The following is a 72089-nucleotide window of genomic DNA, read 5'->3' as shown; positions in this document are numbered from 1 at the left end:
GCCATGATTCATAAGATGTAAACTATACACCCTACAACCAGAACCACATTACACTAGTAACTTCATCAATGCCAACATCAGTTAGAGGCAACATTGTTATGTGTTATGAAGCTATGTGCTTAGATTTTTATATTACTAAATAATATAAATGATGACAATCCTAGGTTGAGACTTGATACGTCTCCAATGTATCTATAATTTTTGATTGTTCCATGCTATTATATTACCCGTTTTGGATGTTTATGGGCTTTACTATACACTTTTATATCATTTTTGGGACTAACCTACTAACCGGAGGCCCAGCCCGAATTGATGTTTTCTTGCCTATTTCAGTGTTTCCAAACGGAATGAAACCTTTGGGAGAGATCTTTTCGGAACAAACGCAATCCAGGAGACTTGGAGTGGATGTCAAGAAGAAGCCGAGGTGGCCACGAGGGTGCAGGGCGCGCCCTAGGGGGGTGGTCGCGCCCCCACCCTCGTGGGCCCCTCGTGGCTCCCCTGACCAACTTCCTTCGCCTATATATACTTACGTACCCTGAAAACATCCAGGAGCACTACGAAACCCTATTTCCACCGCCGCAACCTTCTGTACCCGTGAGATCCCATCTTGGGGCCTTTTCCGGCGCTCTGCCGGAGGGGAAATCGATCACGGAGGGCTTCTACATCAACACCATAGCCTCTCCGATGAGTTGTGAGTAAGTTTACCAGAGACCTTCGGGTCCATAGTTATTAGCTAGATGGCTTCTTCTCTCTCTTTGAATCTCAATACAAAGTTCTCCTTGATCTTCTTGGAGATCTATTTGATGTAACTCTTTTTGCGGTGTGTTTGTCGAGATCCGATGAACTGTGGGTTTATGATCAAGTTTATCTATGAGAAATATTTGAATCTCCTCTGAATTATTTTATGTATGATTGGTTATCTTTGCAAGTCTCTTTGAATTATCAGTTTGGTTTGTCCTACTAGATTGATCTTTCTTGCAATGGGAGAAGTGCTTAGCTTTGGGTTCAATATTGCGGTGTCCTTTCCTAGTGACACCAGGGGTAGCAAGGCACGTATTGTATTGTTGCCATCGAGGATAAAAAGATGGGGTTTATATCATATTGCTTGAGTTTATCCCTCTACATCATGTCTTCTTGCCTAATGCGTCACTCTGTTCTTATGAACTTAATACTCTAGATGCATGCTGGATAGCGGTCGATGTGTGAAGTAATAGTAGTAGATGCAGGCAGGATTCGGTCTACTTGTTGAGGACGTGATGCCTATATACATGATCATGCCTAGATATTCTCATAACTATGCACTTTTCTATCAATTGCTCGACATTAATTTGTTCACCCACTGTAATACTTATGCTGTCTTGAGAGAAGCCACTAGTGAAACCTATGGCCCCTGGGTCTATTTTCCATCATGTAAGTTTCCAATCTACTTTATTTTGCAATCTTTACTTTCCAATATATATCATAAAAATACCAAAAATATTTTTCTTATCTTATTATCTCTACCAGATCTCACTTTTGCAAGTGGTCGTGAAGGGATTGACAACCCCTTTATCGCGTTGGTTGCGAGGTTCTTGTTTGTTTGTGTAGGTACAAGGGACTTGCGTGGAGCCTCCTACTTGATTGATACCTTGGTTCTCAAAAACTGAGGGAAATACTTACGCTACTTTGCTGCATCATCCTTTCCTCTTCAAGGGAAAACCAACGCAGTGCTCAAGAGGTAGCAAGAAGGATTTCTGGCACTGTTACCAGGGAGGTCTTCGCACAAGTCAAGACATATCAAGTACCCATCACAAACTCTTCTCCCTCGCATTACATTATTTGCCATTTGCCTCTCGTTTTCCTCTCCCCCACTTCTAAAATGATTTTCGAAAACCTTTGCCTTTTCTTCGCCCTTCTTCCGTTCGATCTTATGTTTGCTTGTGTCTCCATGTGCCTTCAATGTGCTTGCATCTTTGCTTGCTAAAAATCTATTGCTATGGATCCACTTAAAGTGTTCTACTTAGATCATCTTCGATCTATATGTGCTCGTGCTGAAACCCCAACTAGTTTAGTTGAGGGAAAACCTTTAGATGAGCATGCTCATTTTGTGCATCACCGTTTGTCTGAAAAAGGGAGACTCTTATGGGATCAAATAAACCGGTTGTTGTGCTATGCTTGGAATCTTTGTGAAATTTATGATTTTACTTGTTGCTCTAAGAACCCTAAAAAACACCTTCCCTACCTATGTGAGTTTAATGATAATGAAATCTTATCTTCTTATGCAAAGGGTGTTTATAGTTATTATGATATCAAACAAATTGAAGAATTTGTTGCTTTTAAGGGTGCTTATGAAGTTGCTTCTTTGATTGAAAAGTATGGTATTACTCTCTACGAATCTGAATAATTTGACATACTTAATTGTTGCTATGAAAACTATGCTCATAATTCCCATGTCAAAGAATTTATTGAAAGAATGACCGCTGCTTTGGAAGAAAATAATGATATGCATGAATCTATAGATAATTATGATTCTGATGATTTGATTGAAATATCCCTTGATGAACATGATGCTTGCTATTCTTGTGGCCATGATGCCAATATTTATGGAGATGAATTTGCTATAGTTCCTTATGTTAAACATGAGATTATTACTATTGCACCCATACTAGATAGTTCCTTGAATCGAAAGCATGATTGCAATGATGTTACTATAAATTCTCTTGATGTCAATTGTGCTAATAATATGCAAAACCCTAAGCTTGGGGATGCTAGTTTTGCTATGTCTACTACTTGTTGCAATGATCATGATTGGGGTGATTCTTCTGATGATCTGGAAAATTTAATTAAGCCCCATGATGAATATGAAATTGATAATAATGTTTGCAATAATATTGAAAGTGGGTTTGGAAGAGTGTCAACTTTAGATCCCACATATTTGGAGAATGTTCAATCTTATCGTATTTTTGATAAAAGTGGGTTTGGAGAGGTCATGACTTTAGTTAATGACAATCCCACTATTTTGGAAGAGTATCAATTTCGTATGCATGTGGATCATGTTGAGAATATGTTATGTGATAGCTATTTTGTTGAATTTGCCTATGATCCTACATGTAATTATTATGAGAGAGGAAAATATGGCTGTAGAAATTTTTATGTTACTAAATTACCTCTCGTCATGTTGAGATTGTTATCGTCTCTTTCTTCTTCCTTGCATATGCTAATTTTTGCTTGCTATGATAATTTGTTTGCTTATAAAATACCTATGCATAGGAAGTATGTTAGACTTAAGTGTGTGTTGTCACATGTTTTATGATGCTCTCTTTGTGCTTCAATTCTTGTCTTTCATGTGAGCATCATTGCAATCTCAGTGCCTAGCTAAAAAGGCTTTCAAGAAAAGCGCTTGTTGGGAGACAACCAATATTTTTCCTTGCTGTTTAGTAATAAATAATTCATCTAGCTTCTGTTTAGATGTGGTTTTATGTTTTAGTTAGTGCTTGTGCCAAGTAGAACCTATAGGATCATCTTGGGTGATAGTTAATTTGATCTTCCTGAAAAACAGAAACTTTTGCATGCACGAGAATAATTTTAATATCACAGAAACGTGCTTTTCAGTTGATTATTTTCTGCAATAGATTAATAGACAAATTTCCTAGGACTTCCTATTTTAGTAGGATTTTTAGAGTTCCAGAAGTATTCGAAAGTTACAGATTGCTACAGACTGTTCTGTTTTTCATAGATTCTATTTTTCGTGTGTTGTTTGCTTATTTTGATGAATTTATGGCTAGTATCGGGGGGTATGAACCATAGAGAAATTGGAATATAGTAGGTTTAAAACCAATATAAATAAAGAATGATTTTATTACAGTACCTTAAGTGGTGGTTTTTGTTTCTTGCACTAACGGAGCTCATGAGATTTCCTGTTGAGTTTTGTGTTGTGAAGTTTTCAAGTTTTGGGTAAAGATTTGATGGACTATGGAATAAGGAGTGGCAAGATCCTAAGCTTGGGGATGCCCATGGCACCCCAAGATAATTCAAGGACAACCAAAATCCTAAGCTTTGGGATGCCCCAGAAGGCATCCCCTCTTTCGTCTTCGTTTGTCGGTAACTCTACTTGGAGCTATATTTTTATTCACCACATGTTATGTATTTTGCTTGGAACATTTTATATGATATGAGTCTTTGCTTTTTAGTTTGACACAATCATCCTTGCTGTACACACCTTTTGGGAGACACACACATGATTAGGAATTTATTAGAATACTCTATGTGCTTCACTTATATCTTCTGAGCTAGACAATTTTGCTCTAGTGCTTCACTTATATTTTTTTAGAGCACGGCGGTGGTTTTATTTTGTAGAAATTATTGATCTCTCATGCTTCACTTATATTATTTTGAGAGTCTTTTAGAACAACATGGTATTTTCTATGGTTATAAAATAGGTCCTAATATGATGGGCATCCAAGTTGGGTATAATAAAAACTATCATAGAAAGTGCATTGAATACTATGATCAACTTGATGTTTGATAATTGTTTTGAGATATAAAGGTGGTAATGTTAGAGTCATGCTAGTTGGGTAACTATGAAATTGGGAAATACTTGTGTTAAAGTTGGCAAGTCCCGTAGCATGCACGTATGGTAAAAGTTGTGTAACAAATTTGTAGCATGGGGTGCTCTTTTGATTGCCTTCCTTATGAGTGGAGGTAGGGATCGCGTGATGGTTAACTCCTACCAACCCTTCCCCTAGGAGCATGCGTAGTAGTACTTTGCTTCGAGGGCTAATAAACTTTTGCAATAAGTATATGATTTCTTTATGACTAATGTAAATCCATGGATTATATGCACTCTTACCCTTCCATCATTGCTAGCCTCTACGGTACCGTGCATTGCCCTTTCTCACCCTGAGAGTTGGTGCAAACTTCGCCGGTGCATCCAAACCCCGTGATGCAATACACTCTATCACACATAAACCTCCTTATATCTTCCTCAAAACAGCCACCATACCTACCTATTATGTCATTTCCATAGCCATTCCGAGATATATTGCCATGCAACTTTCCACCGTTCCGTTTATTATGACACGCTCCATCATTGTCATATTGCTTTTGCATGATCATGTAGTTGACATCGTATTTGTGGCAAAGCCACCATGCATAATTTTTCATACATGTCACTCTTGATTCATTGCATATCCCGGTACACCGCCGGAGGCACTCATATAGAGTCTTATTTTGTTCTAGTATCAAGTTGTAATCCACGAGTTGTAAGTAAATAGAAGTGTGATGATCATCATTATTAGAGCATTGTCCCTTGAAAATAAAGGCCAAAAAAAGAGAAAAGCAAAAAAAAGAGAAAGGCCAAATAGAAAAAGGGGACAATGTTACTATCTTTTTCCACACTTGTGCTTCAAAGTAGCACTATGATCTTTATGATAGAGAGTCTCTTATTTTGTCACTTTCATATACTAGTGGAAAATTTTCATTATAGAACTTGGCTTGTATATTCCAATGAAGGGCTTCCTCAAAGTGCCCTAGGTCTTCGTGAGCAAGCAAGTTGGATGCACACCCACTTAGTTTCTTTTGTTGAGCTTTCATACATTTATAGCTCTAGTGCATCTGTTGCATGGCAATCCCTACTCCTCATGTTGACATCAATTGATGGGCATCTCCATAGCCCGTTGATTAGCCTCGTCAATGTGATACTTTCTCCTTTTTTGTCTTATCCACACAACCTCCATCATCATATTCTATTCCACCCATAGTGTTATATCCATGGCTTACGCTCATGTATTGTGTGAGAGTAAAAAAAGCTGAAGCGCGTTAAAAAGTATGAACCAATTGCTTGGCTGAAACCGGGGTTGTGCATGATGGGAGTATTTTGTGTGACGAAAATGAAACATAGCCTAACTATATGATTTTGTAGGGATAGGCTTTCTCTGGCTATGTTATTTTGATAAGACATGATTAATTGTTAGTATGCTTGAAGTATTACTATTCTTATGTCAATATGAACTTTTATCTTGAATCATTTGGATCTGAACATTCATGCCACAATAAAGAAAATTACATTGAGAAAAATGCTAGGTAGCAGTCCACATCAAAAATTTTGTTTTTATCATTTACCTACTCGAGGACGAGCAGGCATTAAGCTTGGGCATGCTTGATACGTCCCCAACGTATCTATAATTTTTGATTGTTCCATGCTATTATATTACCCGTTTTGGATGTTTATGGGCTTTACTATACACTTTTATATCATTTTTGGGACTAACCTACTAACCGGAGGCCCAGCCCGAATTGCTGTTTTTTTGCCTATTTCAGTATTTCAAAGAAAAGGAATATCAAGGAGTCCAAACGGAATGAAACCTTTGGGAGAGATCTTTTTGGAACAAACGCAATCCAGGAGACTTGGAGTGGATGTCAAGAAGCAGCCTAGGTGGCCACGAGGGTGCAGGGCGCACCCTAGGGGGGTGGGGGCGCCCCCCACCCTCGTGGGCCCCTCGTGGCTCCCCTGACTGACTTCCTTCGCCTATATATACTTACGTACCCCGAAAACATCCAGGAGCACCACGAAACCCTATTTCCACCGCCGCAACCTTCTGTACCCGTGAGATCCCATCTTGGGGCCTTTTCCGGCGCTCTACCGGAGGGGGGATCGATCACGGAGGGCTTCTACATCAACACCATAGCCTCTCCGATGAGTTGTGAGTAGTTTACCATAGACCTTCGGGTCCATAGTTATTAGCAGATGGCTTCTTCTTTCTCTTTTAGTCTCAATACAAAGTTCTCCTTGATCTTCTTGGAGATCTATTTGATGTAACTCTTTTTGCAGCGTGTTTGTCGAGATCCGATGAATTTTGGGTTTATGATCAAGTTTATCTATGAGAAATACTTGAATCTCCTCCGAATTCTTTTATGTATGATTGATTATCTTTGCAAGTCTCTTTGAATTATCAGTTTGGTTTGGCCTACTAGATTGATCTTTCTTGCAATGGGAGAAGTGCTTAGCTTTGGGTTCAATCTTGCGGTGTCCTTTCCCAGTGACAACAGGGGCAGCAAGACACGTATTGTATTGTTGCCATCGAGGATAAAAAGATGGGGTTTATATCATATTGCTTGAGTTTATCCCTCTACATCATGTCATGTTGCCTAATGTGTTACTCTGTTCTTATGAACTTAATACTCTAGATGCATGCTGGATAGCGGTCGATGTGTGGAGTAATAGTAGTAGATGCAGGCAGGAGTCGGTCTACTTGTTGCAGATGTGATGCCTATATACATGATCATGCCTATATATTCTCATAACTATGCAATTTTCTATCAATTGCTCGACAGTAATTTGTTTACCCACCGTAATACTTATGCTGTCTTGAGAGAAGCCACTAGTGAAACCTATGGTCCCTGGGTCTATTTTCCATCATGTAAGTTTCCAATCTACTTTATTTTGCAATCCTTACTTTCCAATCTATATCATAAAAATACCAAAAATATTTTTCTTATCTTATTATCTCTATCAGATCTCACTTTTGCAAGTGGCCGTGAAGGGATTGACAACCCCTTTGTTGCGTTGGTTGCGAGGTTCTTGTATGTTTGTGTAGGTACGAGGGACTTGCGTGGAGCCTCCTACTGGATTGATACCTTGGTTCTAAAAAACTAAGGGAAATACTTAGGCTACTTTGCTGCATCATCCTTTCCTCTTCAAGGGAAAACCAACGCAGTGCTCAAGAGGTAGCAAGACTTGTTTTAGAGGTCGTGTCAATATACATAAACATACCAAAACCTAACAATATAAAATGCAAGCAATGTATTTCAGACCATACCAATGGCAAATGCGTATGTGGCAGTTCTTTCATGAAAAACATGGATGTAACGATGTTGATGAAAGATTTTTTTGCATTTAGGCCATTGAAACATGAAGAAATACTAATGTTTTTTAAGATCCTGGTGTGCCGGCTACATTGATTTAGGAGAAAGCATGTGGTAAACATGGTGATCAAGTGATCGGTGAGGTGATCCACAGAAAAGAAACAAAAATAGAAGGCAAAAATAAAAAAATCCACTCTGGGGCAGCTATCTCATGACTGGATCCCCGAAAGGGGCCTCAAGGCAAACGGCTCCTGCCAGCCTCCATTGTTCCTTGTCGCTGTGAATGTGATGTATAACATCATAACTCGAAGGTAACTTGGCTCAGAAGACACATTTGTTTCTTTCCTTCCAGATCTCCCAGGATATCAACATCAACATTGATCTGAGTCCTCGCTTGTGAGCTTCAGGTGTCAAATTGACCATCTTCTGATAGTGAGCAACAGAGCTTCGATTTGGTGCCATCGGGAGGCTGAGCGCGGCGCAGCCATGCCAGGCGGCGACTCTTTGCCAGATTACGGCAGAGAAGGGGCATTTCCCACATCAGGTGTTTGGATGTCTCCAGGCTTCTCATGCACAAGGAGCAGAAGTAACCATTCGGCCAGCCTCTGCGTCGCAGTCGATCGTTGCCCATAGTCTGTTGTGGTGCAACAACCAAGCAAAAAGTTTAATGTTGCTAGGGCCCAAGCTTTCCAGATGATTGATTTGAACCCAGTCGCAAGCGGGACCTGACTAAATTGATGGCGGTAGGACGAGCGGGTAGTATAGGAGCTGCCGCCTCCGACCATCCATCTGATCTAATCCGGGGTTTGAGAAGCAATCACAATCTCCGAACTCTGAATTTTTCACTAGCGCTACAGAAATTCGTTGGCGATCTTGATGGTGTTCCCGTTCTACAAGTCTCTGATCCATTGATCATGGACTAGGGCTGATGCCACCGTTCTGTTCTTTCTGCTGGTGTGGTTGAAGAGGGCTGGAAAAACTAAGCAGAAAGGGGCCAGACCAAGCCAGGAACATTTCCAAAAGCTCGTTGATTGGCCGTTGCCGATGGTGATCTGGGTGGCCCTTGCAAACAGTTCTTGATCTCTAGGGTTAGTGGCAAGAGGGAATGCCATCCACGACCATTGCGGCTGCTGCCAGGACAGCCAGAGCCAGTGGAGGCGAAGGGCAATGCCAAAGCATTACAAGTCTGGGATGCCTAGTCCTCCCCTTTCAATCGGTGAGCAGACTGTATTCCATGCCAACTTGCATTTGCCGCCAGTCAGCGAGTCCTCCTGTGCCCAAAGAAAGCGTCGCTGCATCTTGTCAACCTCTTTTAGGATCTTCTTTGGCACCCTTAGCACCGTGAGGGCAAAGGTCGGTAGCGCTTAGAGAACTACACGCACCAGGACTCTGCGGCCAGCCAGGTTCATCAATTTGCCCTTCCATCCAGCGAGGCGAGCTCGAATATGATTGATGATGAATTGGAATTGCACAAGTCGCAGTTTTCTTGGGAAGACGGGTAGGCCCAGATAAGTTGTCGGAAAAGTGACCGTCTGCCCCTTGAACTCCTATAGCACTTCCGGCAAATGGCACGTTTTCACAATTTATCGGGATGACCGTTGATTTTTCCTGGTTCAATTTCAGTCCCGTAGCTTGCCCGAACGAAATGAGTAGATTGAGCAAATTATCCACTTCCTCCTTGTCTGGATTTGCAAATATGACATCATCATCAACATATAGACTGATCCTTAAGCTCATTTCACGGCATGGGAGGGGGCCCAGCACACCATGATCGCTGGCAGCCTCCAACAAACAATGAAGAGGGCCAATTGCTATGGTGAATAGCAAGGGGAGAGGGAATCGCCTTGCTTCAACCCCTTGCCATGTTTGAAGGAGGGCCCGGGGATTCCGTTCAGCAGATATGACGAAGAAGCAGAGCAACATAGTAGAGACATCCAGTCCCTCCATTTCGCGGGAAAACCCATTCGTTGCATGAGGTCAAGCGTATATTCCCAGGAAACGGAGTCAGAAGCTTTGTCAATGTCGAGCTTGAAGAACATAGCACTTTTCTTGTGACGATGCAACATTTTGACACAACTTTGCACATATTGATTGCTATCGTGAATACATTTTCCCTTCTGAAATGCAGTCTGAGCCGGAGAGATGATGTCTTTCAGAACAACCGCCAGCCTAGTCGAGGGGACCTTGGAGATGAGCGTTGCCACTAAGTGAATAAGGCCGATCGATCTGTAATGTCCCAGCTGACTCGCACCGCCTTTCTTTGGCAGAAGGATGATGAGTGCGTTGTTGATCTCAGAGAAATTTTGCCCAGCTAGTTGGTGGAATTTATGAAACACAGCCATGATCTCGTCTTGGATGATTGGCCAGCAGGATTTGAAGAATTGTCCTGTGAAACCATCCGGGCCCGGCGCTTTTTCTGAGGGGGAGGCAACGATCGCTGCCCAAACTTCAGCGATAGAGAAATGTGATAAAAGGCCCCGATCATCAATCTGAGGGATACTGAAGCATCCCAGTTGCGCGATTTTTCTCTTCGATCTCGCTGACCAATCCCAGCAGCAAAGTGCTCATACACAGCCTTTTCTTTTTCTGCATGATCAAAGACTTCTGTGTTGCCCACTATCAAGGAGTGGATAAAGTTTTTTCGCCTCCGGGCTCTCATCTTTGCATGGAATAGTTTGCATCACCAGCCCGCAGCCAGCCGATCCATGAAGCCTGCTTCTTCCCGGCTCTCTTGATCGCAACAATGCCCAACACCTTGAGCTTCAACCGTTTTCTAAGATGGAATTATGCACTGGAGAGTTTCCTAGATTCTTGCGCTGAGTCGAGCCTAAGGATCACTTCATTGGCGATGTGGAACTGCAGTTTCATCTTGCCAAACGTGGATCTGCTCCATATCTTTAGGTCATCCGCCACTCGAGCCAACCTCCTCTTGATTGTGATGTCAAGAGATTCTGGATGAGCTTCATTTTACCTTTTTTTCAGAATCGAAGATTCATTTCATTTTTTTCAAGAGTACGTCTAGGTGTATCATATTTTTATAAAAAACAGGAATTAAGTACAAGAAACTATAACTTGCTGCGAGTAAAAGTGTAACTGAAACTTCACATCCATCATGATAATTACAAGGGAAACATTTGCTGCCGGACTGCCGGCCGAACGATTGCGCCGGTCTCACGCCAACCATTTGATCGTGATTATAGATCTCATGGCTGCACACGCATTTTTTCTGGCCCACCCACCACTTCACCCCCTCAAACGTTATCCTCTTCTCCACATCGTCTTCTCCGTGCGTCCTCTCGCTATCTCTCCCTCATCGCCGTTCATCACGCCCAGGGCGTTCTCTCCCTCGTCTTCGCCATGGTTGCACTCTCCCGAACTCTCCCCCGTCATGGTCGGCGAGCCGCCTCCCCATCTTTCTTTCCCACTTCAACTGCGGCGGCACGACGAGACGCCGTCAGTTCGTCCTGGTCACCCCCGGGAGGCACACGACGAGAGTGCTGCTAGGAGAGGCGCTGGATGGGGCCATGGCCACGCGAACTGCGACGGTGTTTTCTCCCGGGATGCTACAACCGTGCACCCGAAGACGGTGCTAGAACCAGCATCAGCGGGAGCTGGAGACGGCGACCACAGGTGTTGCAACCGACAACTGCCAATGCTGGAGCGAGGTGCTGTCGGCACAACGACTAGCCAAGGTTGCTGCAACCGGCACTTGAAAAAGCTACAGCCGGCGAGAAAAAAGCTTCAACCGAAGGGACGAGGGAAGCTGGGGCCGGCACCACAGAAGCTGCAACCGGCGTCTGAGAAAGCTACCACCGATGAAAAAAAGCTTCAACTGAAGACAAAAAAGGCTTCAACCAGAGGCGACATAAAGCTACGAATGAACGTGAAAAGCTATAACCGGCTATGGCGAAGCTGCAACCGACGTCTGACAAAGCTTCGACCGTCGTGAGCTGACCATGGTGCCTGAAGTGACGCCGGTGAGAGGTACACGATGAATAGTGGTGCTGCAACAAGTCAACGAAGAAGCTACGACTAGCCGGCGAGTAGCTGCAACCCCAATCAATTGCCGACCAGCAAGCACGAGCGGGCGCCGACGAGAAGCTGCAACCCCAATCGATTGCCGACCAGCAAGCACGAGCGGGCGCCGACGAGAAGCTGCAACCTCAATCGATTGCCGACCAGCAAGCACGAGCGGCCGACGGCGAGCGCGGCGGCACGAGAGGCCGGAGAACGCGGGGCGTGGGTGGCCGGCAAGCGTGGGAAGCCAAGGACGAGCGCAGGCGGCCAGCGAGTGTGGAGCCCGGCTTGTGCGGACGTGGTGTCCCCTCTGTTCTATCCTTCTCGTGTTTGACTTTTTCAAGGCGAGAACGATTTGAGTTGACGGTTACACAGGTTGTATCGGACGGTGCACGAAGTTTTGATCCAACGGATGCGCGGCGACCGGCCGAAATTGGGCCGGTCAACCGGCGCCTAGCGTTGGCCTAATTACAAACACGACACAAAGGGATCTACTTCATTTTACTTAGAGCATCTCCAACAGCCGCGCTATACTCGCGCTGCGCTGCAAATTAGTCGGTTTTAGCGCGCACGCAACGCGGCGGGTCGCTCCAGCGGGAGCGCAAAAACCGCGCGCGCGCTAAAACGGGTTGGGCGCGCTGTCGGAAACACTGCCCCGCGCGGTGTATTTCGGGCGCCCGCTGCAGCGCGCGGCACACTCGAGCGCTCGCTCTCGCACTTCCTCTCCCGCTTCCACCCTCATCCGGCCGCGCCACCACCGCCGCCCACGCCCCCCCGGCGACCGTTCAGGCGCTTCCCCGGCCTATCCCCGCGCCGCCGCGCTTCCGCCCCATCCCCTCCTAGTCCCGCCGGCGATCGCGCGCCTCCGTCGTCCGAGGAACAGCGCCCGAGCGCTCGCTGCCGCGCCGCGCCCACAAGGTGTTCGACAAAACGCCTACAAGGTATGCATTGCTCAAACTTCAAGAATTTGGGGCATGTTTTGAATTGTAGTTTTTATAGTATAGTACTGAACATTCTAGATGAGTTCGTCATTTGATTCTTCCGAAGAAGAATTTGATATGGAAGAGGAGGAGGATCTTGCAATGATCCTAGCTATGCATATCAATAAAAAACCGAAGCACGGTGGTTCGGTTATGGGTCGAGAGAAAATTTGGAGAGATAGGATTGATGCCCATAACAGATTGATGAAGAACTATTTCGTGGAGAATCCCACATACCCGGAGTCGTATTTTCGTCGCCGGTTTAGGATGAGCACTGACTTGTTCAGGTGCATTGCAGAGAAACTAGCGAGCCATGACCGGTTTTTCCAGCAAAGGAGGAATGCCGCCGGAGAGCTCGGGCATATCACCTTTCTGAAGGTGACAGCCGCTTTGCGTATGTTGGCATACGGTATCCCGGCTGATCTAGTTGATGATCACTTAGATATGGGTGAGAGCCAAGCCATCATGTGTGTCAAGCGCTTTGCAGTGGGAATTCTGCAAGTGTTTGGCGAGGAGTATTTGAGATCTCCCACTGCTGAAGACGCCGTAAGGCTATTGGCGATGAACAAAATGCGCGGCTTTCCTGGCATGCTTGGCTCAATAGATTGCATGCACTGGAGTTGAAAGAATTGTTCAAAGGCATGGCATGGGCAATTCCATGGCCAAAAAAAGGTTCCACTATAATCCTTGAAGCGATGGCCGATCAGGAGACTTGGATTTGGCATGCATTTTTTGGAATGCCTGGATCTTTGAATGACATAAATGTTGTCAACCGGTCACCAATGATGAATAAGATTGCAAACGGTGAATTGTCACCCGTGCAGTTTGTAGCAAATGGCCGTATGTACAATTATAGCTATTATCTAGCGGATGGCATCTCCAAAGTGGCAACCCTTCGTGAAGCCGTTGAAAAAGCCGGAAGGTAAGAAATATCTTGATTTCCACAATGCTCAGGCGGCGGCTAGAAAAGATGTGGAGAGAGCATTTGGGATTTTGCAAGCACAATTTGCTATTGTGAGAGGACAAGCTAGATTTTGGGATCAACAAATGCTTTGGTACATCATGCACGCTTGTGTGATCATGCACAACATGATCATCGAGAATGAGCGTGGCAAAGATTTAGACTACTCACAGTATGAACTCTCGGGACATCCCGTGCGAGTGCGACGGAGGGCTGAAAGGGTAGCCCATTTTATTGCCTCCTATCATGCCGTTCGGCGTCCCGCAACGCACAATGAACTTCAGAATGATCTGATTGAAGAGTGGTGGACATGGTATGGACGACAAAGAGCATCATGATTTCTGCATTATTTGTTGTGTTTATTGCATTATTTGTTGTACTGAACGATAAACTATTTGTTTGAGTTGTAATGATAACAAAATTGAACTATTTGTTGTTGATTTATTTTGTTTGTTTGAGCATTTTTGCTCTTCTTTTTAAATGTATATGTGGTTTGTGCGGCGCGCGCGCTGTATTTTTGCGCTCTGCTGGAGCGACGCGAGCGCTGCATTATAGCGCGGCTGCTGGAGCCAGCGCTGGCGGCCGCGCTAAACCAGCCGAAGCGCGCGGTCCTCTTAGATGGGTCTCTTTTCCCCTGATCGTTCCCAGCCCGCACCGTTCGCGACGGCCACACAGGCACGACCTCCCCGACAGAGTCGCCCTGCTGATGACGCACCGCACTCACCTCCCGCCGCTCCGCGCGTTCCAGTTCCCGCTCGCCACTCACCTCCGTCACACTTGCTCTCCTTCCCCTCCACCACCTCGCCTCTCGCCAGCTCCCGTACCCCGATGGCCGACGCCGCTTCGCGCCCGCGCGTTCGGTAACCCGCACACCATACCACACCTCACCCGGTGTGTCACATGCCCCGCCTCAGTTCGAGCTAAAAGTTTTCCTCGTTCTCGCAGGCGAATCCATCCGCGGAGGCGCCGAGCCCCCTGGCTCCACCCTCGACGCGCTCCTCTCGGGCGCGGAGCTGCTCTGCCTCGCGCCGCCCGCCATCTGCTCTGCGGTTTGCGCCGTCCGCCTTATCGTCGCGCGGGGCGGCTCAGTCAAGCCATTCGCTGCTGTAGCGAGTGGGAGGATGTTCGTCTTGCAGTACGTTCTCTTGGTGGGGGCGGTGGCGGTCGGGGTGCTGGTCCGGCGGAAGCAATGGGAGCGACTTTGCCGGGTGGGCGCGGGCGGCAGCGCATCGGCCACAGGTGGTGTGGATTTGGTGGGGAGGGTCGAGAAGGTGGAGGAGAGCGTGCGGGTTGTGTTGGCGGCCGTTGTAGTGCTGTCGAGAACAGTGGAGAAGCTCGGCGTCAGGTTTAGGGTGCTGCGGAGGACGGTGACGGATCCTATCAGTGAGGTACGGAAATTATCCATGAAAATTTTGCTTCGATTTTAGTATGAGTGTAAATATAGTGCTGCCAAAGATGATCATTACAGATTAGTTAGTGAACACTACCAAGCTCGGTCGTGATAGCATTTCCCTGTGAATTGTTCAGTCTATATATGCAAATTGTGCATTAAAATCTTTGTATGACTATTCATAGTTAGTATAGTCAGTTAATGTGCCTGGTGCTTTCTTTTTATCAAGATTGTACACTCGTACACTGCATCCTGGAAATTTGAGCAATTATCATCACTGGACACTAAGTCCTCTTGACCGGTTCTTTCAATAATTGCATCTAGCAACAGTTGAGCATAGCATTGGCGACGTTGTTACTTCTTCAGCTTGTTAATTGTCAAAATGTGGTGTTCAGAATTTTGTTACCACATAATAATGCTCTTACTGAGATAGTGTTGTACTGCCTACAGTCACATATATGTATCTACATGTTCAGAAAGGTGCTAAACATAAGCATGGCTACTACCTTTAATGCATTAGTAATACCTGGTCCACTAAATGCGACCAGAGATCAGTTCAAGGAATCCCACCTCCCTCCAGGCCTGGTAAGAATTTGGAGGGCGGATAATTTTCAATTTATCTTGATTTTTCGTGACATGTGCTTGATTTTTGTCTGCATATATTTGGCTTCATTACTTAATGTTTTATGTTCTTGCAGACAGCAACATTAGCCGAAAAGAATTCAGAAGCCACTCGAATACTAGCAGCGCAAGGAAATCTTCTCGAGAAAGAAATTGGTTCGATACAAAAGGTTCTATACGCGATGCAGGTGACATCTCTCACCAACTTTTTACAGACAAGTACGCAAACTTGCTTTTTAGACCATTCCATACTCATTTCAACATAGTTTATTATTACTATCACTATTCGTCGATGATAAGTCAAATTATCCATGGCCTAGCCCTCATCACACTCCAATGCCCCCCGCGGCCCCGCCCCCCAAGGCCCAAGGACAGCATGTCGACCCAAGTAGAAGCGCCACTGCTTACGGAGGAGACTTTCGATCGGACTACACTAAGGATAAGGAAAACACTGTACGATAGAATGATACGTGTTGTAAACCAACACCACACCTGACTCCTGTTCCTGTATGCCATCGTGCACTGACATGGAGTCTACCATAACCGGAGCTATATAAGGGGCACCATATAAGGGGATCTGCTCCTTCCGCTTAGTTTAGCCTACACCACGTGGAAGATTTCCATATATAAAGGAGAAGCAAGGCAGGAAATACGGCTTTTATCCATCTTGGACGCCTGAACCTGGGTATATATTGTGTCTTTTGTGTTCTTTGTCCAAGACCCCTTGGTTTCCTCACCTAATGTCCCCTCAATTACAAATTCCACGTACTCTCTCTAGTACTGCTGTGACGTAAAAGCAAGATACCTTGATAGCTGGAGCTGACCGTGGGGACGTTACGAGATCAGGACAGATCAATGGACGAGGAAGGTTCGTCAGGCGGCAAAGCGGATGATCTAAATTATAGACACATAGTTTGCTGGCAAGTCAGGAGAAAGAAGCTTGCAAGGATGATCCGTGTATGAGTCGCGAATGGGGAGTACCTATGAGCTACAATTACCGAAAAAGGCTCGCGCCCCGCTTTATATATAAAGCAAATGCCAAAGCCAACATCCAACAAGGTTCACACAAACACAAAGCCCACACGCACACAAAGTCCAAGAACAAGCAAGCAACAAGGGTTACTGCTGAGGGCACAGCTCAACAAGCCCAACACACACACACAAAAAGGCACAAGCGCCAGGAGCCAGGAGGGAAACATCCTCTAGTCGGGCTCCGGTGGTGGCGGCGGGAGCGGAGGCGCCAGGCGAAAGGCCAACGAACGGAGGTCGGTGAGGAGTCTGTCGATGGCGTCCCGGTCCTGCGGGCGGCTAAGCGGCCGCCAGAGCTGCAAGTAACCACACATTTTAAAGATGGAGTCAGTCGCACGCCGAAGGGGCACCTTCTGAATGACAAGCTTATTGCGAACCGTCCACAGGGTCCAGGCTAGAACCCCGACGCACAGCCATCTAATATGTCTGTAGCGAGGGGGGAGGCTTGAATTTCCGCAAGCAGGTCAGGGAAGTTGGTGTTGCACCACTGTCCCCCAACCGTTTCGCGGAAACAAGACCAAAGGAACTGTGCCGTGTAGCACAGGAAGAAGATGTGATTAGCGTCCTCTACCGTGCCACACAGGGGGCACATTCCATCGCCAGGACCATGGCGCTTAAGAACCTCAACGCCGGTCGGGAGGCGGCCGCGGATCCATTGCCAAAGAAAGATCCGAATCTTAAGTGGGAGGCGGATGTCCCAGATAAGACCAAAGGGCTCCGGGGCTGACGAAGGGGCAATGGCCGCGTAGAGGGATTTGGTGGAGAAGCGGCCGGAGGGGTCTAGGCGCCAGGAGATGGAGTCCGGAGAATCTGCCACGTCCATAGGTAGCAGGGCGATGTCCTGGAGGAGGACATCCCAGGCAGCCACCTCAGCGGGGCCAAAAGGGCGGCGGAACGCGAGGCGCCCTAAGTCAATAAGGGCCGCCTCGACTGAGACCCGAGGGTCAACTACAATGTCGAAGAGGATGGGGAACCGGGCGGCTAGAGGGGAGCCTCCGAGCCACCTGTCCAGCCAGAACAAGGTCGAAGCTCCAGAGCCCACAGAGATGGAAGTGCCTATACGTAAGACCGGAAGCAGCCGGACGACGGCCTGCCAAAACTGGGAACCGCCCGAGCGTTGGCAGAACGCCAGTGGCTGTCCACGCAGGTACTTGTTCTGGATGATAGTAAGCCAGAGGCCACCGTCCCCATTGGCGATGCGCCAGAGCCAGCGGGTCAAGAGGGCGATGTTCATGCGCCGAGAGGACAGAATCCCAAGACCGCCCTGGTCTTTGGGTTTGCAGATGTCTGGCCAGCTGACCATGTGGTATTTCTGCTTGCCCTCCTCCCCAGCCCAGAAGAATCTGGACTGGTATTTGGCGACCTCCTGATGGAGCGTTTCATGAAGGCTATAGAAGCTCATAAGGAACCACAGGAGGCTGGCTAGCGATGAGTTGATAAGGATCACGCGCGCCGCCTTCGATAGCCAACGCCCTTTCCAGGGCTCTACGCGATGTTGCATACGGGTCACCGTGGGGCGGAGGTCCGCCACGGTGAGGCGCGAGTCACTAATGGGGATCCCCAGATAGGTCGTGGGGAAAGAACCCAGCCGACAGTTAAGCCGGTCGGCAATGGACTGTGCGTCCTCAGAGGGGTAACCGAGCACCATCACTTCGCTCTTATCAAAGTTGATGGTGAGGCCCGACATTTGTTGGAAGCACAGAAGAAGGAACTTCAGGTTGGAGATCTCTAAGGCAGACCCCTCGACCATAATAATGGTGTCATCCGCGTATTGTAGAAGGGAGACCCCTCCCCCTCCAACAAGGTGCGGGACAAGGCCTCTAATATGCCCAGCAGCCTTGGCCTTATCCAAGATGGCGGCCAAGGCATCCACAACCATGTTGAACAAGAACGGCGAGAAGGGATCTCCCTGCCGGACCCCGCAGAGGGTAGGGAAGAAGGGCCCAATGTCGCCGTTGATGTTCACCGCAGTCCGACCACAAGAGACGAGCTGCATGACTCGGGTCACCCAACGGTCATCGAAGCCCTTGCGAAGAAGGACTTCCCTCAGGAACGGCCAGTGCACCGTGTCGTAGGCTTTGTGGAAGTCCAACTTGAGAAAGACCGCCCTATGGCGCTTCAGGCGGACCTCGTGGAGCACTTCGTGGAACACCAACACCCCATCCAGGATAAATCGGCCTTGAATGAAGGCGGATTGGTTCGGGTGGGTGATAGTGTCCGCAAGGAGGGTCACCCTATTGGCGTACCCCTTAGCCAGGATCCGAAAAATCACATTAATCACTGTGATGGGGCGGAACTGACGAATATCGGAGGCGCCCGGGACCTTGGGGATGAGGGTCACCACCCCATAATTAAGGCGACCCAGGTCCATGGAGCCCGAGTAGAATTCCTCAAAGAGAGCCATGACCTCCAGCTTGATGGTCGGCCAGAACGTCTTGAAGAAAGCCACTGGAAGACCGTCAGGTCCCGGGGCCGAGGAGGGGTTCATCCCCTTAATGGCAGCGAGGACCTCCTCCTCGCTGAAGGGGGCAACCAAAGCCGCATTGGCTTCAGCCGAGACTACGTGCGCGCCCGACCAAATGTCGGGGGCGAGACTAGCCCCACCGCGCGGGGTGGGGGTAAATAAGGCCCTATAGAAGCCATCCACATGACAGCGGATGGCCGCTGGAAGAACTAACGGCGAGTCTCCATCCCACAGGCAGTGGATGGAGTTGCGACGGCGCCGGCCGTTCGCGACCGCCTGGAAATAGGCGGTGTTGGCATCGCCCTGTAGCACCCACCTCTGGGTACCACGCAAGCGCCAGTACGCCTCCTCATCCGTGTAGATGGTGGAGAGCTGGTCCTCCAGGTCGTAACGAATCAGCCACTCGTCCGAGGAGAGCCCGGTCGAGTCCGCGCGAGCATCCAGGGTTTGAATAGCAATCAGGATGGACTTCTTGCGCTCTCTAAGGTCCCGGCCAAGATTAGCCCCCCAACCCTTCATGAACTGGCGGGCTAGCTTGGCACAAAAGTGCCATGAATCGACCGCGGACATGGAGCGATGGGGTGCCGACCTAGCGAAAATCCAGCGGGCGACGACGGCCTCCCGGAAGCCGGTCTGATTGAGCCAGAAGAGCTCGAACCGGAACCGCGGCGGGGAGGGGGGCGCTCGTCGGCGGTGGAGAGGAGAAGGGGGACATGATCGGAGCCAATCCGGGTGACCGCCCGGAGCGATGCCAAGGGGCATCGCAATTCCCACTCCGGGGAAACTAGGACACGATCCAGCACGGATTGTGTCGGTACAGCTTGCCGGTTGGTCCAAGTGAATCTGGCACCTGACCGGTCAAGCTCACGGAGCCCCAGCTCCGCGATCCAATCGTTGAATAATTGCATCCGGGGGAAATTAATCCGGGAATTATTCTTCTCATCCGGGGATCGGATGAGATTGAAGTCACCCCCCACTAAAACTGGGAGGGGAGAGTTAGAGATCTTCAGCTGCAGCTCGTCAAGGAACGCCGGGGAGCGGCGGTGGTCCGCCGGTCCGTAGACAACAATGACCTCCCATTTGAAGTTCAGGGCCCGCTCGAAGATCTCCATACTAACGAAAAATTCCCCTCTATCCATGCCTCCCACCTCAAATGTGGTATCCTTAACCCCTAAGAGGATGCCACCCGAGTGGCCTGAGGTCCCACTAGAAGGGAGCCAGTGCCACGCGAAGAGGTGGGGGCTCAGATGTTCAAGTTCCTGCAGGGTGAACTCAGAGCGGAGGGTTTCTTGGATGGCCACAATGTCAATATGTTCATCCCGGATGTACTCGATGAGCTGGCGGCGACGACCATCATGGCCGAAGCCGCGGAGGTTCCAGAAAAGGGCCCGCATCTAAACCCCCATCGGGGGGCTGCTTGACCCCAGAACACGAGAGGCGCTTTGCGCGCGAAGGGCGGCCGTGCGAGACCGAGTGCGTCCACGGATAATCCCGTCGGCCACCGGAGGAGCCGGAGCCGGGGGCCGCAGCAGGCGGGCACGAGTCTCAGCCAGCCTGCCGTCGAGGATCTCCCGGGCCCTAATGGCCGCGATCTGTTCTAAGGGGGGACCGACCTCCCCCCTGAAGACAATGGCCGAGTCATTGGCCACCTTAGCGAGGTGGCCGAGGGGGGCGGCCTCGAGAGCAGAGAAGGAGCAACGAGAAGAACTGGGAGGGGCGGGATCCACACCTGACTCGAGGTTCCGGACCGCGGCGCGGAGCTCCGCCCGCTCGGCGACGGAAGGCGCAGGAGAGTGGCCCGGCCGCGACGCCTCCAGGCGGGCGCTGCGGCGAGAGGACGTCACCGGCGTCGAGGTGGAGCGGGGCCTCCTGGCGTACGCCACCGTCGGAGGGGGGTGCGCGGAGGCCGGGGAGGAGACGTCCACTGCCACCGAGGCGTCAGGAGAGGCCGGCGAGGCGAGGTGGGAGCTGGACGGCACCGCCGCGGGGTGAGGATCGGCCGACCCCAGCGCCGCCCCGACCGCGGCCCCCGAGGGTGGAGGAGATGGGGCAGACGGGGCAAGGGCGACGGGCTCCTCAACACCACCAACCCCGGAAGACACCGGGGAAGGTGAGTCGGCGGAGGGCGTGGGCGCAGCCCCTGGTGGCGTGAGGCGGCGGGCAGAGGCGGCGTCGGGGGAGCGGGGTGACGATGGAGGGGCGACGAGGAGACTCACGCTGGATATGACGCCGGTCGACGCCGACGAAGACGGGGAGGGAACCAGAGGGGTGGCCAGGCGGAGGGCCACCGCGAGATCGGTGGCCGACACCCGGGTACGCCCCGCCCCCGACCCGCCCCGACCCACAGGAGGGTTGGGGGAGTCCCGAGACGGGGAGCGAGAGTGCTCCGACTCATCCTCATCCTCGGCCGGGTCGTCGAAGCGGGAGGAGCGCGAGCGGAGGTGGTGAGAGTCGTCAGCATCAGCACCCCCCCAAGAGGCCGCCAGCAGAGAGGCGGGGGCGGCCGACGTGGGACGGAGGCTCGGGGCGGATCTTGAGGTCGTAGCCGTCATCGTTGAAGAAGACACGGATCGTGACGTGGAGCTTGGAGGAGTCCAGGCATTTCACCTTAACCCGGACCTCCTCCTCCTTGCGCAGGGAGAGCTCGTCCACCACCACCACCCTGCCCAGGATCTTGGACATACTGCGGATGACCCGCTCGGAACGGGCAACATCAGGGAGGCCGGAGATGAGGAGCCAAGCCGTGTCCAGGGTAGCGACGGCTCTGGGATCCCACTGCGGCTCAGAGATGTTCACCACGATGTCGTTGAGAGCCAGGGTGATGTTGTTGCTGCGCGTGCAGAAGCCCATGCTCATCGCGTCAGGGAAGACCACTGAGAAGGAGCTGGGAGCCGTGGGGGTCACCTGCCAGTCCCACGTGCATCTGCACAAGTGGTTGAGCTCAGCCTCAATCAACTCCGGGGTGGCGACGGCCTCGCCCACAACCGTCACCAAAGCCAGCAGCGAGGGGGAAGGCGGGGCGAGCTCGGGCACCTCGATGTGGAAGAAGGCCAAGTCCTTGATGCCGTGCCCATACATCATGAGCTCCTCCGACACCGGGCGGTCCGGACAGAGAATCGCGGGGTGCCCGGTATCCTTGCAAAGGTAGCACGTCGGTGGGTTGGGGCACGCCACCTGGAAGTGTCCGGTCAGGCCGCAGTTGAAGCACGGCTGAGCCACGGCCGAGGCGGTGGTACCCGGAGGAGGAGCTGCGGTAGCGGTGGAGGTGGCGACTTGTGGGCGCGGCGGGCCCTTCTTCTTCTTCTTCTTGGATCCCGGGCGTCCCCGGTTGCCGTTGCCGCCGTTGGCCGGCGGAAACGCAGCCTGGGAGCGGGGGGGCTGGTAGCGGCGGGAGGGGGAGCGTCAGCGTCGTTGTTGGATGGGAGCGGGCGGGGCGGCGAAGGGGACCGGTCCCGGCGCCGGGTCGGCGAGGGGGACCGACGCCGAGGGGGCGGCCTAGCCTCCCGGGCCGGAGACCGGCCCCGGTCGCGGGGCTCCCCCCGCGGAGAGGAGCGGCGTGAGGGCGAGCGGGAACGGCGGTCGCCGCGGGCCGGGGAGCGGCGCGAGGTGCGGGAGGGGGAGAAGCGGGTCTCGCGCGCCGGAGAGGGCCGCGCCGGCCGGGAAGAAAGCTGCTGCCACAGGTCTTCCTCGCGCCGGCGGCCGTCGGGGGAGGGGCGTGGGGGATCGCGGCGGTCGTCCGCCCGGCGCTTGGGGCGCCCCGCATCGTCCCCCCATTCCCGAGGCATGGGTGGCGCGGAGGGGGACGGGGGAGGGCCGGTGGCGCCGGCGAGGAGGAGTCGAGGCGGGGCGGCCGTGGCCGAGGGGACGGGGCTGGGAGCCGGCGGCGCGGGGGTGGGAAGGAGTGGGGGGCGAGGAAACCCTACCGGCGGCCAAATAGACCGACGCGGTGGGCCGACCGTCGCCATGGGGCGAGATTGGGCTAGTCGGGGCCCATCCGGCCTGCCAAATCGACCCACCCAGGTCACCGAGGCCGGTCGCCCATGGGCCGCACCCACCGTTGCCGTCCCAAGAGGGGGCCCAGGAACCCGGTTCGTGGGCCGGCCCAAAAGCAACGCGGCCCGAAACGTCCGCCCCGGGGTGACCAAGCGGGGCGCTAGGGTTTCCCCGAGCACCACCGCGGTGGCCGCCGGCGGGGGCGTACGGGGGCGGCGAGGGGGAGGCGGGCCGGAGGACCGGCCGTGGGGATGGGGACCGGCGGGCCGACCGGAGGGGAGGAAGGGGCGGAAGGGGTTCCGGCAAGGAGCGACCGGAGCGAGCGCGGGCGGGGACGCCGGGGTCGGGCCGGCCGGTGCAGGCGACGACGGAGCAGAGGGGAGGCCGGCGGCGGGCGTGGGCTTCCAGGAGGCAAGCGCCGGGCCCCGGTCGGCGCGGCCGGCAACACCCCAGCTGCCAGCGCGACGCCGCCGGGGGGGGAGCCCAGCCCCAAAGGCCGAGGCTTGCGGCACCCGAGCCGGGGGGGCGGCCGGGGGGAGATGCCGGCGCCGGCCCGACCCGCGGGCGGCCGATCCCCACCCCTGGGAGAAGGGCCACCGGCGAGGACAGGCGGCGGCCGTGGCGGCGCCTTGGGGGGGACTCGATCCCGGCAAACGACGGGACGGCCGGCCGCCAAGTCATCGGCCTCGGCGATGTCAGCCCACAGCAGCCGCGGCGAGCCGGAAGGGGGCGGCGAGGGGGGGCGGACGCCGGCGGGGGGCGGGGCTCGAGGGCGGGGAAGGCGGAGGGGGCGTCCGGGCGGCCACGGCGCCCGCGCCGCCGGGAGCGTCGCCAAGCGCCAATCACCAGAGGGCCATCAGCGTTCTCTTTTGTCCCTCACGGAATAAGATTCTCCGTTTCTGAACTGTGTTTCCTGAGCTACAATTCCAAGAGAGAAGCGAAAGTTATTGCAAGGAATATGACTGTAGTCATTGTAACGCCTCGGGAGCGGTCCCACCAAACACAACGTGCACGTCGCAACATACACGCCACGTGAGTGGTACAGTAGGTATCACACCATAATTCTTCAATAGCCTGCAACAAACAAACAAACAAATATATATGTACGAAAAATAGTACATACTACAAAAAAAGTATATATACTATCCAATATACTTATATACTACATACTACACGTACATACTCTTGGTTTTGATAGATACTACATAGAACATACAAAACTCATCACTACTAGGGAAAAGCCTAGCAGTAGCGCGGGACAAATGCCTAGCAGTAGCGCGGGTAGCCGCGCTACTGATACGGCGCTACAACTAACTTTTAGCAGTAGCGCGTGTTGGCCCGCGCTACTGCTATCTAGGGGTAGCATAGGGTTTGTTGCAAAAACGAGCTGCTGCTAATAGCTAGTAGCGCCCTAGTTTAAAAAGCTGCTAAATGCTCGCTGCTGCTAAAGTCATACCCCGCGCTACTGTTATTAGTTTCTGAATTTTTTTCTGTTGCATATTTTCCTTTGTATTTGTACAGGTTTTATACATTAGCCTCTAGCATATCATACACATACAAATAGTCTCATCAAATCGATCATGTTATTATCATAATCATCATCCAACACAAAATGATGTCTCGTCATCATTTTGAAATAGCAATACAAGTTATGACATGTCTCGAGTACTTGCAACTACATCATCATCCATCTAAACAATGATATAGACGAGAAGAGCTATCACTATGAGTGAGAGCGAAACTATGCAGTACATGAGGCGGCGGTCATGGTTCCTCTCTCGCGCTAGCGTGAACCTCAAGTAACTAGCTTCTGCTTCTTGTCTGCTTTTGAACCCTTTATGGCTGGCGCCCGAGAATCGCTCCACTTGCGCCTGGCACTCGGTCCACTCGTCGTACACTCTCGGAACCTTCCCTATGCACACGACATAGCACTGCTTCTTCGCCATCAAGGATCTAGGTACGTATTAGAGATGCATCTTCATCAAGAGAATGTACAATCATATGCAACAAAATATATTTGAACAACACGAAAAGAAAGGGTTAGCAAATAGATGCAACATATAGTAAACATAAATAATCAATGCAGTTTCATCGTACGCAAACTAATTAACTAGAGGTACGCAAGTCATCATACCCAAACTAACAAAGTAGCGTTATACAAGTTCGACAGGGACCATGGGCATCACAAAGTTTCATCGCTATAGAAAGTATACAAGTTCAACCGACACATATCATCATCATCATCATCGGCATCGTAAATCACTACAAGTTCCATCCACCCATATCATCAAGGATGCACCCTAGCTTCTTGAACGTAGTGAGGTCCTGACGTTGCATGCCTATGCGAGTTCGGACGTCAGCTCGTGATATAGGGCCGTGGTGGAACATCCCCTTCTCTTCGACGATTTCTTTCATGATGATCGTCGCAATGTCCCTTTGGATGCGAAAGAAGTCATTTTTAAGCTTATAATCCGCTTCTCCTTGGGATTCTACCCACTTGTGGATATGATCATCGCTTTTGGTTGTCATGCGAAGCTGTTGGTGATCCCTTCTGAACTCCATCATGAGATGGAGGAGGCAGAATCCATCGTTCTTGCTTAGTTTCGGGACATGCAGCAGTAGTTAGTTTTATGCGAGAAACCTGGCTTGCGGTTCCTTTGTTTCCTGATCTGCAGGTGGCCACCCCTCAAGCTGAAGCCGTGGAGAGCATCATCTACAATATTCATTACGTGGGTGTAGTCCTTCTTGTAGTTTCTGGTAGGGTTGAAATACACGGCGTGAGAGACTCGCGGGTAAAGAACGATAAGGATGACGCGCCCGTGGCTGCGGGAAAAAACACCTCAAATTATTCTCCATATAAGCGAGAAGGAATGATTGAAATGTACGAAAGGGTTGTCCGACATTGACTTTGAATGATAATGCAGGAGGACAATTTCCTGGTCATTATTCCTTATCATCAAGTTTTCGAGGTACTCCCTAGCAGTTTTACCCTCAAAGTCGCCGAGACTCAAGAAGGACTCGTGCATGTAGTATGGATCCGCCACACAGATTTGCAAGACTTGTTCTCTCGTGATGACGGAGTTCATATGTAGCGCAAAAAGACGGACGATTGTAAAATTGAGCTGCCTTGTCAGAAATATCTCGAAGATATGCTCAAACCGCAGGAAGAACCACCTGGCCGTGTGTCGACGTAGAACTTTCCCTCAGGCACACGAACCGCGTATAGCGGATATCCTGGATCCTTCGAGGCTAGTAGGCTTATCTCAGTCGGCAACACATTATCGTGCAGTCTTCTGAGATCCCCTGATATGGCCTCCAGCGGTTTCGGCGGTAGGATCGGCTCGCCCGCGACATGGAACATGGCCGCACCTTTGACTGGTACACGCTCTGCAAAATCCGCCGTCTGGCTGCTATGTGCTCTGGCTTATTTGTAGGCAACAAAGGTTTTCTTCCGTGGTCTCTTCCTCTCCCTTTTCTTGGGCTGACCTTCCAGACCCTTCCTTAACCCCTCCACCAGTGTTGTCGGGCTAAGCACTGTACGACCCTCGTCTAGTTGAGCCTGCGTTGAGGCGGCATCTTCAGGCGTGTACTGTGAGGATTGCATGAAGAGAGACTTCTTGCCATCAACCCTAGGACGTTCCTGCCCGGGCACATCATCCATCTCATCAGCATGCTGATAGCCCGAGTCATCATATGGCTGACTCATCATTTCTACGTCGTCGTCATAGGCGCCTGTATTGAGGAACCGAAGAGGGTCATCCTCGTCCATCTCATCGTCCATTCTTTGTTCTACGGGGGCGATTACATCAGCCACTATTGGACTCCCTTCCTCGCGTCGCCCGCTGCTCTCATCCGGTACTACAGGCGCTGGTAATTGCGTAGGCGGGGTGGTGGTGTTCATACCTACTTGCTGATATGTGGTTATTGGTGTGCTCTTGGCCGCCTCCAGACGAAGAAGATTCTTCGGCCATAGTAGCATCCAACCCTTGCAGTTTCCAAGCCGCGTCGGGGTCCCGTCCTCCTCTCCATTGAGCCATATTGGAGGAGGCAAATCTTTGTGCCCCGATTTCACACTCGACAAGGTAACCCTGAAGTGGCCACCGAGGATCGGCTGGCCGTGGAACGTGAGTTCCAAGGGCTTCGTTATCACCGCCTTTCCCACGTCCACCTTCTGGCCTTTGATCACGTAGTGTATGGTGCACGGGGTTTCGTCGGCCTGCAAAGACATGTTTGCGGCGTAAAACATCCGAAAGGCAACGAAAATGGAATATTCTAGATATATGTTGGTCCGACGTGTAATTACCGTGAGGGCGTCGAGCTCAGCCAAAGACGAAGGCCCGCCTAGCGCGCCAGAGACAGAGGATCGGCTGCTATGAGCGGGTGTGGGTGCGGGTGCGGGAGCAGGCGGTTTTGCGTGAGCAGGTGATAGTGCGGTTCTGATGTTCACCGAGTTGCTCCCGACGAAGCTGGGCATGGGAAAATCATCTACCGCCTTGTCTGGATTTTTCCTTCGTCTAGTTGATGACAGCCGGGATCAAGTTAGTATCAAAATCATTTCTGCAGGCAGCGACTGCCTGCTGGACCGTCTCATTTTTCTTCTGATTGCTTTTTTGCGTCCTCATTTTTTTAACGCAAGCTTCACCTTCTCGTCGATGTTCGCCTGACTGAACTTCTTTTTTTGCTTCTTGGCCTCCGGGCACTCGCTGTAAAAGACATTCCATGTGGCGCCGTCTCCGACGGCATGCACACGTTCATATTGCGGCTGCTGGTCCAAAGGGAGTCCCTTCAGTTCGTTCAAAGCCGGGTTGAGAGGGGTGTCCCACTTGGGCCTCATCGACGAAGACTCGCTTTTGGCTATAAGTCTGTGTTGCTTCTCTTGCAAAAGGAACATCAAACGTGAACCGTTTACAAATGTGTAGTCCACTTAATCAGAAGCTAAATGTAAGGTGGTAAAGAATAATTACCAGTATTTTAATCAATTTCCTTGTGATCGGGTCGGTGTAAAAAACCTTCTTTTCCTTGTCCCATTTGTACCGGGCCCTGATGAAGTCACGCTCCAAGGGGTGGTGAACTTCGTGAAGGTGTCTGGGATCCTCGCGGCTTCACGTTCCTCGTCCTTCTTATCCCATATGGGTCTTTTGCCAAGGTACCCACGGCTTACGAGGCATTGGTTCCCCGTGTTACTTCGCTGAAGCCCCTTGAATTTCTCAGCCTTGTTTGTGTTGGTAGCGCAAGTGTCCTTAAACTTTTGGAACTCCTCTTCCGTAAGTGTCGGATTGTCCTCCAGAATCTTGGACAGGGGTTCTTTAGCATCAATAGCTCGTTTCACCCTCCCTTTCCAGGAGGCCAAATCATTGTTGAACATGCCCATGGCGTGATTGTTAATCTTTTTCATCTTCGGATCATCCCACGGGTGTTCTATGCGGTCTTCCCGGTCGGGCAATTGGAATCTCTTGTGCAGCTTCGCTAGAAGCAACTGCTTCAAATGTTTTTTACCCCTTAAGTCATTGTCTTTGATGCTCGCGGTTTCCCGTAGGATGCATCCGAGTTGGTTTCCGTAGCACTTGCGAGGTTCATCCGGCTCTAATGGCTCAAACTTGCCAGGGGCCATCTTTGCGATCAGCAGTCTCCGCTGCCGAGTTTGTTAGGTTTTCGTATCCTCTGCTTCTTCTTTTCATTAGCGGCTTCGGCGCCGGTACCTTCCCCGCTGGTCTCGGCGCCGTCATCGGTGCCGGTGCCATCGATGTCGATGTCGGCGTCAGTACCATCATCGAGGCCGCCCTGCAAACCTTGATTGTGCTTAGTAGCCAAAAAGTCGAGGTAGTTATGTTCACCCTCATAATTCATCTCGTCTGCATCGTGATCAGAAGGCCCGGTTTTTTTGTTGTTCGACATGTTTCCTACGATTAAGTCTCCTTGTTTAGTTGTTGAACTATAATAAAATGAGTAATGACATAAAAAGATCTATGCTTTGCCGGAATGCCGTTTCATTCCCGTCGCAGCAAATCCCGACACTTGATATGCCTACTTTCTAGTATAAATCATGCCAAAATTCACGGGAAATTTTGGCATGACCTTTGCTTAAAAGTGGATATATCGGGCGTCTGAAATTTACTGGAACGAAAATGAATCAACATTCCGGCGAAACATAGGCCACTCGGATCATTTACCCTACAAATAACCATCATTTTTCAAATATCACATGTTCAAATATCACATGTCCAAATCACATGTCCACTTTAAATTTGCATATAACAGGAAGAAAAATATAGAACTAGAAGAAAAATGCAAAAAGTCCTTTTTCTTCACAATATTTGAAACTAGTGTCAATCAATTTTGTTTTTTCTTTAAATAGCAACAATTGCTTTAACTAAAAATAAATAAATACCTAGAATTCTGTTAACTACACCTAAAACACCTAAAATTCTGTTAACTACATCTAAAATACCTAAATTCTGTTAACTACACCTAAAACACCTATCGAGCCTACTAGAACCTCCACCAATAAAAATTCCTAGAATAATATTTTTGTCCTAATTTGATACCTAGCTAAATACCAATAAAAATTTCTAGAATAATATTTCTGTCCTAATTTGATACAGAAAGTATACACATAAAAAATTGACTTGATTTATGTCCTACTTTATAATATGAACAATTTTACCTATTTTCTGAATTTTCTGACATAAAACTTCTACGAATATTTTGAATTCAGAATTCTCAAAATGCATACAACCATGAACAGTGGGAACATCAGAATCTAGCTATTTCATCAACACATTCTCTGAAATTTGAATTCACAATTTTCTGAATTTTTAATTCACAACGTCATTTTCTGAATTTTGAATTCACAAAAGATACAGTTTTTCAATTGTAAAGTAAACCTAGCTATTTCATGAACCCTAGAACCTAACTACAAAATCTAACTGCATGAACCTAACTACATAAACCCTAGAACCCTTTGGCAGAGAGAGAGAGAGAGAGGAGGGGCGGAGGACTTACAAGGGGCTAGGGGAGACGTCGGCTGCGAGGTGGAGCTCGGGGGAGATGCCGGCGCCGAGGTGGAGCTCGGGGGAGACGGGTGCGGGTGGAGGAGTGAGCGTTGATGACGCGGGCGGCGATGAAGGGCACGCGGAGGGCGACGGCGCGGCGTCGAAGGAGAGGGATCGAATGGGGAATGGGATGGAGGGAAGAAGTAGAGGAGGTAGCCCGCGCGGGGGGTTATGTCAAAATAGCAGTAGCGCAGTTCCGTAACCAGCGCTACTGCTAGGTTACGGAACTGCGCTACTGCTATCTTAAGTAGCTATAGCGTGTGTTACAGAACTGCGCCACTGCTATTTTAAGTAGCTATAGCGCGGGTCACAAAACCGCGCTACTACTATAAGTAGATATAGCGCGGGTTACAAAACTGCGTTACTGCTATCTTAAGTAGCTATAGCTCTTTTTTCATTATTTTGTATCATTTTCTTTTTCTTTTCATTTCATTTTTTCTTTCTCCTTTTTCTATTTATTTTCATTCATTATTCTATTCCTTTTTTCATGTTGTTTTCTTTTCCTTCCTTTACTTTTTCCTTTTCTCCTCTGAAAGATGACCGAGCTAGCCGAAACCATATGCATGGTGGGAAGGGGATACATTAATGTATATAACTAAGACGATATATACTACACATCATTTCACCGATAACAATTAAGTGCGTACACAAAATAAATACATATATATATATATAAATGATGCATGGTTTTTCAGCGTCAAAGTTTTCGTTTTTGAGTGAGCTTCTTTCCCTTCTTGTATGTTGACGAATAATTGAGCCCCTTGTTGTGACTTTTCCTTTTATATGGAGTACGATCTTTCTTGGTAGTATCGTATTGATTCTTCTTTTGACATATGCTTTATCATCATCGTCATCTTCCCTCATCGGGTTGCCGTACTGGTCGTAGTCTTCCTCGTTGGCGACTCCATCCATTCCAATGATGTTCTCTTTGCCTCTCCTCACGACAATACGGCTGGGATTCCTGGGGTCGGTTATGAAGAAACATTGTGTCACGTGTTTAGCGTGTACCCACGGTTCGTTTTTTGCGATGGCGTTCACGGTAGCGCTCTTGGCGTCAGGTATAGACATGGTAGTGAAATATCGGTTTTCTCTTTCGACATTCTTAGCCCATCTGACACGGAACATCATCGCACTGTGTAGTCTAGATTAGTCAACCTCCCAGATCTCCTCGACCCTTCTGTAGAATCTTTCAGTTGCGGCGTTGTCGTTGGTCATGCATTCCATCGTCATCCCTGAGTTATGAAAATCACTGTTTATATCTTGACCTCTGTGTAAAATGTGTATTCGTTGATATCATATTTCTGATAGGTCGCGAGGTTGGCCGCGGGGCCATATGCTAACGCGTATATAAGCAAGCCGTCCGTAGAGCCCTCTTCCGGGGGATTAGCAAGAATATGCTCTTTGAACCAATGCAGGAAAGTGGAGTTGTGCTCTCTAGTAACTTCGGCGTTCGTCCTGCATAGCCCCCGGTCACGACACTTCTTTGGATGGTTTCTTTGTGCAGTGTCACAAGAGGACCTACTGCGTCTAGGTGATGTAGCACTACTAAGTTTGCTATGTCAAAATTGTTGCGTCGATCCGAGTAACCCACATGCAGTTCCTGCGACCGTTGGCGTGACCTCCTTCTTCGAGCCTCCCAAGGTGCTTCTTAACGGGCAAACCAACACCAGGCCGGTCTTCGCCATATAGATAATTCTCACAGAAAGAGATGCACTCTTGTGTTAGATAGCCCTGGACGATGCTTTCATCCGGACGGGACATGTTACGAACGAATCTTTTGATGACCCCATTCATCCTCTCGAACGACATCATGTTGTGCAGGAATGACGGCCCCAGGTCTATTATGTCGTCCACAATGTGGACACATAGATACACCATGACGTCTAAGAACGCGGGCGGGAAGTACATCTCGAGCTCATTTAGTATCACAACGATCTCTTTCTGTAGCCTTCGGAGCTGCTTCACACTGATCGACTTTCGAGAAATGACGTCGAAAAAGTTGCAGAGACCAATAAGCATGTCATGGACGTGCTTGTCCATTATCCCTCTAAGGGCAACAGGTAGTATCTGCGTCATCATCACATGATAGTCATGGGACTTCATCCCGCTGAACTTTTTCTTCTTGGTGTCTAGAAATCTGCTTATCTTCCCACAGTAACTGAAACTAACTTTGATTCCGGTAAGGCACTTAAAGAATTGATCGATCTCAGCCGGACTTAAGGTGAAGCAAGAAGAGGGGCAACAATCCTCTTCCTTCATTTTTTTGCCCTTCTTCTCCCGCGTCTCCGTCTCTATCTCTGTCTCACTTTTTACGGGGCGGTATGTGCAGATTTGCCCTGATTTTCAAATTTTGCAAGTCTCTTCTTGCCTTCGACCCATCCTTGGTCTTATCGGGCATGTTCATCAGTGTCGCAAGCAAGCTCTCAAGGACATTCTTCGTGATATGCATTTGATCAAGGCAATGAGGCGTGTCGAGTTTGTGCCAGTACTCCTAGTCCCAGAAAACAGACCTCGTCTTCCATACCTTCAGCAGCGGCTCCGGCGCATTTTTCATCGTGTTTCCCGACGAGGGACACTATTCCCAGTTTTCAATAGCTCATCGATTTTGGTGCCGCTTCGCTTACGTGGAGGTTCTCGATGCTCAGCCTCACCATTGAGTAGATCTCCACGGTTTCTCCACGGGTCGTCCTTCTTGAGCCATTTTCGATGCCCCATGTACACGAATTTTTTCAGACCCGCCATCTTTCGTTGACGTTAGCTGCTGAGATGTCCATGCAGTGCGTGCATCCGCAATATCCGTGGCACAACTGGCCTGCGACATATCCGTAACCGAGATAGTCGTGTACCGTCGTGATCAGCGCGGCTCTCATATAGAAATATTCGCCTTTGCTGGCGTCCCATAGAAGAAAGAGATTAGGGGGGGGGAGTAGTGAGAAAGAAGCACAGTGAGGGAGAGAGGAGGTGGAAGCTAGGGGAAAGTGAAAGGAAGAGAGGATGGGGGAGGGGGAGGGGGTAGGAAAAGGTGGCTGCTATGCCTTAGCAACAGCGAGGGTTGGGAAAACGCGCTGCTACTAAAATCGTATTAGTAGCGCGCTTCTGCAACACACGCTCCTGCTATGTGGGGCCCACCATGTGGCAGGTTCAAACTTAGCAGTAGCGCTCTCCCTTGAAAACGCGCTACTACTATATACTTAGCAGTAGCGCGTGTTTTGGAAGGTCGCTATTACTATACCTAGCCTGTCGGCAAAGTGTGGCAATTATAGTAGTAGCGGTTTTTCTGGAACTGCGCTACTACTGTGTAGATAGCAGTAGCGCCCTTAGTAACCACGCACTACTGTTAAGTAGCAGTAGCATCTCATTTTAACGCGCGCTACTGACAAGCTTCCATGTATAAACTTTTCTCTAGTAGTGCATGTGAGGGTAACTACCACTAGTGGTAGGAAATATTTGTCTTATATGGCGCTAAAGTGGGTGCACGCAGAAACTCTAATCGTACGCTCCGGATGCTAATTGCACACCGCTCGACCGCACTAGCCGCTCTTATAACTAACCATGGTAAAAGCACAGAGATGATTCTTGTTACCGGCTGCCACACTTTGCACGTCTGCCCCATGGCACTTGTCGCTAAGCATGGTAAAAAAGCTAGCTTATGTGGTAACGTGATTAAAGCCTTTACTGGCTCCTATGCATATGTACTAATTTCAGTAAAGGTTCTTGCAAAAAATAGTACTTCCTCCGTCCGGAAATACTTGTCATAAAAATGGATACAAATAGACGTATCTACAACTAAAATACATCTAGATACATCCATTCCTCGGACAAGTATTTCCGGACGGAGGGAGTAACAGGATGAAACCATTACTACTTTTTGACCTGTGTACATGGTACATGCTAATTTAATTTATGGTATTTTCCGATGGAGAAACATATTTGATGGTAATTGTATTAAGGTCAGGTAAGGAGCCTATGGCTATTAGTTGCTACTATGTACTATAGGTAGTAATTGCAGAGAGTGGCATCTTGGCACATGGAAGTGCGCACTCCTGGTTTTTAAAATGTGTTTAAAACATATTTTAAAATGTTAAAAAATTTCAAACAAAAATTTGGCGCGTACATCTCGATATTGTACATGTTCACAAAGTCGTTTCGCGAAAAACGCGAAACTGACAACTTATGTGTCGTGTGTGAAAAAGACAAAATTCGGTGTTAAAAATGCTTTTCACGAGACATCCTTTTGTCATTTTTACACAAGCCGCAAAGAATGTCGGTTTTCTCCCAAACTTAACGTGCACACATATGTATGCGCCAAATTTTTGTTTGGAATTTTGCACACTTAGAAATATTTTTTTCATGCGCAGGAGCGCGCGCTCCCGGGAGCACCAACGGATTTCCGAAGTAAACATATTAATAGTACGATGTCAATTACCGACAGCAATTTTGTGCAAATATAGTAAACCAAAACAAGGTCCATAGTAAACCTAAAATAATCTTGTGATTTCTGTGAAGGCAATTAGGCCCTACGGTAATTCAACCCTAATTTCTACACGGCTTTCATTTGCATCTTAGTTGCTAAAGAAAAAGTGAATTATACCATATAGTAATGTAATTACTAGGCACTGCCAACCGTAACACCAAGGACCCGAAATAGTAATGCAGTTACTATGTACTAGTGGCTAGTGTATATGGGCATTACCATCTATTCTATACCCATTACTAACAATGATTAGCCGCCTTAGAAGCGGGACGTCGTGGAGCACGCGAGCATTGATGGTAACTAAATTAAATCCTGTTACCATTTTCTTTAAACACCTTTACCCTCAACTATTTAGCAGCGGTGGGGAGGCCTACTTCTGCGGTGCGACCCGCCCACCTAATTAGGCCGAAGCGTAGGCCACCCAGGGGTAGTTACCCCACATGTCCCATATACTGTCATGTGGTACTATATACCACTTTATCATTCTAAATATGTTCATATACTATATCTAAGATATTTCAAAGGAAGATAGACGAAAAAATTGCATGTAAATCCATAGTTTTTTGTATATTTTGAGAATACCTTCATATTTGTAGATATAAAACAATCTACTAAAAAAATAGTACATACTACCTAAAGAGTAGTATATATACTATCCAAATATTCTTATATACTACATATTACACGTATATACTCTCGGTTTTGATAGATACTACATACAACATACAAAACTCACGTGAAGGTAACTACCGCTGGTGGTAGGAAACATTTGTTTATATATATTCTGCTAATATTAGCAGAATTATATTATGCTAACACTTTCGAACTGCATGCTCAACGCAAGTGCACGGCATTTTTGAAGTAAGAGTACTGCAATACTGAGACGAGTGAACTTCTCGTCGCAAAAAACTACACGCGGTTTTTTCGATACTGTTTTTTATTTAATTCTTAAACTGTTTGTCAGAATGAGGCGTGTGATATACCTTTGGAAAGCTATGGATTAGGTGCAACTTCGCCATGTTGAACACTTTTCGAGATTCTTCACGGTTTAAGAGCAACTTCAAAAAGGTGCGGTGCCTGACGAGTGACAGCGAGCGTCTTTTCGCGTTTTTTTCCTAACGGCTCGTCGGAACGATGCAAATGATACCCCGTTGGAAAGATATCATTGAGACGCAACTTTTTCATATAGAATACTCTATAATTCCTTACTGTTTAAGAGCAATTTCAAATTTACCCAAACACGAAAACTCTGTTTTATTTTGGGATTTTTCGATATGGTTTTCGTGGAAGTTTTTTAACCGTTTGTCGAAACGAGGCGTGTGATACGCCGTTGGAAAGTTATGGAAGAGGCGCAACTTTGATTTGTAGAACATGTTTTGAGATTCCTGGTTTTAAACTAATTTTGGAAATGGCGCGGCAGCTAACGAGTGACTGCGAACGTTTTTTTCGTAATTTTTCCAAACCGCTCATCGGAATGGTGCAAATGATATGCCCTTGAAAAGATATCAACGAGCCCCAACTTTTTGATGTAGAACACTCTAATTTCTTACGGTTTAAGAGCAGTTTTGGAATTACCGAAATGCGGACGCTCTGTTTTTCACGACACCAAAATCGACGCGTGGACCGCGTCAGACAGAAGAACGCACTGCTTAAGACTGAAAGCCGCACTACATCAGACGGGAAAGCGAACTGCATGATTTCTTTTGTCAGACATAAATTTCCCCGGAGGAGGAAGTGGAGTGCGCTTCACATCAGGCGTAAGTGAAGCAACACTATCGAGAAGTGAACCGCATTACTTTCTTTTTTGTCGTTATCATAACAATTTTCCGCACTTAACATTTTTGAGAGTAAGTGAACCGCAACAGTACCGAAAGTGAACCGCGAAACTATCGAAAGTGAACCGCGACACTATCTAAAGTGAACCACATGAGTTTTTGTTGTCACTTTTCTAACCTTTTTATGAACGAAAGTGAACCGCAAAGACGAGGGCAAGTGAACCACAACACTATCGAAAAGTGAACCGCATAACTCTTTTTGTTGTTTCCCTAAAAATTTTTCACACTTCAAGTTAGGCGCAAGTGAACAACATCACTCTCGAAAGTGTACCGCAGGGGCAAAATCTAGTGAACTACATCTCGAAAGAATCGAACTTGCAAAAGTGAACCGCGGGGGTATATAACTAGTGAACTACATCTAAACTTTTTCTTCTTTTTGTCGTTTACAAAGTGAACCACAGAGTATTTTGCACTGAACCATAATCTCACATGAAATAGTATTGAACTTCAAAAACAAAATAGACGATAGTACACATATACACACAGCCGTCCAAATCACAGAACACAACCTAAAATAAACAAAGAAATGCATCCGAACCGCAATGCTCTAGTAGCAGAACCGCACCAGCCAAATTTTCATGGCCTGTACACGCAATTAACAATTGTCATGGCCTATCCACGCAGTTGACTCCTACTGAACTGCACCAACCTAAAAACCTTTTACTGAAAAACTACGCATTGTGCCCATCTGAACCACATCCCCTCGGTGATGCGTACTGCATCAAGCGACGCTACCACAGGGTGAACTCCATCGAAGGGGTAGAGTACTGCACCACACGTGTTTTTCTTATACATTACTTTTTTGCAAATTTAACCATAGAACAAACAGTAACAACAGAAGAATGAACTGCAATGTAAAACTACAATGATGCATGTGATGAACTGCAAGACGCTCCAAATGCATGCATTGTACTACTGCTTTTTCCCTAAGCACTTGACGAGGAACCGAACTGCAAAACATAGAGCAGAGCTGTCAAATCTGAAAAGGTAAAAAGGAACTTTCTGATCTGCACAACCGCCATAGTTCTTCCAAGGACTGCTCGCGACAGGGGATCTCTGAAGACGTGGAAGTGGCCGGCTTTGGCAGCACCTCCTCTGGTCCTCTCACTGTTGGTGGTTGTCAGAGCTCGATCCGGTGGGCACGCTGACCTCCAGTTGTTGTGGTGTGGCCGAATCAAAGGAGAGGGAGAGCATCAGGGAGACTGGGAGCATCATGGACTCCACGCTCCCTCGGTGGAGCTGCAGTCCCCGTGGGCGGGACTAGCCGCCGGAAGCTGCCAATAGTGGAGGTTGTTTGAACCAGGGAGCTGCACATCGGCGTACTGCACGTTGAGGGCCGGTGAACCGCACGCCCTGCACGCACCCACGAGATGCACCGCCTGAGTGCATGCTGCGCGTTGTGAAGATTTGCATGCCATGTGCGAGCGCACTGCTTGTTCGGTGATGGTGTCCGCGGGGGAGCACGCCAACAGTTCTCTGGGGTGGAGTCAGCATTGGAGCCTTGGAAGAGGGAGGAGTGCACTGGCGCGACCCTCGCCAGTGGAAGGAGAGACGACCCCAGGGGCATTTGATCTCTGGTGAAGACGAGGGGAGGGACACCGAGCGGACCCGCGGCGGCAGCAATGCAGGTCACCTGGGTGCAGCGCGCCCGAATCCACGCCGGCAGCCGCGCGAGGCCCTTGGGGCTGGCGGGCCCGGATCCACACCGGCAGCCGCTCGGGCCGCCTGGGTGTAGGGCGCCTAGACCGACGCTGGGGGCGGTGAGGAGGCTCACTAGGAAGATGGAGGTTGCCCCACGAGCAAGGGACGGCGACAGCGCGAGGTTGTGGAGGTGGTGAGTTTAGTGCCCCCCGGCGGGGTGGGGGGATGGGGAAGAAGGAAAAGGGGGAGGAATGGGGTGGCGCCCGGGAGTAGGCTAGGAGGGAGGGAGAAGGTGAGTGGTTGTGCGGGCGGCTAGGGGGATATTTTTTATCTTTGTATAGGTGCGGTTCGGTTTGGGGTGGGTAGGGTGGCTGCTTTGTTGTTTTTAGCGGTGCTTAAGTGTTAGTAGGATAAGCGTTTTGTTGTTAAGTCTTAAAGGTGTTAGTAGAATAAGCGTTTTGTTGGTAAGTCTATTCATCACTCAGGGAGCAGAATAAATTATTCTTCACCCGAGGTAATCTTACGATCATTTCATAAATAAATTACATTTCAAATGAAAATAGTTACATTTATATTGATTCATTGCATAAAATTTGACATAAGAAAAAAATATAGGTCATAAGATCAGAAATAGTATATTTTATGTACATTTTATACTATGTTTTTACATTTGTAATTTTACTTAACATAAAATATTTTTTACGGTGATTATATATTTTCTTACATTCTCTTTTATGTCTGAAATAGATAAAATTTACGGAACGTAAAATTACAGTGCATTGATGTTAAAACAGAGGGGGGAGGGGGGTGAAAAATAACTATTCCTTGCTGTGTCTATCATAGCTTATCACATAACTTGTTTAGGCTCGCTAAGTTTGAACGATTTAAAAGTTATCAAGAAAATATAAAATAAATAGTGGAGCGTCACTCTAATGTAATAAGGTGATCTAGTGGACGGATTGTGAAAATAGGCAATTATGTGTCCTCAGCAAAAATATCAATTTTTTCAGCTCGCTGCGACATAAATATATATTGAAATTTTCTTTTGTCCAGGACACATGCAGTTGAAAATTTATATACACATGGGAGCGCTAAACTGAGCTTCAGCTTACAATGTTAATTCTACGCTCCGGCCAGAACTTCGCGCCCAACTAATCAGCTAAGGCTAGTCATAGTGGGGAGTAACTTTGACTAGTGTCGTATGCATGACACTAGTCTAAGTTACTCCCCTTATAATGCAAAGTGTCATAGAAGTAGTAACATATGGTTGCATTTATTAGCTTGTAGATTCAACTTTTCTTGGGAAACGCTATGTGATGGTAACATAATATGTTACTCCAAACACCTCTCTCCTCATTAACTAGCTGCCACATAAGCAAACTTGTCTCGGGATATGTTATGTTACTTGCTATGTTACTCCCACTATGACCAGCCTAACGCACTCAACCAAGCAACCAACATGCGCGCAACTAGTGCCTTGGTCTCCCACTTGAACCTAAATTCCTAGGTAACTAGTAGTAAAGCATATTAACCTTTTTACTACATATGCCTGGTCACAAAGTCTATGGTAACGTCACACATAAAATGTACTAAAACATGTTAACCACTTTACTAGACATATCCGGAAAATCGGTAGTGAACCTGTAGTAAAATTAGTAACCTCTTTACTATAGATGCACTTTTGTACTACACATGTCTGGCCATGAAGTTTGTAATAACACCCCATGCAACATATAGTAAAAATGCTAACCACTTTACTGCACATTCCTGGGAAAACAATCAGTACTATAACATGTAGTATAGTTAGTACCATAGATGCATGGACATGGTAGAGGCTAGTTCAACCCCCCCCCCCCCCCCGAGCCGCTCCGGCGATCGTCCTCGGGGCCAACCCTGGCCGCCTCCGCACTGTCCCCTCCTCCCGGCCTCTCTCCCCTACCGCCGCCGTAAGGCGCCGTCGGGCAAAGCCCGGTTGGCGTAGGTGGCGGCGGGGAGCTTCTTCCCCTCGGCATGGTCAGCGGCTGGCGCGGGACAGCGTGGGGGCGTCAGGTGGCCGCGGGCCCGGTGGCGCGGCGCTGGGAGCGCGGGGCGGCGGCATGACGGCGCCCTGGGGCCTGGACGGCGCGTGGCGGCTCCAGTGTGTCCTCCCCATCAGGTGGCGGCCCGTGGGGCGACACGGGTCAGATCCGGTGCCGGTGGCTCGTCCTTCAGCGGGGGCTGTGGGCGGCATCGACCATGGCTGGCTTCTCCCTGATGTAGGTAGGGGCCGCGGTGTGTTGGCGGTGGTGATGGGGTGGACTAGGGCGGAGGCGGGCAACGCGCTATCGGCGGTCTCCCTGGTGCCACAGACTGCGCATGGCTTGGGTCACGGTCGGTTGTTTCCTCTTCGCTGTTGGGTGGGGGTAGCAGCGGCGTGGTGGCAGTGCGTGCCCGACGGCTCCAACGCTTGGAGCTCGCCGGGCGGCGCGGGTTGGGCAGTGGCCCGGTGTGGCTGCTGCTGCTTCGGCCGTGGGTGGCTCCAAGACAGCTTTGCAGGTCGGTTGCGGCGGCGGCTGGCTTGTGCTGGCGTCAGCTCGTCCGTAGGCGGCTTGTGTCGGCATTCGATATCCCTTTTCGTTGTTCGGGCGCTACTTTCGTCGAAGGGTTGGCCTTCTCCCAGTTGCGGTCTATCGCTCGTCTCGCGCCCGGTGCTGCAGGACCGAAGTCGTCTCGAGCCCGGCGGCAGGACCGAGCTCGTCTTGCACCCGGTGCTGCAGGACGGGTCGACGGAGGCTAGTTTTGGCCGGCCTATAGGGTCTCGACGCTGGGGGCCGCCCAGTGGTTTGAAAGGCGGGGCCTTTCCGCTCGTCTCTTTGGTTGGGGTAGCAGCGGGTCTCGGATGAGGTGGTGTCAAGGTTTTGGATGCCGGGGCGGCGGCCCTGGTGGTGGTAGCACGGTGCTCATGGGCACAATCCCGTGGCATGGTGTTGCCCGGTGGCCATGGCCCTGTCGTGGTGGCCGGGTTGTGGCATTCGGTGGCGGTGAGTGTTGGCCAGGGTGAAAACCTGTTCTATCTTCGAACGGACCAGCGGCGGCAAAGCTCGTTCCCTTTTTGAAGGCGTCGTCCCGGCTCTCATTGCCCTCGTGTTGCTCCAGGGGAAACTTTGATCCTCGGATCGGGCGGTGGCAGCGCTCCAGTGTCATAACCTTCTAGAAGTCGTCGCCTTGGAGCCCACGGTTCGTCGTATGCGGCTTCATCTCTTCGCGGCGGTGTATTCATGGTTGAAGCCCCTGGTTGCTCTTGTAGTGCTAGGGGTGGTGTGGCTGCGCTCAACGCCTATGTATCCTGTCTTGGGTGCGTACGTGTCTTGTGGTGGCGTGCGTTTGTACCGGGTTGTTGATCGTTGTTTTATTTATAAAGCTAGGTGAAAGCCATTTTGGGTAAATGCATGGACATTGTTAATAAAATTTGAGATAACATGTAGTAGTAAATGTGTGATATCTCTAAGCCATGTTTGTTTGGGTTTTTGCTTCCGCTTTTGCAGCTTTTTTACTTTGACCAAAAAGCCATAAAAACTCCTAAATAGATGCTTTTGGAGCTTTTATGGCTCTTGGAGCTCAAATAGGTTATATTGCATCAAAAGCTAAAAAAGCTCCAAAATACCCATTTCTTTACGGAGGGAGTACTATATATATCACAGTTAAATTGACTAGTAAAGTGATCACTAAACGCTCTTATATTTCTTTATAATTTACTAGTCAACTCACTCTTTAAAAAAGCTCCAAAAAAGCTCCAAAAGATTACTAAACGCTCTTATATTTCTTTATAATTTACTAGTCAATTTTACTAGTTGAAGGAACTTGTGGGTTAGGATAGTAAGGACATGGTTACATATATGTGCAAGAGTCTTTTACCATCAGGTGGAAACTGTGGGTTGGGACGTGGTCACTTTCTTAATGAGCGAGTTCGATCGTTGTTTGAATGGCCGGGGCGTAGAAGAAGTTAATATATATATAATGGCTCCAACGAGTCAAATTTAACTAATGAACACATACAAAGGTCTTGTGATCAAGATACAAGTAAATAGAATCGAAATATACCTTAGACAGGTAAGATTTAACCAATGCCTTAAGAAGGCTAAAAAAAACAAGTGGCGTCCATATCACTGCCCATACCACTATCTTAGGGATTTCTTTTTTTTTTTAGAAAAAGAGGAGGACCCCCTGCCTCTGCATCTAGACGATGCATGCAGCCATTTTATTAATTATTCACATAAGACCTTACAAAGTCATACAACAGTAAGACTAAAGCCACCGTCTAGTCAACATCAGTCGCTACTTCTATCCAGTTGATGTAGGGATGTTGATAGTCTAGGCCTAATACCAAACAGACCTCGTAGCCAAACCTAACATCTAAGACCTGAGGTCCCAACCAGGACGCCTGCCGGGTATGGGGCACCCACCGGTCCGGCGCACTCCTCAACCAAGACGCCTACCGGGTATGAGGCCGCCGCAGCCACCTGCCACCAATCCATCTTCTGTGTTGTACTGCTGCATCTACCTTGCCCGGTCTAGCTGTCGTCGACGCCACCACGACCGCCAGACAACGCCACCATCCTGCGCTCGTCCATCGTCACACGTCCACCGGCGAGACCCCGCTGCTCCATGCCGCTGAGACCCGCCGTTGTCGACGTGCCAGATGCCACGCTGCTCCTTCGACGCGAAACACCACCTGTTCCACTGGTCCCATCCACTCGGCCCGCAGTTCCTCAAATCGAGGGATAACCATAGCTAACGTTGTCATACAGATTATCTGTTGAAGAAAAATAATTATTAAAATTCCAATCCTCGTCCCCAACCAACCTTCTCTCATCGCCGACACCATGGGCAGCCAATCCTCGCTCCTCTGATATGTACCCAAACATTGTCACGTTCATCGGTCTCAAGACTGGTAGTAATGAAGTTCATCTGTCTTGGGACCGGTACCAGTCATCGCATGTGACACTAACTCTAAGGACTGTAATGTTTTCTCGGGTGCTTTTTCATTCTTCATGCATTCCCCTGTATGGAGTTATATTTCTTTTCACCTTTTGTTGAAGTCTCCCGTTAATATATCTTGCAGGAACAACAAGAAAAGCAACTTGAGCTAATCCTTGCAATTGGGGAAGCAAGTAGGATATTAGATGAGCAGGACTTCTTAGGCCAGGAAACTGCTATATCTTCCAGTTCAGCTCCAGATTATGCAAATATAAGGGACCCGAATATCCATGGAACATCAGATTTTTAGGCACGGCAAATCGAATGTCTTTTTTTGGCAATTTACGTTGGCGCAAGGATGGCAATTAAACTTACCACCCTCGGCAAACATAATTTGCCATGAAAAACGTTTGATTTGCTATGCCTAAAAATCTGACGTCAGTCTTTTTTAGCATTTCAAAATATAAAAGCTGAAACACTTGCAGGCGGCAATAAAAACCCTGATTTCATTTGCCGAAACAGAAGCTATAGAAGCGTCATAAGCCTCTGCAGTAAGGTTTTGTACCATCCAAATAGTGAAGAGGAATAGATGATTAAAGTGGTTCCCTGACGAATAAAATCACTGCTTTGAACAGTAAGCTGCCAGCAATATTTTGATATGCTCTTTGTAAACACAGGAGACGCAGAATAAATACACCATAACGTGTGATATGTGCAGAGCAAAGCTGTTGTTTTTACAAGATCCCATATGTCTGTTCAAGCATGAACGCGGCTGCTGTCCAATAAGCTGCAAGCACGCTGAGAAGTTAAAATATGGAACCAGCTGGCAGTGGCTGGGCAAGTAAAATTATCTACTGAGCATTACCCATCTAGCTAGGACCGTCCAGTCTTCAAATCATCCTGTGATTGTGTAATGATTTGTGTTACACCAGGTTTTTTTGAAAACGGGCAAAAGATTTGCCACGTATATTAATTAAGAGAGAATAGAGTTTGTGTTACAAACACCCCTTAACAATACACGGAAGAATCACTCTCCCGGCATGATGGACCATAGCTTCTTAGCTCCAGCGGCGACCCAAAATGATGCCTCCCTTTTGATGTTGTCGAGAAGAACCGTAGGCGGAGCGGCCATGTTGCGGAATACACGAGCGTTTCGCTCGTTCCAGATCGTTCATGTAGTGAGCATGGTGAGCGAGGCCATGGCCTTCCGGTTGGGGACGGAAGCATCAGTCAACCCAAGCCACCAGTTTAAGGTGGAATGCCTCAGGGGCCAAGTAGAGGTGTCAATGTGAATGAGTTGCAGCCACGCCTTGACCAAGCCCCATAGGCGAACGGTGAAACGACATTTGAAGAAGAGATGGTCAACCGATTCATTCTCACGCATGCATAGGGGGCATGAGCCACAGTTAGGCCAACCACGCTTGGCCAATCGATCCGCAGTCCAGACTCTATTTTGGATGGCCAGCCAAGCAAAGAACTTGACCTTGGGTGGAGCCCAGATTTTTCACACTGCATGCTCCAAGGGAGAGCGAATGAGGCCGAGAAATTGCGCTTTGTAGGCGGACTCCACCGTGTAGAGGCCACTAGTAGAATGCTTCCAAACAATGTCGTCGTCAATATCCTCCTGTAGGTGAAAATCCCGGATGGTGGCCCAAAGCTCGAGAAATTGTCTGAAGTGCTCTATAGAAAAATCGGACGTCATCTTGATCTTTTTAACCCAAGCGCCATCCTTTAGTGCTTCCCGCACCTTCCAATTCTTGCTCGTTGACGCCGCGTAGATGAGAGGGGCCAAATCCATGGGTTTGCGGTTGTGCACCCACGGAGAGTCCCAAAAGGGGGCGCGCGCGCCATTTCCCATGATAATAGTTGAGGAGGCATAGAAGAAGTTGTAGTCTGCGTCATCGCACGGGTTGCCCATGCCAACCCACATCTTAGTTGGCTCCTTCCACTCAAACCAAATCCAACGAATCCTCGGTGCCCTAGCGAATTTCTCCGTGTTTAGCACTCCAAGACCCCCATTGGCAATTGGGCGGCAAACGGTGTCCCAATTAACCTTGCATTTGGCCCTGGTGGTCTTGTCTGTTCCCTCCCAAAGGAATGCTCGCTCAAGCTTGTTGAGATTTTTGAGGGTGCTTGTGGGGACGACGAGCGTAGTGATGAAGTATATGGCTTGGGAGGCAAGCACGGACTTGACCAAGGCGGTGCGTCCCATAGACGTGATGTTTTGCCCGTCCCAAGGGACCAACTTTGCCGCCGCCTTATCCTCTAAGAACTGAAAGTCCACCTTCCTGAGCCGCCACACAGAGAGCGGGAGGCCTAAGTATTTCATGGGGAAGGATCCACGCGCCGCCGGAAGCTTTTGAAGGATGTCCGACAGGTTGATGTGCCCACAACAGATTGGGATGACCGAGCTCTTGTGAAAGTTGGTGGCTAGAACGGTGACATCACCAAAAAGACGAAGGATGTTGGAGAGGTGGTCAATATCACGCTTGATGGGTGCCATGAAGACCGCCGCGTCGTCCGCATAAAGGGAGGTTCGTAAAAGAACCCCACGGCCACGGATTTTATGAAATAGCCCTCTAGTTGCCGCCATCTCAAGAATTCTTTGGAGTGGGTCGATCGCGAGCACAAATAGCAAGGGGGATATAGGGTCCCCCTGCCGGAGACCCTGGCCATGGATGATGGGGCTGCCAGCGACGCCGTTAAGAAGAATCCGCGAGGAAGAGGAGCAAAGTAGGGCGGTGATCCAATCTCTGAAAATGCTCGGGAACCCCCTACGGCGGAGGAGGTCAATGATATACTCCCACTTGACTGAATCAAATGCCTTCCGAATGTCCAACTTGAAGAGAAGCGAAGGGGTTTTGCACTTGTGGAGCCTCCGTGCAAGATTCCTCACATACATGAAATTGTCATGGATGCTTCTTGTCTTGATGAAAGCACTCTGCGCGTTGGAGACAAGGTGGAGCATGTGGTGGCTAAGACGGATGGCAAGGACCTTTGCAATGATCTTGGGAATAGCATGAATCAGACTAATTGGACGGTAATCGGAGATTTCTTCAGCTCCATCCTTCTTTGGGAGCAGTATAATGTTGGCAGAGTTGACCCAATGAAGGTTGGCCATGCGGAGGTTACCGAAGCAAAAGATGGCCTTCATAATATCATGCCTGATGATGGCCCAACAACTCTTGAAGAAAAGCCCGGTGAAGCCATCCGGGCCGGGCGCCTTGTCACCAGGCATCTGGTTGATGGCCTCACGCACCTCCTCCTCGGAGAAAGGGTCCGCGAGGTTGCCCAAATCATCACGAGCCTCAATGTCCAACCCCTCCCAGTTGAAGTCTGTGGTCGCCGCGGAGCCTTTTCCCATGGTCGAGGAGAAATAGTCGTGGACAATAGCCTCCTTTTGAGAGTGCTCAGTGACCCATCCCCCGTTGTGCTTGATACGGTGTATGTGGTTCTTGCGTCTTCTAGCGTTCACTCGGCGGTGGAAAAGTTTGGTGTTTGCATCCCCCTCTTTGAGGTTGGAAATCCTAGCACATTGCTTTTTTCTCGCCCTCTCAAGAACTGCCAAGGCAATGACTCTCCGCTTAAGCCTAGAGCGGAGCTCCAGCTCCTCAACGGAGAGGTGCCTCGAGTCTTGAGCCATGTCCAGGTGAAGAATTACTAGCAAGGCAGCATGATGCATGATCTTGGCCTTTGAGAATAGGCCCTTACTCCATCTCAAGAGTTTGGCGCCAGTGTGTTGAAGCTTGTGGTGCAATATCCGAAAGGGGTCGGTATGATGAGTGTGCTCATTCCATGCATTAGCAACCACATCGCTAAACCTCGGAAGAGAAGTCCAAAAATTCTCAAATTTGAATGAGCGAGGCCTGCGAGGCCCCCTGTCATCCGCGAGAAGAAGAGGGCAATGGTCTGAGAGCGAAGATGATAGAGCATGCAATATGTGTGTACTGAACTGCAGGTCCCACTCGGCGTTACAGAAGAAGGAATCGAGCTTGCATAGTGTTGGGCTATTTCTCTCGTTGCTCCAAGTGAACCGCCTGTTCTGGAGGTGGATCTCCCTGAGATCACACTCGTGGAGCGTGGAGCAGAAACGGTTTATCCTCCTCCTATTGACGTTGCGCTTGTTCTTGTCTCGTGCGCGGTAAATCTGGTTAAAATCACCCAGAGCTAGCCATAACTCCCCACTGGGTGGTTTTTGGCTTGCAAGGTCGGTGAAGAAGGCCTCTTTGAGGGACGAGAGGGTCGGCCCGTAGACGGACGTAATTTTGAACCGGGAGCCGGAGGCCCTGACTTGGACCATAGCCGAAAGGCAGAAGGGGACTTACACCAAGTTTTGGCTTGCACAAAACATCTTTAAGATGGCCTCAAATGAAAAGGTGCCCAACATGAAAGTTATATATCCCGTTGAATCAAACAATTTTTTCCCGTCATCTTCATCAGAGGTTGTATGCGACCCCCAACCGAAAAAAGTGCGCTGGAGATGGTTGGACTGTCTGGCACATTTGTGGAAACAAGTTGGAGATGGTTGGACAGTCCAGCACAAGTCCAAGAAGGGAGGTCATGCAAACAAAATTTCTTTAAGTGCGTAACGTCTGCAATACAAATGATTCAACGAAACAGACGAGAGATTTTCTATTCATGATCTGAGTGTACCTTGTTCCATCGTGAAACCTTTCGAAGTTGATTCCATCGTCGTGGAACGTTCTTCTTTTCTCTACCTCTTTACTTCACAAGTTCCTATGATGGATGAAGAACAAACCTTTTGGAAGGTTGTCTGTAATATAATGCGTGTCCTCTATTACGGCAGCGCTTCCGTTGCCTGTGACAAGAACCACTGCTCTCAAAAAAGTAAATGAGCAGTGGTGCTCGCCTTTTATAGCACAGGAACGAATGCGTCACTAGCGAACCGACGCGTTGCCAGCAGCCGCGTCGCTCCGAACTATTGCGTCCATAGTACGCAGCGGTTTCCTCACGCACTGATTAAATCGTGTGTTAATTAATTTGTAGTGTCCCGAGACTCTTGTGAACAGTGCGTCTCACTGCCGCAGACGCGCGAGCAGCAGCTGCGTCTTTTTACCGAACTGGCACATATGCACTCTGCTCTCACTAGCCCATGCATGTGCGTTTGATTGGTCAAACCATCCATGCACGGCTGGTAGTAATTTAGACTAGTAACATGCATATGTTAGTAATCTATGTTACTACCTTTATACTCCCTCCGTCTTTGAAAGAGTATACTTTCAAGTTTGTTGGAAAGTTAATTTTTTTTTATGTTTGACCGTATTTATACAATAATAGACCAACATCTATGCCATCAAATTAATAGCATTAGATTCATGATAAAATATTTTTTCGTCATATATCTATTTGGTTTCACAAGCATTGACATATTTTTGCACAAACTCGATCAAACTTTGAGATAGATTAACCCTCCAACAAAGTTGGAAGTACACTCTTTCAAAGACGGAGGGAGTAGTGCATAGTATCATAGGTGGTTTCATTTATTGTCATGCATGACACATAGTAGCATCACATAGGATTCACATTTACTATGTTATGGTATCTACCTACTAATCCTACGGCCGTAGGATTAGTAGCACCATCGACATTGGATCCTGTACGAGAATAGAGCCAGCGTCAGGGTGTTTGTTATATTTATCTATAATGACTCGCTTTAATTACAGTGCTTCCTGTAACTTCCCTGAAACAAACTGTCACATCCCTAGTTCTGGCCTGACCTATGCTTGCTTCCATCTGTGCATCATGTTAAAATTTTTGAAACTTGAACTGAGGAATTCAGAAGCCTCAAAACCCTAAATAAAAGAAGGGCAAAAACCCTAAAATCTCATTCATTGTTCCAAAATGCTCTTCTTAGATGTTTAATATTTTTGGCAAGGGTTTTGATCCAAACCAAAAATAATGAACATTTTAAAAGGATTTATTTTTGGGACTTTGAATTTGAATCATTAGCTATTTGAATTTGAATTATATTCATATAACTAGAATATAATTACAAATACCCCTGAAATATTTTATGAGCTTTTGGAAAAGTCCATCTAGCCAAATAAAAATATTCAGAGGAGTTTTTGGCATTGTTTGAATTATTTTAAATTCAAAACAGTGGCAAAAGAATTAAATAAAAATAAAACAGAACAGAAAATTAAAAAAGAGCAGAAGACTTACCCGGTAGCCCACCAGCAGCCCAGCCACTTACCTGGCGCCACCAACCGGCCCAGCACGGCCCAGCCCACCGCCGCTTTCCCCCTGTCGTCTTCCTCCCTCGCCAGAAGGACAGAGGCGAGGCGTGGCGAGCGCCGACGCCGCCCCGGCCACCTCCTGCTTGCCGCTTCGCCCTGGCCTCTTCGGGTGAAGCCACACAGCCCCCTCGCTCCTCCCTCTCACTCTTTCCCGACCCCTTCTCCCTTCTCTGCTCTCCCCCTCTCGCGCCCGAGCGCGCTCGTCGCCGCCGTCCACTGCCACCACGGCCACCGGGCCTCCCTCGCTTCCCCGACTAGCCCACAAGCTCCGCCACTCCGTCCTCGACCCACCTCACCGAGCCACGCCCCTCCAGAAGCCCCCGAACGACCTCACCGGGCTCGTCTTCTACCTCGGACCCGACGGCCATCACCGTCAAATTCGTCGGCCCCGGACCGTCCCCGACCTCGCCGAGCGTTCCGTCGACATCGCCGTGAGCTCCTGCTCCTGCTCCCCCTCTCCTCTCTCTCTCTCGCACGCCGTAGCTGCCGTACCACATCCAACCGCACGCGCCGCCGCCCGCACTCGTCGCCGGTGATGCTCCGGTGACCATTTGGTCCCGGGCATGCGCCCAACGCGCTCCCCGCATCGCGTAGAGCCTCCGTGGCACTTTACCGCGCTCGTTTGCGCACCGCAGCCCCATCCCCACTTGCACCCGAGCTTCGGCCGCCGCCGAGCTCATCGCCGGCACCACTCCGGCCACTCCTCGGCCGCGCCACCACCACAGTTGGATGCGGACGAGCGTTCGCATCCCGAAGCTGTGCTCCGCGCGCCAAACCGAGCCCTGTGGGCAAAACCCGAGGCTCGCCACCGCGGCTGGCCTCGCCGGCGTCAAGCCGCCGGTGGGTTTGACCCCACTGACCCGGGATTTGACCATGTTTGACTTCCCCAGGCTCACTGACAGGTGGGCCCGGCCCCTGCTAACTTTTGGTTAATTAATAACTAATTTTAGTTAAGCCACTGACTCACTGACATGCGGGCCCCGCCCGGCTAACCAAGTTAGTTAGGGTTAATTTTAATTAGGTTAGTTAGTCCAGACACTGACACGCGGGGCCCACAGGTCAGTTTGACCTGGACGGCGCCCGTTGACCTGCTGAGGTCAGCATGAGGTCATGCTGACGCAATAATTCCTTTCTGGAATTAAAATAAATTAGGAAATGATTTATAAATTCCAGAAAATAGCTAAAACTTCAATAATTCATAGAAATTCAACCGTAACTCCAAATGAAATAATTTATATATGAAAAATGATCAGAAAAATCCAATCTATCCATCTGTACCATTTTCATGCATGTTAGAACAACTTATGACCACTGTTTAGGACAATTCAATTAAATGGCATTTAAATAATCACATGTGGAGTTTGAATTTGAACCTAGGGTTCAAACCAACTCCATTTAACTTGCTGCTAGTTGCATTAGCTCAAATCACATCATATTGCCATGTCACATTCATGCATCATATTGTTGCATCGCATTGATTGTGATCTTTCTTGTTTGCCGGTATTTGTCCCCTCTCGGTAGACGATGTTCCGATGATGTGATCGTTGACACTGATGAAGACTCAATGTTATCTTCAGAAGTGCCAGGCAAGCAAAACCCCCTTGTTCATTCCGATAAAATCCCACTCTCTCGCTCCTGCTCTCTTTTACTGCATTAGGACAACAACGACATATTTGTTACTTGCTGCGGTAGCTGAACCCCTTTATCCTTTGCATGACCTGTCATTGCCACAGTAAATAGATGAAACCCACTAGCATGAGTAGGAGTTGTTTGAGCCCTGTTGTGCCTACTCATTCATGCTTGTTTGTCATGCCTGCTACTGCTTAGAGTTGAGTCAGGTCTGATTCATCGGGGATGAATCAGAGGCGTGTGAACATGTCCTACTGTGTGTGAGCTAAGTGTGTGAACACGATTTGGTAAAGGTAGCGGTGAGAGGCCATGTAGGAGTACATGGTGGGTTGTCTCATTGCAGCCGTCCTCAGGAACTGAGTTCTGTGCCTGTGATCCATGAACAGCTACTACCACACATTGGGATCCTTAATTGACTCTCTCGACTTATTAATCAACATGATCTCTGTCCAGGAGTTGCAACTAGTTTCTGGTGTTTGTAGGTAGTGTTAGTAGTCTACGAAGTGGCACCCGGTACAGGTGGGCTTGGGACAGACTAGGCACAGTGGCACGGTGTACCAAGCGTACATCCACCCGTCGAGGTGGGCTTGGGAACCCTGCACACATCGTTTGGGGCCGTGAGCGACACCCCGGCCGGATCTCCTTGCGGATGGAACCCGAATAGGCGATAGACCTGGACTAGAGACTTGTTCGGTTAGTCAGGTCGTGGCCGACTCCCTTGCCCGGCTTCCGCTTGAAGGTTGCCGAGGTACATGACGAGTACAGGGCGGTAAGTGGTGAGAGCGTGTGTGAAGAAGTACACCCCTGCAGGGTTAACATCATCTATTCGAATAGCCGGATTCCTCGGATATGGAAACTTGGACCCCTTGTACAGTTCATAGACAAGTGAAAGTGGATACTCTAAAATACGCAAGATAAGCGTGAGTGCTATGGATGGCGTTCTCGTAGGGAGACGGGAGCGGATCCATAGTGGTGTATTGATATGGTGAATATGTGGACTCGTGTGCGCCACCTCAAAAGAGTTATTTGCAGTCGTAGTTCAGGATAGCCACCGAGTCAAAGCTGGCTTGCTGCAGTTAAACTCCACCACCCCTTTGTTGATAATGATGCATATGTAGATAGATCTGATGTAAGCCTTGCTGGGTACATTTGTACTCACGTTGCTTAATTTATGTTTTTGCAGAGAGACTTCAGTCTCACTAGTAGTTCCACGTGGACTTCGACGTTTAGCTTGTTACCTCAGCTACGATCTTGTGCCCTCGGCAGGATCTGGTAGATAGTCAGGCTTCTCAGCCTTTTTCATTTATAGTTGTCTGTACTCAGACATGATAGCTTCCGTTTGTGCTTTGACTTGTATGCTCTGAGTGTTGGGTCATGAGACCCATGTTTGTAATATCTCGCTCCTCGGAGCCTATTGATTATACTACTTGAGTCGTAGAGTCATTTTGTGATGCCATGTTGTATTGCACATATCGAGCATATTGTGTGTATGTTATTGAAATGCTTGGTATGTGTGGGATCTGACTATCTAGTTGTTTATCCTTAGTAGCCTCTCTTACCGGGAAATGTCTCCTAGTGTTTCCACTGAGCCATGGTAGCTTGCTACTGCTCCGGAACACTTAGGCTGGCCGGCATGTGTCCTTCTTCGTTCCTGTGTCTGTCCCTTCGGGGAAATGTCACGCGATGAATACCGGAGTCCTGTTAGCCCGCTACAGCCCGGTTCACCGGAGTCCTGCTAGCCCAGTGCTACAGCCTGGATTCACTCGCTGATGACCGACACGTTCGATGTTGGGTCATGGATGCCTGTCCCTGAAAGTCTGTGCCACTTTGGGTTTACGACTAGCCATGTCAGCCCGGGCTCCTTATCATATGGATGCTAGCGACACTGTCATATACGTGTGCCAAAAGGCGCAAACGGTCCCGGGCAAAGGTAAGGCGACACCCGTGGGAATACCGTGCGTGAGGCCGCAAAGTGATATGAGGTGTTACATGCTAGACCGATGTGGCATTGAGTCGGGGTCCTGCCAGCGTTGGTATCAGAGCTTGACTGCCTGTAGGTTTACCAAGCCATACTGGTCGAAGTTGAGTCTAGAAATTCTTTAGTTATATAAGGGAATTGATTGTGGGATGGAACGTAAGGCTCTTTTTACTCCTTATACCTTATGCCTTCTGATCTGAGTCATCTTAACTTTCCTGCGGGGTTAAGGAACTAGGCTTTCTCATCTTTCTATCAGGATCACGTGTTACTAATCCGTAGACTTATAAGATTGGTGATTCAAGCCTCAGTTCAGCTTCTACTACCGCTGTATGTTAACTGTTGATCTCGAAACCTTGATATTGTGCCTCTGAGTGGCTATGCCACCATTTTTGTAGCATGTCTCCAATCTTTCGAGCATTTACAGTCGTTATGTTGTCCGAGTCATCCCAGGTTTCCAAAGAGTCTGATGCATTTGCAAAATCCTTTTTCCTCTGGTTTCAATGTCTTTCTAGGCCAGGTTAATCACACAAATTGTTGAGTTGAGGTACTCTACTGCCTCGACCTTTATGTTGGAGTTATTATTATGACCCTAGGTGTCTCAAGGGATCATCTAGTAATTTAGCCATGATTTGTGTCCCAGTGTGATGATTCTGGCCTTTATTCTCGAAAGCATTCCGTGATGCTACTTAGTAGTAGGCATTCTACTCCTGGGTTTTGAACCCGAGATTCACCCTACTTACTTCATGCTGGTAGTGTTTGCTAGTTCCTTTAGGATATTAGTAACCTTTGCATTAGTCCTCGAGGTCCGTGGTATATCCTTCTTCCAAATACCATGAACCACTTACGGCAGAAGTTTGTTGGATCAAAAGATCACAATCAGAGTGCTCTCGATGGGTTCTCGATTCTATATTGTGACTCTGCCAGTTCTACCTTTCTGCATGGGTTATCCAGAAGAAATATGTTGAATTCGTTCGACATGGTAGTCCATGCATCCACAACTCAGAAAATCATATGTTCCTTTGAGTTGTCCCTCTTTAGTTGTTTACTGGCCCTCGTCTATCAAGTGATAGTCAGGAGTAATTGTGCATTCGTGTTATCAATGCTTATTATTCTTGTGGTCCGTCAAGCCCTTCTATTCCAGAATGACTAGGAGAAACAAACTCCAGTACCTTATCCATTTCCAGGATTGGGTCAAAGTAGTTGTATTCCGCAGATCAAAATGCCAATCCAGCTTTTGTTCTGTTCTACCCTGAAGTGTTACCCTCTTTATGTCAGGATTGTCATGAGAATTGCACCACCTCTTACGAATTCTTGACGCAGTAATACTTCTTGCCATCATTGTTCATTCCTCGGTTCCCGTGTTAATGTAACCGGAATGCCGACGGGTGAACTATGATGTGTGAAATCAGTACCCCTAGCAACTAGTTGCTTGGTAGTAAATGGACACTATTCTCATTCTTAGCATGTTGGTTATTGAATCACCATTCTAAGATAGATTGTGCTACCTAGTCCTTATTTCCTGGTGCACTCTTTGATCGATGAGTTAGGATTTTGTCAAGTCCTCGCTCATTTGATCATATCATCTTGCCCTGAAAAGAAAGATTGTTCTTGAGCTTAGTAACATATCGGTGGTTCGTGATTTTCTGAATATCTTCTCGGAAGTATCACCAGGTCGTCACCTGACCGCTATGTTGAGTTCGTGATCAAGTTGGTTTATTCCTGTAAACCACCCTTTCTCCAAGAATCCGTGTTGGATACCCCTGAGCTAGTTGGTTAAGCTGAACAGCAACTTGGAGAGTTGGAAGATAAAAACTTGCCTAACTTAGTTCATTTTCCAAAAGGGGTATCTGGTGTTTGTGTGAGTTGAAGAAAGATGATATCTTCAGCGATTGGTCCCTGTGATCAGTTATTGGACCTATTGCCTTATAAAATTTTTGATTTGAGTATGGGTTATCGTCAAATCAAGTCAGAACCAACGATATTCGTAATGTTGTCTTACTCGTGGTTGTTCCTCGAGCATACACCATTATATCTTTCGGGTCTGACCAATACTACCACCGTGTTCACATGATGGCGGAAGTCCAGTGATATGGAAATTCCGATGAGTTACTGTTGAGCCCATCAGCAGCATTTTGTCTCCCCCATGATTCATGTTGAACATCAACCTAGTGTTGGAAACTTTGTAAGCAATGCCTTCGTGTTCCGTTCGTGAAGCCTATGCTTGGATGGAAGAAGTGACTTCCTCTAATTCATGTGCATTTGGTGCAAGTGGCCGCCGTGGGTTTGAGAAAGGTTTGTTTTGTTTCCTCTGGAATCGTCCCAAGTCAGTCATGCATGTGCAAAGTATACTATGGTTTGGTAGATTAATTACCTCCACTCCATGTGTGTTCCGTAGCACCCCAAGCCACTGACTGATTTGTTCAGGGAAAGGAGTTAAGTGTTAATCCATGGTAATGCACAAGACTCTGATATCCCCGATGATGGTTCCCTACCAGAACTCGGTAGTGTTTTATTGTAAGACTACCATGTGATCATGTTTGTCTGGGACAGCGTGTTCACATGTGTGTAGCAGAACCAGCTCATGTTTGGAGCTTGCTATCGTAGTTCATTTCCGAGAATCTCGCAACGTTATCTCGTCGAATTGTGTTGCAAACTTTCATTTTTCTTCCTAGACGCGATGAGTCTGGAATATCCTGACACCAACCAGATCTGAATCTCAGGCAGATATGATGGTTGGAACATTTCCCAAGAACTATAATATTGGTCCCTCGATAACTGGTAAAGTGGATGTCGTGGCCAGCACCACCCAGCCGAAGGACCTATTATTGTAGTATCTTGATTGAAGAAGTTGGCCACCTTCCCATAAGGATTTCGTAGGGTTTTACTCCAATAAGTTACTCCTTATGGATTCTTGAGCTTCCGAAGTCCGACCTTTTACTTGATGTTCTAGTTATCAAACCATATCTATGAATGGGATACACTAGCACATCAAGGAGAACATTAGAAGCGGAGTGCTAAATGTCTCTCGGTCGATCATCCAGATTTTGCTTCCTTGGCCTCGCTAAGGTGAAATCTGAGAAAGTGTTATCTTCCTTTGCATCTGCATCATCCATCATTAGCCATCATGGTAGTATGTTGTGTTGTCAGCACCCTTGACACGGATGTTGATAAAACCTTGATGATTGTGGAAATGCTCAAGTTCTTGAGAGCACGCACAAGCGCTAGGTGTTATCATCAGCACTAACTGGGTTTGCTCTCAGTTTCCTCGGCAATGCTATGACCTTTTCAAACAGTGAATTCACTCTCTGTTGTTGGGTTCTTCCCTAGTTACCAGAATCATTCCCAGCATTTGCATTTTGTTTCCCAGCTTGCACCACCAATGTGCCATTCTACCACGGGTCTCTTCCATTTCCGGTGATAAGGAAATTCATCCATTACGTTGTCTTCAACAAGGTAATCCACATCATCCAAGTCCGAGTATGCCATTCTACCGACCCCCGCCAATCGATTGCTGTGATTTGCCTTAGGCTGATATAGAGAGTCTCAATGATCTCTATATCAAAGGTAATTCTTTTTGCCACTTAAGGTAATAATCTACGAATCACCCTCCTCCAGGATGTTTCGTCGTGGTATCATGGCAACTCAACTCCTCGCTACGTTGACAATCGTTTACCACCTTCTTAGGTGTGGAATTGTTGTCTACTTAGCGAACCCTCGTCATCTGTCTCACTCCATTTCTTCAGATCTATGCTTCGTGTCTCAGCTCGAGAGATGTGTCAATGTCTCATCCCATGAGTTGATCCTGAGTTGTTCGATCTTCGAGAAGATCGACCCTTCTAGAGTCTCCTTCTTCCCTCCATGTCATGTTGGCAGGATTTCTCAGAGCAAGACTTCAAGACAATGATGGTGATCGAATCAACGTTCCTATGAAGTGCAACCTGGATCGTGAAGATTGTGCTAGTTTGCGTTCCCCATCGTCTTACCCTACACTTGAATCTCGGGTCGAGATTCTTGTTTAGTGGGGGTGAGTTGTCACATCCCTAGTTCTGGCCTGACCTATGCTTGCTTCCATCTGTGCATCATGTTAAATTTTTGAAACTTGAACTGAGGAATTCAGAAGCCTCAAAACCCTAAATAAAAGAAGGGCAAAAACCCTAAAATCTCATTCATTGTTCCAAAATGCTCTTCTTAGATGTTTAATATTTTTGGCAAGGGTTTTGATCCAAACCAAAAATAATGAACATTTTAAAAGGATTTATTTTTGGGACTTTGAATTTAAATCATTAGCTATTTGAATTTGAATTATATTCATATAACTAGAATATAATTTCAAATACCCCTGAAATATTTTATGAGCTTTTGGAAAAGTCCATCTAGCCAAATAAAAATATTCAGAGGAGTTTTTGGCATTGTTTGAATTATTTTAAATTCAAAACAGTGGCAAAAGAATTAAATAAAAATAAAACAGAACAGAAAATTAAAAAAGAGCAGAAGACTTACCCGGTAGCCCACCAGCAGCCCAGCCACTTACCTGGCGCCACCAACCGGCCCAGCACGGCCCAGCCCACCGCCGCTTTCCCCCTGTCGTCTTCCTCCCTCGCCAGAAGGACAGAGGCGAGGCGTGGCGAGCGCCGACGCCGCCCCGGCCACCTCCTGCTTGCCGCTTCGCCCTGGCCTCTTCGGGTGAAGCCACGCAGCCCCCTCGCTCCTCCCTCTCACTCTCTCCCGACCCCTTCTCCCTTCTCTGCTCTCCCCCTCTCGCGCCCGAGCGCGCTCGTCGCCGCCGTCCACTGCCACCATGGCCACCGGGCCTCCCTCGCTTCCCCGACTAGCCCACAAGCTCCGCCACTCCATCCTCGACCCACCTCACCGAGCCACGCCCCTCCAGAAGCCCCCGAACGACCTCACCGGGCTCGTCTTCTACCTCGGACCTGACGGCCATCACCGTCAAATTCGTCGGCCCCGGACCGTCCCCGACCTCGCCGAGCGTTCCGTCGACATCGCCGTGAGCTCCTACTCCTGCTCCCCCTCTCCTCTCTCTCTCTCGCACGCCGTAGCTGTCGCACCACATCCAACCGCACACGCCGCCGCCCGCACTCGTCGCCGGTGATGCTCCGGTGACCATTTGGTCCCGGGCATGCGCCCAACGCGCTCCCCGCATCGCGTAGAGCCTCCGTGGCACTTTACCGCGCTCGTTTGTGCACCGCAGCCCCATCCCCACTTGCACCCGAGCTTCGGCCGCCGCCGAGCTCATCGCCGACACCACTCCGGCCACTCCTCGGCCGCGCCACCACCACAGTTGGATGCGGACGAGCGTCCGCATCCCGAAGCTGTGCTCCGCGCGCCAAACCGAGCCCTGTGGGCAAAACCCGAGGCTCGCCACCGCGGCTGGCCTCGCCGGCGTCAAGCCGCCGGTGGGTTTGACCCCACTGACCCGGGATTTGACCCTGTTTGACTTCCCCAGGCTCACTGACAGGTGGGCCCGGCCCCTGCTAACTTTTGGTTAATTAATAACTAATTTTAGTTAAGCCACTGACTCACTGACATGCGGGCCCCGCCCGGCTAACCAAGTTAGTTAGGGTTAATTTTAATTAGGTTAGTTAGTCCAGGCACTGACACACGGGGCCCACAGGTCAGTTTGACCTGGACGGCGCCCGTTGACCTGCTGAGGTCAGCATGAGGTCATGCTGACGCAATAATTCCTTTCTGGAATTAAAATAAATTAGGAAATGATTTATAAATTCCAGAAAATAGCTAAAACTTCAATAATTCATAGAAATTCAACCGTAACTCCAAATGAAATAATTTATATATGAAAAATGATCAGAAAAATCCAATCTATCCATCTGTACCATTTTCATGCATGTTAGAACAACTTATGACCACTGTTTAGGACAATTCAATTAAATGGCATTTAAATAATCACATGTGGAGTTTGAATTTGAACCTAGGGTTCAAACCAACTCCATTTAACTTGCTGCTAGTTGCATTAGCTCAAATCACATCATATTGCCATGTCACATTCATGCATCATATTGTTGCATCGCATTGATTGTGATCTTTCTTGTTTGCCGGTATTTGTCCCCTCTCGGTAGACGATGTTCCGATGATGTGATCGTTGACACTGATGAAGACTCAATGTTATCTTCAGAAGTGCCAGGCAAGCAAAACCCCATTGTTCATTCCGATAAAATCCCACTCTCTCGCTCCTGCTCTCTTTTACTGCATTAGGACAACAACGACGTATTTGTTACTTGCTACGGTAGCTGAACCCCTTTATCCTTTGCATGACCTGTCATTGCCACAATAAATAGATGAAACCCACTAGCATGAGTAGGAGTTGTTTGAGCCCTGTTGTGTCTACTCATTCATGCTTGTTTGTCATGCCTGCTACTGCTTAGAGTTGAGTCAGGTCTGATTCATCGGGGATGAATCAGAGGCGTGTGAACATGTCCTACTGTGTGTGAGCTAAGTGTGTGAACACAATTTGGTAAAGGTAGCGATGAGAGGCCATGTAGGAGTACATGGTGGGTTGTCTCATTGCAGCCGTCCTCAGGAACTGAGTTCTGTGCCTGTGATCCATGAACAGGTACTACCACACATTGGGATCCTTAATTGACTCTCTCGACTTATTAATCAACATGATCTCTGTCCAGGAGTTGCAACTAGTTTCTGGTGTTTGTAGGTAGTGTTAGTAGTCTACGAAGTGGCACCCGGTACAGGTGGGCTTGGGACAGACTAGGCACAGTGGCACGGTGTACCAAGCGTACATCCACCCGTCGAGGTGGGCTTGGGAACCCTGCACACATCGTTTGGGGCCGTGAGCGACACCCCGGCCGGATCTCCTTGCAGATGGAACCCGAATAGGCGATAAACCTGGACTAGAGACTTGTTCGGTTAGTCAGGTCGTGGCCGACTCCCTCGCCCGGCTTCCGCTTGAAGGTTGCCGAGGTACATGACGAGTACAGGACGGTAAGTGGCGAGAGCGTGTGTGAAGAAGTACACCCCTGCAGGGTTAACATCATCTATTCGAATAGCCGGATTCCTCGGATATGGAAACTTGGACCCCTTGTACAGTTCATAGACAAGTGAAAGTGGATACTCTAAAATACGCAAGATAAGCGTGAGTGCTATGGATGGCATTCTCGTAGGGAGAGGGGAGCGGATCCATAGTGGTGTATTGATATGGTGAATATGTGGACTCGTGTGCGCCACCTCAAAAGAGTTATTTGCAGTCGTAGTTCAGGATAGCCACCGAGTCAAAGCTGGCTTGCTGCAGTTAAACTCCACCACCCCCTTTGTTGATAATGATGCATATGTAGATAGATCTGATGTAAGCCTTGCTGGGTACATTTGTACTCACGTTGCTTAATTTATGTTTTTGCAGAGAGACTTCAGTCTCACTAGTAGTTCCACGTGGACTTCGACGTTTAGCTTGTTACCTCAGCTACGATCTTGTGCCCTCGGCAGGATCTGGTAGATAGTTAGGCTTCTCAGCCTTTTTCATTTATAGTTGTCTGTACTCAGACATGATAGCTTCCGTTTGTGCTTTGACTTGTATGCTCTGAGTGTTGGGTCATGAGACCCATGTTTGTAATATCTCGCTCCTCGGAGCCTATTGATTATACTACTTGAGTCGTAGAGTCATTTTGTGATGCCATGTTGTATTGCACATATCGAGCATATTGTGTGTATGTTATTGAAATGCTTGGTATGTGTGGGATCTGACTATCTAGTTGTTTATCCTTAGTAGCCTCTCTTACCGGGAAATGTCTCCTAGTGTTTCCACTGAGCCATGGTAGCTTGCTACTGCTCCGGAACACTTAGGCTGGTCGGCATGTGTCCTTCTTCGTTCCTGTGTCTGTCCCTTCGGGGAAATGTCACGCGATGAATACCGGAGTCCTGTTAGCCCGCTACAGCCCGGTTCACCGGAGTCCTGCTAGCCCGGTGCTACAGCCTGGATTCACTCGCTGATGACCGACACGTTCGATGCTGGGTCATGGATGCCTGTCCCTGAAAGTCTGTGCCACTTTGGGTTTACGACTAGCCATGTCAGCCCGGGCTCCTTATCATATGGATGCTAGCGACACTATCATTTACGTGTGCCAAAAGGCGCAAACGGTCCCCGGCAAAGGTAAGGCGACACCCGTGGGAATACCGTGCGTGAGGCCGCAAAGTGATATGAGGTGTTACATGCTAGACCGATGTGGCATTGAGTCGGGGTCCTGACACAAACGCCTGGCATCTATTACTGCTTCTTCCATCGTTCAACAAAGTGATAATGTCTCATTCGATACTAGAAAAGTTACATATATACTTCTTTGTTTTACGGAAGTTTATTCAACCTTTTTCTGGATGCTAGTAAAATTTCCTTCCAAGTGCTTTGATTTCATGAAAAGAGTGTGCATCTAGTGACTAGTGCGACACTTTATCTTGTTTTTTGCTTCCACCGATGAGACAATTTGCTTCTGTTAGAATCGAGATTTGGTTGGACCTAACAAAAAAGTGTGTGCAAGAAATATGCATCCATGTATCAATTTTTTTGCGTCAAAGAATTTGTTTGTACATTGGACAATTTGAGCCCCACATATATTCTCTATAATATTTCCAACACAAGAAAACTTTGTTTCCAACGGTTAGAAAAGTGTTGCCATCGTAAAACTGATTTGCTTCTAACCGAACATAAGTTTATTTTCATGCTTCGTCCATTCATAGTTTATTCAACTTTTTTTGGATGCTAGTAAAATTTACATCTAATTGCTTTGCTGTAATGAAAATGTGCATCTACTGTTACACTTTATCTTGTTTCCAACGCAGTAAATTTTTGCTTCCATTGACGAGACAATTTGCTTCAGTTGGAATCGAAATTTGGTTGGGCCTAACAAAAGATTATGTTCAAGAACTATGCTTCCATGTAACAAATTTGTGTGTAAAAAAGTTATGTTTCTACATTGGTAAATTGGAGCCCACATATATTTTCTATAATGTTTCCAATAGAAGAAACTTTTCTTCCATCAGTTACAAAAGTGTTTCTATTGTAAAACTGATATGCTTCTAACCGAACATAAGTTTATTTTCATGCTTCGTCCATTTATACAAATTTGCTTCCTTCGAGTGGCTGATAGTACACCGGTTCCTAAGTTCATTTTGCATGTTTTGTAAAGACTAGGCTTGCTTCCGTTTATCTAGGCCGCCGTCGTCTTCGTTGTGAGGGCAGATCAGGTGAACACGCTTCTTAGTGCATGCAGCGGTCGCCACCATACATGTCTCGCCGGCGCCAATTGGCACCGAATCCATCACAAAAACTGCTTGAAGCAACATCGATCAGGCATGATGCATGAGTATTTAAGGTAGGAAGCAAACAATTGTCACCAGAACTGATGAGGCAAAGATGCCATGCAAGGAACATACTCCTTCCTAGTTCCTACCTGCTCTGTCACACTGTCGTTTATGTCAGTGACCCAGACCCTCCCACCATGTCACTACGTTCCAGCCGCCGTCTCCATTCCAGCCCTGAAGATGCCCTCTTCTACCGCAAAGCTGTGGAGGTTAGCGCCGGCGAGCCGCACGAGATATGTGATACGGGGCAAACGGGGCCGTCGGGCGGCACAGAGATATATAGGACGATGAGCAGCGGCCCCTGCGTTCTTGACCTTCCGTCGAGTGTACACATTACCAGCTTGATCTTGTTGCCGCAGGCTACGGCACGCGACGGTGATCGCCGGAGACACGACCGGAGAGAAAGAAGATGGACACAAAATTTTTCCAGCTCAAACACCCCCGCCGCACGAACGGTTTTTCTGTTTTCTTCTCGAGCACGAACTCGATCACTCCACCCCACGGCCCACGGCGAGCACACATACACTCCCAGAGGCTACATCTCTTTCTCTGTGACTCCTTTACACAGCAGCACCGCTGCCACTTTAATACACATAGACACGCACACGCACGGCCCAGCCGCCCAGATCGGCCACTAACCCATGCACCAACTACCTAGCTAATCCTTAGCTACATGCACGCTACTAACAATCTGGACGTGGCCGGCTTTGTAGGCTGCAGGAGACGCAGCGCCCAAGCACCACGCATGTAGGAACTACCGCACAGAGACTCGGCCGGCTCTGAGACTCCACTCGCCACGGCCACGGACACCAGCGTCCGGACGCGCATGCTGATCACCACCGTTGCCTAGCTTACTCCTAACATTCTCCCCCTAAGCCACAACCTCGTTGTCGCCGGAGTTGTTGCAGCTCCCGCCATTGTCGTCGTCACGACCGTGACCCAGCCCGCGGACCCGACCTGGCGCACCGACGCTGATCGCACCGCCACGGACCCGACCTGGCGCACTGACGACGGTTTCCACCGCTACGGACTCGACCTGGCGCACTGACGCCGGTCACCACCGTGCTCCGTCACGACTCCGACGACATACGCTGAGCTCCAACGCCGCTGGCGACACACACCTGGCGTCCCTCGGCGCCCTGACACGCCCGACGAGCCCGATCACACCAGTACGTCGTGCACGCCCCGCGCGCATCCGACGCGCCCGACCAGCCCGACCGCACCAGTACGTCCCGCATCGTCCCGCGCGCACCCGTAGCGCCCGACCACACCACATGCCGCGAACTCACTGCGCGCCGCCTCCGCGTCCGCCATGGCAGCCCCAGCGCCGCGCACCTCCACAAGCCGACACACGGCCCGGAGTTTCACCGTGCAGCCGTCGGCGAACGCCGCCACCGCCGGCACGCCTCCGGCAAGGGGACGACACCCAAGATGAACCAGCTCTGATACCAATTGTTGTTGCCGCAGGCTACGGCACGTGACGGTGATCGCCGGAGACACGCCCGGAGAGGAAGAAGATGGACACAAAGTTTTTCCGGGCGCTCAAACACCCCGGCCGCACGAACGGCTTTTCTGTTTTCTTCTCGAGCACGAACTCGATCACTCCACCCCACGGCGAGCACACATACACTTCCAGAGGCTACATCTCTTTCTCTGTGACTCCTTTACACAGCAGCACCGCTGCCACTTTAATACACATAGACACGCACACGCACGGCCCAGCCGCCCAGATCGGCCACTAACCCATGCACTAACTACCTAGCTAATCCCTAGCTACATGCACGCTACTAACAACCTGGACGTGGCCGGCTTTGTAGGCTGCAGGAGACGCAGCGCCCACGCACCACGCATGCAGGAACTGCCGCACAGAGACTCAGCCGGCTCGGAGACTCCACTCGCCACGGCCACGGACGCAGCCACGCACCAGCGTCCGGACGCGCAAGCTGATCACCACCGTTGCCTCGCTTACTCCTAACACTTGATTCCATGCCATTCACGCTGCATGGCAAAGTGATACTCAATACTAAAATTTATGGAAGCAAGCATTGCATCCAAATTAAGGCAAATCAAAAACAAGTGATGAGGCGCACCAGCGCGGTGGGAGAGATGCTCACGGCTTCACGGGGCAGGGTCAGGCGAGGACAGGCGCGGCGACGGGGTTTACTCAGTCGGCGGTGAGAGTAGAGATTGACAGAGCAGACGAGGGCAGGACGCCGCATTGGCGACATGGAGCCGTTGTAGCCGACGCCGATTTTTTGCTGCTGAGCAGGTTGATGTGGAGGAAGTCGTCGCGGTGGAGCTCCGGGATGAGCTCACTCATGAGATGCGAGACGGGCTGGGGTGTATGGTCAGGCAGGCGAGATTACTCGCCCGGGCATGGTGAGGTGATTGGGACGGGAGAGCAGGCGAGATTTACTCGGGATGGGTAAATTTGTGTGTTTAATTGACAGGCTGGAGAATTGTTTAGACATGTATAGACCCTTGGATTGGAGAAGAATCAACGTCATAGGAGCCGTCTGACAAATATTTCCTATCGGACTTCTGATAAGAAGTGTTTCCCTGCACCAAAGCTTATACAAGTATTACGTACATGCATGTAGCCCCCCGCATCGCCCCCGCTCAGGCGACTCGGGCGGGATCGCAACCCTAGCCGCCAGGGGCTCCCCGTCCTTCCATCCCTCCCTCCGCCACCGCCGAAGGACGCCGCCGGCCTATAGCCCGGAGGCTGACAGCGGTGGCGGGGGCCTTCCCTCTCTCCTGCGCCATGGGGGCGGTGCGGTGCCCTGCGGCGTGTGGTGGCACGGCCGATCTGGCCTTGGTGGCGTGGCGGGCCTGCCTTAACCGGCGGCAGCGCGGCGGCCGCCTCAGCCTAGGGCGGCGATGGTGGCGGGGTGCGGCGGTCGGCCCTGCTTCGGGCAGCGGCCTTGGCTGCGTTCGGCGGGGGCGGCCCGGCCAGCGGCGACGGACCATCTGACCTCGAATCGGTAGTGGCGGCATGCACTAGTGCAGAACCGGGCAATAGCACCGGTTCGTAAGGCCCTTTAGTGCCGGTTTCATAACCGGCACTAAAGTGTGGGCACTAAAGGTCCCCCCTTTAATACCGGTTCAGCATGAACCGGTGCTAAAGGGAAACCACGTGGCACGAGCCAGCTTCAGGGGCCTGGAACCCTTTAGTACCGGTTGGTAAGACCAACCGGTACTATAAGGTTTTTTTTAGTTTTATGATTTCTTTTTCATTTAATTTTGTGTTTCCATTTTAATTCTTTTTTGTTTGCTGGTATTTTACGATACTACACATTGTACACGTTATGCATATATATATATATATATATATATATATATATATATATATATATATAGAATTTCTAGTAGAACCAATCATGCATATATATATATATATATATCATCAATGTCTCACAAATCATCATATTAATTAATTCACACATACACACATGTATAGCTATATACAATTTCTCCTACATATGCATGTTGCCTTCGGAGCCAGTGGCATTAGCCTAATTGGTGCCTTCGAAGCACGATGACAATTGGAAGTGGTTTTCATGGGACGGTAGCGGGTAATAGTATTCTCCCTTCGGATTTATGATCTGGTCGAGCAAAAATCCCGCTATTTCCTCTTGAAGTGCTTCTACGCGCTCCGTTTCTAGGAGCTTCTCCCGCACCTCTCTGAACTGTTAAGAAGGAGATCAATATGCATGTGTAATAGTGTTTTGACAAGTGTACCCATTCCTGTCTTTGAGATCTGCTCCTTTCGGACACCATCATGCGAATGTTCTCGCAAACGCAGAATGCACACAGATCAGTCCCCTGCGCCTGCTTCAGGGCCTTTACGAGAATGGAATTTGACCAGATAATAATTAATTAAGCATGATAATTAAAGAGATGGCAGCTAGCTAGCTAGCTAGTACTACTTAATTACTTACCTTGGGTCTTCCCCATTTAAGCTTTTATTTCCATTCGCCTTCCGTGACGCTGATGAACCTTGCCCAAGCCCTGCCCGCCGACAAAGAAAATGAATAAAGGGGTTATTAAATAGTTCATATCATGAAATGACAAACTAAATAGGCCGAGATATATAGTTAATAATGATTGAAATTACCTGTTGACTATCCCAAACAAAATGTTATAGTCAGTTTTTTCTTTGAGTAGTGAGTCCAGTATTTCAACTGTTCCGGCGTCAACTTTAATGATACACAAGACCCAGTGAAATCTGCATGCACACACGTTTGCATGTCTTAATTAAGCGGGCATATGTAAGCAAAAACATGTAGCTAGCTAGTAGGCAAAAACAGAGAATTTGTAGTACAAGACAGTATGACTCACTGGAAGTTGTAAGGAAGTAGTATATCTTCATTGTATTTGAGGCGCTTCAAGAACTCTAGCATGCTGTCCTCTACGGCCTTTTGATGACGTGGATTTATTTTCCATGTGTATTCATTAACGGTGTTTGGGTCAATGAACCGAATGCCAAAGCGTCCACCTTTTCTCATTTCATACATCTTCATTCTGCATATAATACCACAGAAAAGAATATAGTGAGGATAATTACAGGTAATGATTGATCAAAAGGATCACTACAGCTAGCTTGAGACTCAAATTACAGAAAAAAATCACTTACAGACAATAGCAACTGACGATAGATTTGTCGAGTGTGTCTTGATTGTATAACTGAAACAGTTCAGAATACTCAACGGACACAGCTTTCTCATGGAAGTAATGCTCCTCCTTGACATTCACCATGAGGGACAATCGATCGGAAATCTTGGTAATGTTCATGTACCATTGATGCAATTCATACATTCTCGTTGGGAGGTTCTTGACCTTGTCTGGCTCGACCAAAGGTTGGCCCCGGACATATTTCCGTTTTATTTCATCCTCTCTAAGCACATGCATGGGCTCGATCTCGAGGAGTTGTCCAACAGTGATTTTGAGAACTTCAGCCTGCATTATGTGGTCCTCCGTTATTACCATATTGCCCACCTCAGGAATGTAAACTGTTTGCCCACAATAATATTGGGCGCGCGTACTGTCACGTGTTGTTGGCACAACAAGCGAGGGATCGATTGCGTCGCCTGTTCTCCCAGCTGGGGAATGGTTTTCCCGCATTTTTTACAGCTGCTTCTTGTTTGCTCGATCCCGAGCTCGCCTCCTTACGTAGACGTGCTCGATTTAACTTCCTGATGTGGCGCTCATAGTCTGTGTCAACAGGCTTGGGAGCTGGTGGTTGAGCCATAAGAATGAAGTGGTCAATCGTTTCCTCAGGCACTTTCTCCCTTGGCGGCGGTGGCGGTTTCGGTGCAAAATGGGCTTCCACCTCGGACTTCGATATGGCTACGATTTCCTCCTCGGACCTGTCATAAGCCCTCTGCGAAAGAGGCGTGAGGCTTGGACCATATTTATATCGCTTGCCTCCGCCTGTACTTCCTGTACTACCTCGACTCGTACCGCTATGCACCATAGCTGCGGGGTATCTCTTCTGCGATTGCTGAGGCGGCGGAGACGGCTGACGGGGCTGAGTTGGACGAGGAGGAGTGGCCGCCTGAAGCTGTGCCGGACTTGGAGGAGGAGTGGCCTGAGGTTGTGCCGGACTTGGAGGAGGAGTGGACGTCTGACGCTGTGGCGGACTTGAAGGAGGAGGAGTGGCCTGACACTTTGCCGGACTTGGAGGAGGAGTGGCCTGACACTTTGCCAGACTTGGTGGACTTGCAGGAGCGGGAGACTACTGACTCGGTGGCGGACTTCAACGAGGAGTCGGCTGATGCGGTGTCGGTGGCCTTCGAAAGATGATGCAATCCTTTTTCCATAGGATGATACGATGGTTGGCGTCTCCGAGAAAGCGCTCGTCGTCACCTCCAGGAATGTCAAGCTCTAGCTCCGAATATGGGTCCACCACCTCATCAAACAAGACACGAGCATAGCTCGCTGGAATCGGGTTGCAATGGAAGGTTGCCTCGGGGGGATTTGTAAAAGCAACGGCATCCGCCACCTTCATGGATATGTTCTTCATTTTGACGTGTAGCTCGCAGCTAGTGTTCTCCGTGATGTCATCCACGGGGTATCTACCCAGCATTGCGTCGCCCGAGGCGGAACCCACGCTGCTTCTCGGCATGGATGGGGCGGTGCTATCCAATGCTGGATCATTCGCTAGCTGCTGCAGCTGCTGAGACCCCCTTTGCTGGGTAAGTGAGTCGATCTGCTCCTGCTGCCGCTGGAATTTGACTACCAATTCCGCTTGACTTACTTCTAGGACTTGAAGGCGTTCATAGTCCCGCTTCCTCTGCTCCTCCTCCATCTTCCTCTTCTTCTCCTCCGCAATCTTCTTTCTCGCACGGGTTCTGTAGTCGGTGTTCTAGTTTGAAAACCCCTCATACCACGGAATGGCGCCCTTGCCTCGTGTTCTTCCCGGGTGTTCAGGATTTCCCAGGGCACGCGTAAGCTCGTCGTTCTCTTTGTTGGGCTGGAACACCCCCGATCGTGCCTCTTCTATTGCAACAAGTATCGCATCGTCGGCTCCCTTCAGACTTGCCCTCGTCGAAACATTGTCTGTCTTCGGGTCCAACTCCCCCCCATGCGCATAGAACCAAGTCCTGACCCTGGGGGGCCAACTCTTAGTAACCGGAGTGGCACCTGCATCCTCCATCTCTTTCTCAGACTTATCCCACTTAGGCATTGCCACCGCATAGCCACCTGGCCCCAGCTTATGGAACTTATCCTTTTTTCGGCATTCTTCTTGTTTATTCTCGGTCGTTCCTTAGCTAATTCCGAATCCTTGAATTTCACGAAATCGTCCCAATGAGCACGTTGGTTCTCTAGTGTTCCCTCAAATACTGGAGTCTTCCTTCCTCCCTTGACGTACTTGTCCCATTCACGATTCTTGTGGTTCTTGAATGCAACCGCCATCTTCCTAAGAGCAGCGTCCTTGACTTTCTGCACATCTGCTTCTGTGAAATGATCTGGTAGGGTGAAATGTTCCATGAGAGTATCCCAAAGCAGATCTTTTTGATTCTTGTCGACAAAAGTAACATCTGGACGTGGAGAAGCGTCCTCTTTGCCTTTTTGTCTTTTGTCTTTTGCTGGCTCTCTCCATTCTTGAAGGGAGATCGGGAGTTGGTCCTTCACAAGAACTCCGCACTGACGAACGAACTTGTCCGCAAACTTCTTAGGCGCTAATGGTTCGCCATTAGGTCTGACTGCCTCGATATTGTACTTTACGCCCTCCTTCAACTTTTTGTTCGGGCCTCGTTTCGTCCTTTTGCCTGAAGATTTGCTTGATCCAGATGGCTGAAAGAACAAAGATCGATTCGTTAATATATCTTCAAGTCATTTAAAACATGTGATGATCACCAGATACCTGCTTATATAAATATATATAACTCGTCAGTCTTTGTTGTTTCAGGATCAACATGTTCTTCGTCATCGTCATAATCGTAGTTCATGACTTCATCAATTCGGTCGTCGCGATCGAATATCATATCACCCTCTCCGGTGTTGTTTAGAAATTCGGAGCCGTCATAATCTTCTTCATTCTGATCATCATCTGGCCGCGTATCATATCGAACATGGTCTGTTCTCCCTCTCTGTCGGTATTGTCTGCCATAGCTTTTATTTAACTAATTCAAAAGAAATATAAAACAATTTAGTATTCAAATTACATCGTCTCGAATAATAGATATAATCTCGAATACTTCGTCTAGAATAATAGATATAATCTCGAATACATCGTCTCGAATAATATATAATATTGAATAGTACATCACTGGCTAGCTAATTAAAGATCGAATACTACAGAAGAATCTAGGACACTCGCGGTTCCTGCGGCGCGGGCGGTGGACACCCAAAGAGAAGGAACCCTCACAGGATCATAGCTGAAGTGAGATCCCCGAAGATACTGCCAGGTATTGGAGAACCTGCCGCCCTCTAACGCAACCATGTAGCGATGGACGTGCTCGTCCTCCTCCCTGACACGGCGACGTACCACCTCCGGCGGGGCCGGGTCCCTCCGCACCGAAACTGGCCCACGCGAACGCCACCAAACGAGATCAGGGTCGACGACAGGACCCGGGGCCGGGTTCCTCATCAAGCGGCGCGCTCCTCCAGGCAGCACCTCCCAGTGCCAGCCCGGCGGAGCCCAGTCCCGGACATGGGTCGGCTGGACGTCGTCGCGGACGGGTCGACGGCGAGGATGCGGGCCGAGCATCATCGAGAACAAATACTAGCTATATGCCCGCAAAAAATAATATTTTTTAATGATTGGATTTTGATAACTAAAATTTCTAACATTTCTACTATTTCAAAAATCTATATACTATTTCATACTAATTAAGCATCTAACACTAAAAATAGAAAACACAACTTCTATACATCCATTAAAAACTGAAAAACAACATTATATAAAAATTTTCCATACTAATTAAACACTAATTATATCCATCTAACATGCATTCATACATATATAATAGTGAAAAAATAATAATCTAAATAATCTAAACTAATTAAACATACAAAATACGTATATACTTATTAAGCATTAATAAGTATTAATTAAACTAATTAAACTAATCAAACATGCAAAAACTAATTAAACTAATTAAGCATTAATTCATACATATGTGTGTGTGTGTGTGTGTTCATCATGCTTGTGTGTGTGTGTGTATGGGCTCGGGGAGGGGCGGCGCCCATGGTGGCCGCCGGGGGCGAGGGAGAGCTCACAGCGGGGCGATGGCGACGGCGAGGCGATGGCCGGGGGCGGTGACGGGCCGGGGCGGTGACGCGGGGACGGCGCGACGGGGACGGGCCGTGGCGGCGACGGAGACGGGGGTGGCGACGGGGAGGGGGGCGGCGACGGAGACGAGGGTGGCGACGGGGACGGGGGCGGCGACGGCGACGGAGACGACGGAAACAGAGGAAGAAACAGAGGGGGAATGAAATTTTCGAAGTGTTGTATATATAGAAGGCACCTTTAGTACCGGTTGGAGCCACCAACCAGTACTAAAGGCCAGTTTTGGCCAGCCCAAGCGGCGAGAAGCGACCCCCTTTAGTACCGGGTGGTGGCACAAACCGGTACTAAAGGCCCCCCTTTAGTACCGTTTGGTGGCTCCAACCGGTACTAAAGGCCTCGCGCTGCCACCCCAAAGTTTAGTCCCACCTCGCCGGGCGAAGGGCAGTCGCACTGGTTTATAAACCCAGCCGCGGCTACCACTTCGAACTCCTCTGTATAGCAGGCTTGTGGGCCTAAACTCTGCGCGCTGCCCTGTGAGTCTGCTGGGCCTTTAAGGCCTGTAATTACACACATGTGGCCTATCAGGCCCACAGGGCAGCGCCCCAATTTTTTTTATAGTTTTTTCTTTTCTACTTTATTTTCTTCTATTTATTTTTGCGTAGTTTTTTGTATAGTTTTTGCTTTTCTGTTATATTTATTTTCTTCTATTTATTTGTGAGTAGTTTTTCATCTGGTTTGCCAAAATTCAACATTTTCAGAGTTCATTTTGTAGTGATTTTCAATTTCACGGTCATTTTGTAAACGATTGAAAAATAGCAAATATATATTTTTTTCTTTTCTGCTTTATTTTTTCTTCTATTTATTTCTGAGTAGTTTTTTCTTTTCTGCTATATT

General features: G+C 48.8%; 1 protein-coding gene across 4 annotated transcripts; it reads left to right on the top strand.

Moving 5' to 3' along the window:
- The first annotated feature begins 14408 nt into the window (after positions 1–14408).
- Positions 14409–43979, top strand: LOC123158425 (uncharacterized). Of its 4 annotated transcripts, none has more exons than XM_044576417.1 (5): positions 14409–14660; positions 14746–15188; positions 15641–15775; positions 15889–15999; positions 43401–43979. In XM_044576417.1, exons 1-5 carry the CDS (start codon positions 14507–14509, stop codon positions 43563–43565), a joined length of 1008 nt encoding a protein of 335 aa, XP_044432352.1. In that variant the 5' UTR covers positions 14409–14506; the 3' UTR covers positions 43566–43979. The 4 variants fall into 4 exon arrangements, with proteins under 4 accessions (XP_044432352.1, XP_044432354.1, XP_044432355.1 ...); XM_044576419.1 differs by having other exon boundaries at positions 15889–16030; XM_044576420.1 differs by lacking the exon at positions 15641–15775.
- The last annotated feature ends 28110 nt before the right edge of the window (positions 43980–72089 follow it).

This window comes from Triticum aestivum, chromosome 7B (assembly GCF_018294505.1).
Source record: "Triticum aestivum cultivar Chinese Spring chromosome 7B, IWGSC CS RefSeq v2.1, whole genome shotgun sequence".
NCBI lineage: Eukaryota > Viridiplantae > Streptophyta > Magnoliopsida > Poales > Poaceae > Triticum > Triticum aestivum.
The sequence above is the reverse complement of the archived record's forward strand: the minus strand, read 5'-3'. Positions and strand labels throughout refer to the sequence as shown.

Coding starts and splice junctions, on each gene's coding strand:
- LOC123158425 (XM_044576417.1), top strand. CDS start 14,507: ATGACGCACCGCACTCACCTCCCGCCGCTCCGCGCGTTCCAGTTCCCG. Junction 15,776..15,888: donor CCCACCTCCCTCCAGGCCTG/GTAAGAATTTGG, acceptor ATGTTCTTGCAG/ACAGCAACATTAGCCGAAAA. Junction 16,000..43,400: donor AGGTTCTATACGCGATGCAG/GTGACATCTCTC, acceptor TATATCTTGCAG/GAACAACAAGAAAAGCAACT.